The sequence below is a fragment of the Aotus nancymaae genome, unplaced genomic scaffold, assembly GCF_030222135.1.
Source record: "Aotus nancymaae isolate 86718 unplaced genomic scaffold, 86718_ANA_hifiasm-v0.15.2.pri h1tg000059l, whole genome shotgun sequence".
Taxonomy (NCBI): Eukaryota; Metazoa; Chordata; class Mammalia; order Primates; family Aotidae; genus Aotus; species Aotus nancymaae.
The window spans coordinates 54,798,357-54,870,445 of record NW_026988473.1 but is presented as its reverse complement, the minus strand read 5'-3'; the positions used below and the strand labels follow the sequence as shown (position 1 = coordinate 54,870,445).

Here is a 72,089-nt window from a genome sequence, read left to right as displayed (position 1 = left end):
CATTAGCTGCAAGTGTAATTATTTTTTAAGAATCAATATTTTTCTTGGCCAGGTGTGGTGGCTCACACCTATAATCCTATCACTTTGGAAGGCCGAGACAGGCGGATTGCTTGAGGTCAGGAGTTCGAGACCAGCCTAGCTGACATGGTTGAAATCTTGTCTCTACTAAAAAGACAAGACAAAACAAAACAAACCCATTAGGTGGGCATGGTGGTGCATGCCTGTAGTCCCAGCTACTCAGGAGGCTGAGGCAGGAGAATCGCTTGAAGCCAGGAGTTGGATCTTGCAGTGAGCCAAGATCATGCCACTGCACTCCAGCTTGGGTGACAGAGCAAGACTCTGTCTCAAAAAAAAAAAAAAAAATCAATATTTTTCTTGAAAGTAGCATCTGCTAAGATAAAACCATCATGACAAGTAATATTATAGTAATTCTTGCCCTTCAGTTCTATAGAACTAATGACTGATTAGTTTAATCTTTTCCACAGGTTCTTTTTATCCCTCTGGTGAGCCACTTGGCCAACTTCTCAGAGTAGGAAGTCAGTAGAGTTTGTAAGCCTATAGTAACTTATGTATTGCTTCGAAGTTAGCTTTGAATCTAGGTCAGTTACCACAAGGGCTTGAGTGGGAAGTTAACCTACTGACCAATTGCACGTTTGTAATTTAATAGTATATTTAGTGTAGGTTCCTCCTAGATAAAAGGTTAGCAAACTTTTTTTCTTTAAAAAGTGCGATCACAAAAATCTGAGATATTGTGGGCTGTACTATCTTTGTTGCAGCAGATAAATTCAATCACTGTAGTGTGAAAGCAACCATAGTCAATACATAAATGTGTGAGTGTGGTGTGTTCCAGTAAACCTTTGTTTACAAAAACGGGCTGCAAACAGATGTTGGTTTCCAGGCTATAGTTTGCCAACCTCTGCCCTAGAAGATGAATTTTTCATGAAGTCAGCCGTGAACCCTACACTATCCCTAGCATCTCTATGCTTGGTGCAGAGTAGAAGTTTAATAAAAGATTCCTGATGAAACCAGCAAATAAATGCCATTATTCAATGGCAGCAGACTCATTAACTGATTAACAATATCCTAAGTATTCAGATAGAACCCTATTGACTCTACCTTGAGGCCATGCCTGCAAGACAGTAATGTCTATTTCTTCTACTAGAGGTTGCCTGCTAGGTGGATACTGTGTGGGCCCTATGGTCTGTCTCTATTGGTCTTACTTGAGTTTATTCCATTCTTGGACTTTTTTGGTGATCACTATCAATCTCAGAATTGATGGCACAAAGCTCATTCTGTTCTTACCCGACACTTTTTCACTAAACTCAGTTGTCTGTGCTTTGTTTGAAAGCTTCAGTTCTTACTGCTTTCACAAGAGAAACACCTGGGCAAGAAAAGTAACGGAGGCAGCAAACCACCATGGCATGTGCATACCTATGTAACAATCCTGCAAGATCTGCACGTGTACCCCAGAACTTAAAGTAAAATAAAAAATAAACAAATTAAAAAGAAAAGTAAGCATTCAAAAACCCTTGACAAATCACCTCTTGGAACTAACACATCTCATTCACTAGAAAAAAATGATTCCTAAAAATAATTTCTTCAAGATCCCCCAAAGACCTTGTCTTTTTCTAATTTTCTCAAGATTTATAACAGACTGGGAGAAATAGGGCTCAGACTTTATAAGTCGAGATCTAAACTGGAATCTTGACCATCCTGCTGGAGAGTAAGATATAGGTTTGCTCAAAACAAATACTTTTATGTAGAGTATAGTAAAAATTCAAAACCACCTATATCTGGGGTCCAGGAGCTCTACTCTGTCCCCTTTTGCCTCTCCCAAACTTCCCAAACTGTTTTGTATATTCTGTTTGAGCCGAAGTCTTTCTATCTGTCTCTTACCCCTATATATCACCCTCAAACTGTCGGGGGAACAGTCCCAGGTTCAGGGGTACCTTGAAAAGCATACCCAGACCAACATCATTGCTGTATCAGGCAATATAAGAGGTGCTGGCCAAAAGTACAATTTCTCAAAGTGTGTAAACTGTTATATATCCCAGAATTTAAAGTAAAATTATAAAATAAATAAACAAACAATTGTTATTTTTGGAGATGAAGCAGTAGAGACTTTAAAATTTTTGTTTGTTTTCTTTTTCTTTTATTTTTGAGACAGGCTTTCACTCTGTTGCCTAGGCTGGAGTGCACGGTGTGATCACAGCTCACTCTAGCCTTGGACTTCTGAGTCACCCTCCCACCCCAACCTTACAGGTAGCTGGAACTACAAATGCGCACCACTTTGCCCAGCAAAGTTTTTGTATTTTTAATAGAGACAGTGTTGCACCACATTACACAAGCTTGTCTCAAACTCCTGGGCTCAAGTGATCAGCCAGCCTCGGCCTCCCAAAGTGCTGGAATTAAAGACATATGCCGCTACGCCCAGCCCAAATTGTATTGTTTCTAACTCACATGAAACCTCTGCATCCTCCTATAACAATGAGAAAACAGAATTCAGACTAGTTACATGATCTGCCCATGATTATACAGCATGTAAGTGTCCAGGTTTGCCACTTTGCAGCCAGTGCTCTTGTTGGTACCCACATGGCCTGTGTTCAATAACGATTCAGACTCCTGCCCAGGTTGGGGAAAGCAGAGTTTGCTGTCCTGTCATGACTAAGGTGAATATGAAGGCAGTGTGCACAACTGCATGCTGAATTAGAGGAAGATCTGTATTTGGACCCAGGACTCCTGCTACTTCACTGGGCTGGAGTCTCTAGCACAGTCTCCAGCTTGGCCTCCTGGCGTCTCTGGGTATGTGCTGCTTTCTCTGGGAGGACATCTTTAATGTCTTCTGCCCATGACCCTTAATGGAGATCTCTCCTGTTTTACACCCTCCTTAGGAAGTGGTGAGTTTCTTCCCAGCCATGTTTCAGCTACCTGTATTCTATATTCCTTTTACAAACCAGTTTCTGTCTTCCCATTCACTCTTACTTCGGACTCCCCAGTAGCCTTTTCACAGGGCAGAGCTTCCCCATGAAGTGATGTCTCTCAGCCTTCCTCATTCCATTCTCTTGCTCTGCTTTTCTGCTATCAGATTTTCTTTCTTTGGTGGACACTGGTGGAGCAGGGCTGCCCTGGTACCCAAGACCGAATTGAGAGGTGATGACTGTTGACAGGTGCCTCCCTTTCCTCTCTCCGTTCTACTCTGCTGACCCATGAAATCTAGTGCCTTCACTGTCAGTGGTTCCCTTACCTTTCTTTTCTCACAGACTTATGAACGTAACACAGGCAGATTTAATGCTTCAAGTCATACGGAGCGGAGGACATGGAATTACCAATCCTTAGCCATTTTTGTCCAGTATGTGAGGTTTCAACATAGGAAGCACAGGTTGTCAGCTTGCTGCTGTGTTGAGAAATGGAATGTGCGTTCTTTAGAAGGTACGAAAAGAAAGAACCATATAATTTCTCTTCTTCCCTAGTACTTCTTCCTTCCCAACACTGCTATTAAATCTTCCCCCCACAACACGCTAGAATTCTTATGAACATAGTACATACTGAAAGTTGAAATGAAATCATATTATTTTCAAACACAATAACTAGGAACATGACATCTTTAACTTCAAATTTAATTTTTCTGTTTCCCAAAATAAAATCTAACTTGCAAAACCTCTGTGTAGGGTTTTGTTATATAAAAGTAGTTACAAGAACTATATTATCACACTGAGTGGAGCTCAATTTTCACCTGTCAGACTGGGTTTGATTCCAACTATCATACCCACTGGCTCTGTTGGATTTTGATGATCTCACCCATTACATGAGAATAGTTAAGTTCATCAGTCAGCTGTGCTGCTCAAGCCAGTGAGGGAATAAAGGATAAAAACAACTAAGAGCTTTTGCCAAGGAATAGCTTCCAGGAAGCTGTTTTTTCACTTTGAGGTATCTGAAACTAAGGCATAGGGCAATAATGCTGGAGCAGTGTGGGGTTCAGAACCACCTCTTTCATGGAAGGGTTGTGTGTGGAGGAAGCGTTCCTACCTTTCTTGGGTCTCCCTGGAGGACGCCGTGGGAGCACTGAGTCTTCTCCCTTTCTTAGGATGAAGATCAGTGGTCTTGGATCTTTAGACCTGAAGCTCGCAGTGAGTTAGGCCATTACATTGGCTTTCCTGCTTCTTGGAGCTCTATGTCTCCTAATGCTTTCTATGACAGGCAGAGATGCCTGAGGTACAGGTAATCACTCACCCTGACCTCTACTCTGTCTTTAACCAAGCATGGCATGGCCAGAAGCAGTTCTAATGAGCTGCTGAAATTCAGCCTTTGGCAGAGACCTCAGATCAAGGCGTATTTAAAGGACTCTGTCTGGACATTTCATCCTTTATGTATTAATTTTCTCACTTCCCCAAGCTCCAGTGCCTCATATTCACACTGGCTTCCTCTGAGACTGGAGACTAAAGCTGGAAGCATTAACCCATCCCTTTCCTCTCTCCTCTGTACACAGAAATGGGAAGGCAGGGGATTTGAATGGTTGTGCAAAAAGGTGTGTTGTTAAGATTACATGAATGTGATCTTATCTGTATGCATGTATTTTTTTTTTTTTAGTGAGAATATGTTTATTTGTAATTCAGGGGATATTTTGTACAATATGAAAGTGTATTGCTATGTCATGTAAGTCGATGTGTGTATCTGAGAGATATGTTAATAAATGCATGTGTAATGTACTGAATTTGCATATAAGTATATTTGTGTGAATAAGCATGTGTGTATATCAAAGTATGACTAATAATTTGCTTTATGTATGTATCATTAGTGTGCTACAATCATGTTATGAGTTCAAGGTTACTGAATACACATACTTTGTGAAGACACATGCCTAGCTACATACCTGATAGTGTGAGGTTTCCCGTAGTGTGTATACATATGAGTATGTATATGCAAGGAGCGTGGGGTAAATGAGGATGTTGAGCATCCATTGGTGCGTCAGTGTTTACTAAGGTAGCCATGGTTCAGAGACCCCTCACCTCTGAGTGAGTGATTATCCAGATAGGTGAAAGGAATTCCGAAGAAGACCATGCCATAGTCAGTTCTGAAACTTTGTTAGGCTGGAAGGCCCTCTTCACTCAACCTGAACAGTGAAGGCCTACACAGAGCTTCCTTTGTTTAGATACAAAATCCAGATTTTTAAAATCTAATGTTTTTAATCTGAACATGGAGGAAAATTTGAGAAAGGAAAATATATAAGAACAGAAAGAAAGATATTTTTGCAAAGAGTGCAAAGCTGTCAGACTTGACAAGATACACCTTAAAAATAACAAATGCAGCATACATTAAATTGGATAAAACTGCCAAGGTTATCAGGTTTACATTGATATGTATATGGTAGGTTGTAATGATCATGATCACAAAGGTTGTAAGTTTTCATCTATCGGCCTACAGAATCAGAAGTACCATTTTCTTTTTTGGGGAGTCCAGGTACACAGGATGTTCCAAATGTTATTGTTTTAGAGATCAGGCTGACATTGTACGTTGGAATTTGTGGCTTCAAACTATTTTTCTTTTTTTTTTAAAAAAATTTTCCTTCCAACTTTTATTTTAGGTTCAGGAAATATCTATGCTGGTTTGTGGTAAATTGCATTTCACAGGGATTTGATGCACAGATTATTTCATCACCTAGTTAGTAAGCATAGTACCCAATAGGTACGTTTTTATCCTCACCCTCCTTCCATCCTCCACGCTCAAGTAGCCCCAGTGTCTGTTGTTCCCTTCTTTGTGTCCATGTGTATTCAATGTTTAGCTTCCACTTATAAATGAGAACATGGTGTATTTGGCTTTCGGTTCCTGCTTTAACTTAATTTGCTTAGTATAATAACCTCTAGTTCCATCCATGTTGCTGCAAAATACATGATTTCATTCTTTGCAAATGATTTTTCTTTATTTCTTTTTGTTGTTCATTTCCTTTAACTTCAGTATGTGATGTTCTCAGCATATTGGAAGCAGAACAAAATTTAGGTTCCTTTGCCTTCGTTTTTTCTTGTTTTTTTTTTTCGAGGCACTTTTCTCTCTCAACAGAAAGTGACATCCAGAATAGGACCTGTGGTGTTTCATTTCTGACTCTTCCACATTCCCAAATCCACTTGGCTCTAAGCAGGCATGACCCAGGCTCTTGTGGAAAGCATTCCACAGGCTAAGCATACTACTTTTTAAGTTTAGCAGGGGATTGCAAGGTGAAAGGAGCATGTAATAGAAATGTCATAATTTTCCTGATCGATGCTCCCAGAGGCCCCTCATCATTTGAGTCTTTCCAAAGCTGGTACCCTCTCCAGGATGCTTTGAGAACTCTAAACCTGGCTCACAACCCTTTGTTTGCTTGAACCCAGTTCCCAGCAGTTTCCAGTGGAATGCACAAAGGTTTCTGGGCAGTTTTGAGAGCCCAATAAATGTTGGTTACGATAAACTTATAGTCACACCAATCTGCAATTATAGGGTTACAAAGGTAGGGAAGAAAGGATATGTATGTATATATATGTAGTATATGATATGTAATGTAAATATTATATAGACATATATAATGTATTGGTATTATATAAAGAGATAGATATGTGAAACCAAAGAAAATGACTGAGGCAAATCTCACTCCATTTAGAGGTTTATTTTGCCAGGGTTGAGGATACATGTGAGGATACATGCCTAGGAAAAGGAGACACAGCCACAGTAAAATGTGTGGCCTGTATTTTTTCCAAAGAGGATTTTGAGGGGTTCAATGTTTAAAGAGGAAAAGTGGGGAGGAGGGGAAAGGGGAAAGAAAGAAGGAGAAAGAACGTAATTACATTCTTGTGAGGCTTTGATTAGGCTACTGAATCCAGTGTGTTGCAGGTGAAAGGGTTGGGTAGAGGGAACAAACTATGTATTTATTTCACACTCATTAAATCTGCACTTGACATAAGATACGCATAAAGTAGAGGAAGCAGTCAAATAAGCGTTTGTTTCAGGGTGGATGGGAGATTATTTCTAGTTTCCTCTTAGCATGAACCTGTGAAGATAAGCTGTTAATTTGCATCGTCAGGATGAGGAAGGCCTTCTGTGGAGACATGCAGCTTTCTTTCTGTAACTGTGTTTAGGAACAAAAGGAAAGGCAGATATGTGTGTGTGTAATTTAGTTTCCAAACTTAACTTTTCCCTTATGGCATAGTAAATTCGAGATCCTGAGATTTTCTTTTTTTTAATGTATATTATATGTATATATTTATATATATGTGTGTGTGTATATATATATAAATATATATCACTTTAACCGTCTTTTCTTTTAAAGTCCTTTGTATAAAATGTAGTTCTTAAAGTCCATCATTTCAACCTTACTAATCTGAAAAATCTCAGTATCTCAGTATTTCCATCAGAGCTACCATTCAAAATATCATCTCTTAATATATGTATGTCACTGAGCAACTGCTATACAAAACCCCGAAAATAATTAGATTGTTTCACATTCATGGTAATCAACTTAATCTGGGTTTTGACAAAACCCCAAAATAGGCCAGGTGCGGTGGCTTATGCCTATAATCCCAGCACTTTGGGAGGCCAAAGTGGGTGTGGGCAGATCAGTTGAGGTCAGGAGTTCAAGACCAATATGGTGAAACCCTGTCTCCAGTAAAAGCACAACAATTGTCAGGCGTGGTGGCAGGTACCTGTAATCCCAGCTACTCAGGAGGCTGAGGCAGGAGAATGTCTTGAGCCCAGGAGGCAGAGGTTGTAGTGAGCTGAGATTGTACCACTGTACTCCAGCCTGGGTGACAGAGTGAAACTGTCTCAAAATAAAATAAAAAACAAAATACCCCAGAATGTTGCATATGCAATCTAGAGGAATACGTATTCTGGAGCTGTTGGATGAAATGTCTGTCATGTCTACTTGGTCCAGAGTGTAGTTTAAATCCAATGTTTCTTTATTGGTTTTCTGTCTGGGTGATCTGTTCATTGCTGAAAGTAGGATGTTGAAGTCCTCTACTATTATTTTTGCAGTCCCTCTCTTTAAGTCATTCATGAGATAATAATATTTAGAAAAGCTTTTCTTTATCCTGCTACCAGACAAAAACAGATAATTTAAATTCCAGAGACAACATAAAAGTTGTTCCAGAAAACTATGGTCCAAAATAAATTAAATAGAAAATTGACATGATTATGGGCAACTGAGTTAGTATTAAAGGAAAAATTGTTTTCTTTTGATGAATGAGTGCCTTCTTTTATATGTATGTTTAGTGATATAGGATGATGTGTCATTATTTTTTTAATCACACCATATATTCTGTATTCAATGTTGAATAATTATTTAATTATATTTTAATAATTTTTGTTGCTTTTGAAGTTTAAACACAAACATAAAAGCATAGCTTTATAAGATTGCATGTAAACTTATATATATGGTCTAGGAAAATATTTCACTACAGGGGACTAAATTTGGGAGAGGAGAAGAAGGAGAGTGTAAAGGGCATTTATTCCTTGCACTCTGCATAGCATGAAGTAGAATCTAAAGTTAATTTGTTAACTTCAGATTAGGTTGGATGTGTTGATTTATGTCTGTAATCCCAGCACTTTGGGAGGATATCTTGAGCCTAGGAGTTTGAGATCAGTCTGGTCAATATAGTGGGACCCCCATCCCTACAAAATAAATAAACAAATAAACAAATAAGCAAGTAAATAAATAAATAAATAAAACCAGGTGTGATGGTATGCACCTGTAGTCCCAGTTGCTATGCTGCGGTGGAAGGATTGCTTGAGCCTGGGAGGTCAAGGCTGCAGTGAGCCATGATTGTGCCATTGCACTCCAGTCTGGGCAACAGAGTGAGACCACATCTTGAAAAACAAACAACCCCACAAAACATTTTTGTATTGTTGGAGAAAAAAATGTAAAAAAACAACATTTACATTCATTTAAAATATTATAAAGATAATACAACAATTAAAAGAAAGCTGTAAATATATTATTTGGACCTGCTTCAGTCTAGTGTGAGGAGCCTCCTGGGAATTTCTAGTCATTACACCAAGGGTCAAGTCCCAAGGGTCTCTTGGCAACAGGGTTGGCTTATATGCTGGGCTTCTTAGAAAAGACCAGGTCCAAGAGCCATCTACAAACACACTTTGCTGGACAGTGAGTAGAAAAGACACCTCTTTCTCTATTGGGAGGCAGGTAAGTTATGAGCATGAGAAAGAGCAGACCAAGAAGATGGAGACTATTGAAGTCTAAACTGGAGGGCAAGAGAGACAGCAGAAAGAGAGGAATGGGGAGTGGAGAGGCAAGTGCTCAGAGGCAAAGGACTGCAAATCAGGGGTAAAAATATTGGGAAGTGGGGTTCAGAGTGACAGGCTCCAACTGAAGGGTGTGGGAATTAGTGATATATCAGCAACAAATATTATATCGCAAACAAATATTTCTTCTGGGCTAGGTAAATTTGAAAAGAGAGAAATAGTCTCTCTTTTTTCTTTAAGATTCATAGAATTCAAAGATCAAAACATATACTCCTGTTTTCCTCACTGATAAATATTTTTTCCATCATTACCATTTCTTCTATGCTAGATTTTATTTCTTAGGCTAGTTTGGTGATTGATATTTTATTATGGAATCATCTATTTTGTGTATGTCATCAAACATATTATCATAATTTTGCATTTTATTCATTATATTTAAAGTCATATTTCTCTAATCATAGTTTTGTTTTTGTTTTCATTTTTCATACTTTTTTTGTAAAATTTTCTTGACCCTCTTTGAAAAAAAGATTATATTCTTTTTAAATAATCAACTTTGGTTTTATTTTTAACTCATTCATTTATGCCTTTCATCTTTGTTAATTGATTTTTTGACATTTATTGTATTACAGTCCTAGCTTCTTAAACTGAGAACTTAGAAACTTAATAGTTTCCATCATTTTTTCCTATATTCTTCAAGCTATAAGTTGTTTTTGATATCATCTTGCCTCACAGTTTCTGCTATGTAATATTCTCATTGTTATTCAGTTTAAACGATTTTCTTGATTATGCGTATCTTGAATAGAGAAGGCGCTTAATAAATGGATGTTGTCATTAGTTTGGAGTCTTTCATTTTATATTATTCTATTAATGTACTATATTAATGACATACAGTATTAGGCTAATTCAATAATTCAGGTTAGACAGTGTATAGATTTGGAAAAGAGTATTTTGTACTCAGATAAAGACAAGTTGGAAGAATAAAGAGAGATATTAGAGATTGAATAGAAAAGATTAGAAGGGGTTTTGGTTTAAAAATAAGAGAGTACAGGATAACGTCTAGATTTCTGATTTAGAAAATTGGGTCATTTCAGTGAAAGTTATAAGTTTTATAGAGAAGGTGGTACAGGAGGAAAAACAGTTATAAGAGAAAATAAGCAATTTGGCTTTGAACGTATGAGGTTTTTATAAATTTACCCATGAAAAATCTAGATGGAAATGTCCAGAATAAAGTTTTATCTTCAGATATGGAACCTGAAAAGCAAAACTGATTTTCAGAAATTAATTTGAAATTTATTATTGTATAGGTGAAATATAAGGCTGTGAAAATGGGGGAGATAAATTTACAAGTGACTTGAGAATAGGCAAAGGGTAGGTTTCTGAAGAATGACAAATATAAGTTTGGAAAATATAAGGTACCCAGTGGGGGAAAAGAGAAACAAGAAAACTAAAAAGAGTCAGAGAAAGAGCTGACTAGGGGGAGAATAATAAGAGGGAATGGTATCATAAAATAATGAGGGAGAGAAAATTTACAGAATCATCAACAAAATATGTATTGTTCAAAGGATGAGATGGTCACGAAATGAGTCAACTGATTTTTTTTTTTGTTTTGCTTGAGACAGGGTTTATCTCTGTTACTCAGGCTGGAGTGCAGTGACACAATCATGACTCACTGCAATCTTGACCTTCTAGGCTCAAGAAATCCTCCTACTTCAGCTTCCCAAGTAGTTGGGACCACAGGCATATGCCAACATGCCTGCTAATTTGTAAAGTTTTTGTAGAGATGGGGTTTCCCTATGATACGCACACTGGTCTTGAACTCCTGGGCTCAAGCGATCCTCCCGCCTCAGCCTCCCAAAGTGTTGGGATAACAGGCATCCTGTGCCTGGCCTCAACTGAATTTGACAGCTCCATTTTGGTGTTATTTTCCATAATGGATATAGCCTGGATACCTGATTTTCTTGGCCCTTTGCATACAGGAACTCTCAATATTACTACTTTCTAGAGAAGCCTAAAGAGCTTCCTATCTGCACAATTTATATGGAATTAACATTTGACACATCAGACTCCACTCCAAAGATGCCACACTGACTATAATATGTCTCTTTGAAATCATATACCTGGAGCCTTTGTCAGACTGGTTTAGAAATTCCTTTATGCATTCCTCAGCTTTGTTGAGTGAAGACATTGAGGTTAGACATGCAGGTTTCATCCTGAGTTCTTCTACTGCCTAACTGCATAATTTGGGGCAAATTTCTTAATCAACATAAACATCAGTTTCTTCATATGTATATTAGGCATAAGAAATTTATTTTCTTTGCTGAATAATTATAATGATTGGATCATATTATGGATATGAAGATAATTGTGTCTGGCATATGGCACATGTTCAAGAAATGCTGGCTATTGTGGTTTTTTGAATTTTGATAGTAGCATGTGGTATCATTTATCGTAGTGTAGTGTTTAATTTATCGTAGTAAAGTTATGGCAAGGTTTGCCTCTTTTCCTCGATTCTTCCCTTCTTCCTTCTTTTTTCCTCCTAGTCTTCCTCCTCCTCTTCCCCCTTGTACTCCTACCTGCCTCCATCTTCACTAGTCTTTCTTTTTCTCCTCCTTCTCCTCCTCCTCTGTCATCTTTGTCTCTCTTTTTTCTACATGGCCTTTGATCCAACTTTCTTACATTTGTGATTTCTCAACATTTAGGCTATGCTTTATAAAGATAACATTGGGTGATTAATTGCTTAGTCTTAGTTTGCTCATCTGCAAAATTCATGTACTATCTATCTCCAAGAGTTGGTGTATGGATGAAATTATATAATGCATATAAAATGTCAACAAAACAGGGAGCTCCCAACAAATGGCATCTACACTTATTTTTCTTAAGGTTTTGTGTTTTGGACCACCCTATTATCACATATATGGGTCTGTGTGTCCCAGGGATGTTTTTGGCATTCTTCTGGATATTTTCCAAGGAAATCTAATAATATTAACATTTCAAATGTGACTTAGTTTGCTCAACGTTTTATCTAGAATCAAAACTTGTTTTCAACAAGTACTAGAAACGAGATTTCTCAAAATATTGTTTAGTTATTTTACTGGGGATTTATATTGACAGACATGACTTAATTGTAATGTTTATTGCTATTAAAAAGAATTATAGGCTTAATATACTTAAGAAAATTTGATGTGGCACAGTTCAGGGAATTCTCTTTTCTCAATAAATGTGAAACACTGACAGACTGGGAGAGAAGTGTGCAGCTCTGGGAAACTAAAAAAAAATCAAAGTTCTTTGGAAATTAGAAATGTATGTATTATGTGTTATGTTAAATTACTGAAACTTCCCTGTCTTCTCAGTTCTTCCTTATGTCCGTCCTCAATAATACCAATGTGCAGCCTCTGACCTTCCTCCTGACGGGCATTCCAGGTCTGAAAGCCGCCCAGTTCTGGATCTCCATCCCTTTTTGTCTCCTGTATGCTGTTGCCCTCTCTGGAAATAGCATGATCATGTTTGTGGTCCTCAGTGAACATAGCCTCCACCAGCCTATGTACTATTTCCTCTCTATGCTTTCAGCCACAGACCTGAGCTTGTCCCTGTGTACACTTTCTACTACCCTTGGTGTCTTTTGGTTTGAAGCCCAAGAAATCAACATAAATGCCTGCATTGCCCAGATGTTCTTTCTCCATGGATTTACTTTCATGGAGTCTGGGGTTCTACTGGCCATGGCCTTTGATCGTTTTGTGGCCATCTGTGACCCACTGAGATACACTACCATCCTTACCAATGCTCGAATTGCCAAGATTGGGATGAGCATGTTGATAAGAAATGTTGCCGTCATGTTGCCAGTTGTGCTCTTCATCAAGAGGTTGTCCTTCTGCGGTTCTATGGTCCTTTCACATTCTTACTGCTACCATGTTGATCTCATCCAACTCTCTTGCACAGACAATCGGATCAACAGCATCCTCGGTCTGTTTGCACTCTTCTCCACTGCAGGGTTTGACTGCCCTTGCATCCTGCTCTCCTATATCTTGATAATTCGATCTGTCCTCAGAATTGCTTCCTCAGAGGAGCGGCACAAAGCCTTCAACACCTGCATATCTCACATCAGTGCTGTTGCCATCTTCTACATCCCTCTCATCAGCTTGTCTCTTGTCCATCGCTATGGCCATTCAGCACCTCCATTTGTCCACACCATCATGGCCAACGTCTTTCTGCTAATCCCTCCTGTGCTCAACCCTATTATCTACAGTGTGAAGACTAAGCAGATTCAAAAGGCCATTATCAAAGTCTTAATGCAGAAGCAGCTCCAAATCTAATCATCAGCTATCTCTAATTAGAGATAAAGCCATTTTTGAATAAGTGCTTTGATAGAATGGGGTAATCATCCCAAAGTGCCCACCCATGCCTCCAACAGTCCAAATTAAGCAACATATAGGTTATATGACATTTAGTCAATTTCTTTGTCAATAAATCCATGTCATTGCCAACTAAATTATGATTTTATTTTCAATATAAAGTGAAGAAATGTATATAAACAACATTTATATTTGTAAGCAGCATGAAAGCTACATAATATATTAATTCAGACTGTGTACAATTATAAAAGTTCACATTTAATGTGAGAAACTTTCTAAAAAAGTCAGTTGTTATTTTCTGAATGACACACAGAAAGCACTTTACTTAGTTTCTTTTGTCGAAACTCTTGATTATTTGCAAGATTCCAAAATAGACATTCTATAGAGTGGATCCTAAAATATGCATCAATGGAATTCCATATTGGGTCTTACGTAGATGGAGTTATTTTGCCCTTTATTATGAGCAGGGGCTGTCTAACGTAAATACAAGATACTGCATTATTTGCTCAGCATCGGGTACTGCTGCTGTTAGCTAAAGAGTTAAAAGTTGGTAATTGTATTGTTAACATTCTAGGAGTAAGGATAACACTATTTTTCAATTTTTTTTTTTTTTTTTTTTAACCAATATTAGCCTTGGTATAAGAGAACTTGTACTTTTGACTTATGTTTATCTCTATCTCTGATTTTATGACTCCATTTATAAGCTCACTGGTCTAGCAATGGCAGAGCAAAGGCTGGCTGATATCCATACATAGATACTTTATAGCTGGTTATTGAATCTCTCCTCTTGATTGAATACTCTCTAGTGAATATTAACATGTGACACATAACTTTTCATCCTTTTTGTCTACTTCAATATACACATCACATGCAGACCTTCTTGTTTTGTTTGTTTGTTTTTGTTTTGAGACCGAGTCTTGCTTTGTGACCAGGCTGGAGTGCAGTGGCACAATCTTGGCTCACTGCAACCTCCACCTCCCGGGTTCAAGCAATTCCCCTGCCTCAGCATTCCAAGAAGCTCAGACTACAGGCATGTGCCACCATGCCTGGCTAGTTTCTTCTATTTAGCAGATATGGTTTTTCATCATGCTGGCCTGGATTGTTTCAATCTCCTGACTGCGTGATCCACCTGCCTCAGCATCCCAAAGTGCTGGGATTACAGGTGTGAGCCATCACGCCCAGCCCACATGCTGACTTTTTTTTATCTCTCTTCTAACAAAGTTGCTAGTTCCATCTGCTGACAAATTATCCAAGCCTTTCAGCAAAGTTCACTAGTCAATGTATATCCACAGACTTCAGACAACTTCTCTTCCAAACACAGTTAACCAAGAGTGCTACTCACAACTCTGCCCTTTGGAAGTGTTTTCCTTCACCACTCTTCTTTATGCCATCCAAATGTAGGGCTGCTGTGCCACTGCATACAATTTTTGGGTAGCATCAAATTGTTTACCAATCTATTCATGAACCAAGCCTGAATATTTTCTTCCTTTACCAGAAACTTATCAGAAACCCCCAGTGAGGCCATGGATGTGAATTAATGAAGAGACATCCATACAACAGTGATAAGTGCCATAGGATTCTGGGCCAACTATTCACATAAATTATTTGCGCTTTTTGACCTTGTACATCATTATCCCTGTAATAATTGTTCAAATATCTCAGATAGAATAACAACATAGCATTCCCATTGCTAAGTATATTATCTTCAATTATATGATTAAGCACTGAAGAATAACCACAAGTAAAGCTGAAAAATTACACTGGGCTGACTATGAGATAAATGTTGTTCATAACCCTATTAATCAGTCTCGATAATCTTACGTTAACCAGAAGAGCGTGATGATGTGTTTGAATGCCCAAACTCTTTAAGGACTCTAAGATATAACGTTAGATAACCTATATCTAATAGTCCTTAAAGAATTTGGGCATTCTTCTTTGTTTATGAACAGTTATATTTGTAAGTGATCTTAGGTTGTTTGGGGGAAAATCTGGATAATTTTTATTACATATGGGCAGCAGCATTGTGAGGCACTTCATGGGGGAGACAAAGACTCATATTCAATTAATGGGCACTATATACATGAAGTGACTTAAATATTTAAACAGGTTAAGGGATCATGATTTCCCAGTATATGGCTGATGTCAGCCTGGTGCTTAGAAGTTCTCGATCATAAATGTCCATTGAGTACACCCTAGAAGAATGTTCATTTAGCTTGTCTCCAGGAAGACTATCATATATTGCAACATATCACTATGGGTCCTGTCACTCTGATAGCCATTCTAGCCTTTCTACCCTCTATAAAAATTATACCCTCTTATATGATTGTTAACTACTGCCATGTGGTCTCAGAATTCCTTCATTCTTGTTAATAGGAAGCCCATTTCCACAGAAGCATCTTTCATTGTTAAGTGTAGCCTAAAGAGCACAGCAACTGCTAACCTTTAAAATTATCCAGACTTCCTCTTATGAATGTATTTTTTGTTTTCTCTGTAAAGAAATATGTTCTCTTTCCTCATGGAGAAAATAATCGTGTGGTAAATTCTCTTCTCATGTGATAAATCGATTCTAACACGTCCACTTCCGTGATATTTCCATAGCCTACATTTTTGCCAAGAATATTTGGCATCTCCACCTAATTTTCTGTGGTCATCATCATATCTAATCTTGACAACCATCTCAGTAGTGCTTCGGCACAGTTTCCAGGTATTCTTGATATAATATTGTACCTAAAATCACGGATCAGTGCCTCAATGTCAATAAACTTTTCTCTGTGTCAATTAATGTTCATACCACCACCTACTTCCACTGCTGCCTGGATCTAACACCTTTAAGATCCACTCTTCTCATTTGATTCCAGTTAGTCCAGTTAGGTAGGTTCTGCAATGCCTTCAATAAATAAGCTATTTTCTCCAAAAAATGTTAATAACAATTCTCTTTTCAGGCTTTGCTGAGACCTGACTGGCTATTATTTTTGGCTGGAATGAGAAATGATAGGGCAGTTCTTTCGGAGGAAAGGTATCAGTTGTGAGGCATCGTACTCAGGTTTGGTTTGTATAAGGTCTCCAGACAGTAATAAATGAATTGTGTTTGAAAAGTAAGAAGAGATCTGATTCTGCTGGCATGAAATATTGAAAAGTTTCAAGATATGAAGACTTACTCACTCAAATGTCAACATTCCAGGAATGAGGATCTCATCATTTTCCCCGTTATTGTATTTCTAGTCTTTTTCAAGGTTTTTGACTTTATCATAGAAGATCTGTCAAACCTGAGCATCCAGTCTGCCTTGTAGCTCTGCCACCCTTTTCGTTAAATTCTTTGCCTGGTTTTTACAGCTATCTAATCTATGTCTGAATGAGATAAAGGTTTCTGTCAGTGTTCCTACAGAGAACCTTTGATTTTTGTGGCATACCTGGCATTGTCAGTTGGATGTTCCAATCTGATTAGTTCTTATTTCAAGGTTTCTGAGGCAGATAATGAAATCAGTCAGTTCCATAATCGTTAGATGTTTTAGGTAAAATTGGAAGACTCAATTCAAGATTCTTAGTCTTGGGAGCTGGAAAGATTGATTTCTATAGGAGTATAATTCATTTCCATGTGTGACTCTGCCTGGGGTGGCTCCAGTCTGCCTTCTCTGGATGAGTTGAGTGACTACCTTGCTAGAAGACTAGTCCTGTGGGACCCCTGATATGCACACACGTATTCAGGGCTAAGGAGAAGATGTAGAAGAAGCTATCTCTGTTGCAGCGCTGGCCTATTGTGCCTATGGTTTCAGGTTATGCCATTGTTGTTTCTGTGGAGATCTAAAGAACAAGTTCAGTGGTGAAATGCTGAAGAAAGCTGTGCACTGCTGGAACGGAGACCTGGAGGAACTATAAAGAGTCAAGCAATAAAGAAAAGTCATGATTTGTAGGCGTCTGGCTGGCAAACCACAATAAAACCAGGAAGAGAAAAACCTCTTTTCCTTTTAGTGTACCTCCACTACCCTCTACTGACAAATCTTAACATTGTTCCAGCTGGCAAAACGTTACAATCTCATCATCACAGAGCAGGTAAAAAGGAGTTTAGAGTCGAGAAATGGCACATTCATAATAATCCAGACATCATTATGGGTGACTATTGCCCAATTCTGCAGGGCCACCTTTAAAGTCCTATCAAATATGTCTCAGAATACTCGGCCCAGAAAAAAGAAAGACAGAAACAATTTATCCACTGGATCCTATTTCCCATCACTCAAAGTCTACCTCGTGAGTCCTTAATTCCCCCCTATTTCTGGGTTGTACATGCATGAATACCCAGTGAGTACATGTAGATATTTCATCACTCAGCGTCAGTGTTGGGGCAAGAAACAAGAGGTGCATGGTATGGGCCTAGTTTGAGATGTCTTCAGATTCTTTCTGTGTAAAGACAGTCAATGACTGATGGGTCTGATTGTTGCAACAGTGATTGGAAAATGAGGCTAAAAGATTTGCGGTGATGCACTAGAAGTAGCAAATTCACAGGGTCAACTCAAGTCTTGATGTTCTATCGAGGAGCGCTTGTAGGTTCACAGAAAATGCAGTCACCTAAGAATGAGATATGAGCCATCTCTTCTGCTGTACTGAAAATCTATCCTTGTTCTATTTTGTTATTGTTTTTGGAGCAAGTTCTGTTACTTAATCCCATAAATCAATTAAAATTGTATGCTTACCAACTTGTTTCCTTTCTCTTAAACCCCAAATAGAGAAGAGAACTGATCCAGAAAAGGGCATCCATGGGCCAAGTCTTTTAGAAAAGATGGGGATAGCTCCAGGGCAATGGAGAAAGTGCTGTGAGCACATAAAGTATACATAAGTGGTCTCAGGAAGGCTGCTGAGAGAAAAATCCCTTTGCAGGGAATATTTATTATTACTAAGGTTACACCCTTTCATGTTAAAATGGTGATATTAACAAAAATATCGTCATTATTTATTTATTGTTGTTAACAATAAATAAAAAGGAGAAGTAAGGTAAAGCAGAAATGGAAGAGGAAGAGCTAGAGCAGCAAGTTAAATCAGAGGAAAAAAATCGAAGGAAGATAATAGATTTTGTTTCATCCTTCTTCCTAAAAATTATCTAAATTTAGCCTTTCTGAGATAAGAGTTCTCACTGTTTTGCTCCCTGAAAAAACACAACAAAACAAAAACAAACTTGTAATTTTTTTCCCTGGTTCTGGTTGTTTTTTTGACCTGGTGACCCTGTAGCCTATTCTGGATCTGGAGACCAATGAAGTTTCCACTCAAAATGATGTAGATACACGTCAGGAAGTAATGAAAGGATGTACCATAAGGCAAACATGATACATATTATTCTACTATGATTCTGGGCTGATACTGCTGGAAAAGATACATCAACATTACAAACTTGCACTGCTTTTCGTAACATTATTAGAAACTTGCACTGCTTTTCGTAATACTCTAGTTAAAATACACATTTTTTTGAATGTGAAAAATCAAATTGAATTATGTCTCCTATTTTTGCATAAGAATAGGAATGTGAGGAAGTATTGCTCTTTGATTGTTGAAGCCATTGTAGTAGAGGTGCTTATTACCTGCTCAAAACCGCTCTAGGTTTAAGCTCAAGGTTTTCTGGAAGTTTATATCTGAAAGTTTCTGAAAGCTTTTTATATTTATTATCCTGCTCACTGACTTGATCCATAGTTGTCCTGTAAACTATAAGCTCAATAAAAGCAATGCATCTATTTTGGTCATCTGTGTTTCTCAGTAGTTGGACACAATACATTGTTCATAATAGGTCATCAAGAAATACACATCAAATAAATGAATGATGATGGCAATAGATACGCTGTTTGTGGTAAGTAACATAAGAATTGATGGGAAAAAGGAATAAAATTTACTTGTATTATCTATTTTAGAAAGGAGGGGGAGTATTTTTTTTTTTAATCAGGAAAGGTATTTTCCTAATGGGTGGAGGTTCAAATAAAGATTGAAGTTTGAATGAACACAAGGTCACGGCTCCTTTAGGATTATCTTCTGTAACTAGGAGAATCTAACCAGGTCTGCAATGTTCTCTTGGTTCCACACTTATGTGCCCCCTTTTCTGGGCATTCATTATCTTTTCATGACAACTGCATTTTTTCCCTTTACAGATGCCAGAGCAATACGTTGAGAAACCTAGGCTGGATATATTGGCTAGAATTAGAGTAGGCCTTCAGGGTTATTTTGTTCTGGTGCAATAATGATAAAGAGGACCATTCCAAAGGATATTCAGTATCCCTTTTGTCTGTCATCCTCAGAAACCAGTTCTAAATATATTCAGTGCCTAACAAATCTGGTTTCAGTCACCCATCTGCCCAGAGGGCTAGTGCTGTGTCTACCCAAGTCTAGTGAAGCCTTGATATAGGGGACCTAAGGCTTTAGGAAAATAATGCAGTGTTAAACTAGGACTGACATTTTCTTGAAGGCAGAATATTAGGTGTCATAATCCTGACTGTATTTATATTGGCATGATCTTGCAGTAAAAGGCTACTAAATACCAAAAAATTCTGACCTTAAGTAGGGTTCACAGCTTTATCAAAGCTCCACATATTACCAAACCTTCAGAGGTGTTAAGCCAACAAGGCCCTGTTGTAGAATAAGGCTGCTAGTTTATTGGCTTCTTTTCTCCAGTTTTCTGCCTGTCCTAACTGATGACTACAGCCCCCAACTCTATCACATCACCTCTTGTATTAACCTGAAGATGAAGTCATCATTGTCGGCTATCTAAGTTCGTTCATTTATCTGATACACTTTGTTTTAGGCCAATAGTACTTGGCTAGATCTTATTTTCTATTTTCTTTGTCTGAAAATCATATGCCCCTTCACAACATGCCAGAAGAATTATAAAACTTGTTTATTTCTAATTTTCAAAGGTAGCGGGCTGAACAGTTTCTCTTCTGAACTTAAGGGTCTGAGATATTAAGCATGCTGTGGCCCTGGGCATTACTTTTTGTTTTGTGAGAGTAAGTGCCTTCAGGGACCAATGCATGTGAAAGGGCTAGATATAAGACAATGAGGAACAAAGGAGTCTATGATAGAGACTTTGTCACTTACTTAAAGCCATCACATTAAAAATATATTTAGACATTGTGATGACCCAAAAGAACACATTTGTGGACAGGATTGCACCTCAAGTCTGCCTGTCTCTGACCTCTGCGACTGGCTTATGTTGAGTCTTTTAAGGTATACACTGAATCTCAGATAGAGCCATTGCTGGATTTGGGCTGTCTTTACTAATGCCTTAGAGTGACTGTCCCCAAAGCCTGCACCTGTCATGGGAACAGGATCCCATCAGTTAAAGCCATCACTGTGATTCAGAGCCTGCTCACTTAGGAGAGTTTGTTATTGACAGGATTGATGAGAAAAATCAAAGCAAAATCAAAACAAAAGTTATTGTTTCCAGGGGAATAGGTGTCTCTTAATTCTCAAGAGGATGTTCCTCTGCTAAGGAAGAGTATGAGGATATAAACAAAGGTGCAGATTCCAGACAGAGTGCTAGAATAAAGAAGGTGCAGAAGTTGTCGGATTTGAAGGCTTTCTATTCTTGGTTTGGAATAAGGTACCTAGAAGCCTGGTAGGTGTTCTGGTGAACGTAACTGAATTTCCTTAGAATGATTTTATCTTTCCCAGGGAAAATACTGTAGTTTACAGAGACAAACCTTATGTCTTTCAGAGGAATGGAGGTAAAAATGTTTCATGGTTTGTTCAACCTAGGAGATCAAGTTACAGTTTGGGCAAGGTTTATGGCTAAAAAGATGAGTGTCCACATGTAGCATGGGGCACTTACTTGTATTTGCATGATGAATACAGTTGGATAAAACAATGTTGTCAATACTAAACTTATTTATTGAGTTACCTGAGTTAGGGTGGAAGCTTGTCAAGAAAGGCCTCAGGCATGAAACTTGGGAATGGCCCATTTTGAGGGGATTCATTGAAGGGAGATGGATGTTGTGTTACCACTTTTGTCTCACTGTCAGAATTCTGCTCCTCTGACAAGGACACGCTGTTAGCCACACTATTGGAGTTTTTTAGTCTACAGCTCTTGAAAGGAAAGTTACCCAAAGTGTCAGTAATGCTGCCACCAGGAGTATGAGCAGGATCAAACCCGAATTCCAGAGACAGACAACTGCACTGGTCGCCAATCTGAAGGGCAAACACAGAGAAGCCAAGTGCAATAGAAAATAGTCTGTGGACAGAGAAAGACAAGAGCTGTGATCATTCTGAGCCGGGCCAGTAGCAGTTGCTCTGTAAGGTGGTGAGTACTTTAAACACATACAAATGGCAGCTGTGCTACGTGATGCATGGCAAGGAAGCATTGGTCACATATACCAGTAAGCCTGCCTCATAGTTCCTAACTGGGTCAACATGAGGCAAAGGTCCTTAAAACGTTTTGCAGCATACAAAATAGCTACTATTTCCCCTTTTCTTCACTACTTTTTATTTCTACCCAAAACTTTCTAGTTTTTCTAGCTGGATGCAAACTCCTCTTCATCTACCCTTGCCAAACATGCTCAGAGACTTTCCATGAAGGACAAATGCTCACACATGGCCCTCTTCTCTGTATCACTTAAGATGGTCTCTTGCTTCCACCAGCCACCTAAGTTGTGAGAGCTGGGTCAGAGGAATCCTTCCTCTTCTGCTCACTGAGGTGCTGTCATTACTCACACCGCCCTGCTTCAGGCTACTGTCGAGATCTGGCAAATGGCATTTGCTACCAGGTTTGAAGATCTCTCTGAGGTTTTGGGCTTTTTTCTGTGAATGCTCAAAAAGTAAATCATTTTATAATGTATATAATTTTCAGGCACATATATTCTCTACTACATATGCTTTTTATTCTCTTGTTTTTTATTTTAGTAATATCCCTTAAAAATAGAAAAATCTCACATGTTGTAGAAAAAAGGCCATGGGCTGAGTTTAACTCTGCATTATAGTTTGCCAGCCTCTGTGGTAGACCAATTATATGTATTTTCACAGACATGTACCAAGATCAATAACATAAGATTCAGGCCTCCCTTAAGTGCTGTTACTACAGTACAAATCTGTGGTTTGTGTGAGTACATGACCATTGACACACCCGTGATATTAGATTGTAACAGGTTCCACTTAGTTTAATTGAAATAAAAATCTCAAAAAGTGAGGGTTTCAAAATAAAGGGTATCAAAGCACCTTCTTTCTAACTAGAAAATTATTCAGAGATATATCAGGGAATAAAGATAGAAAAACAACATAAAGGTTTTAAATGAATCCTGTGGTGAATCTATTTAAATATTTTCCATCGTTTTCTTTATGCAGGGAAATGTATATACCCTTCTTGACACCCAAGATAGAGCTATATTTAATTTGACTAACAAATTAATTTAAATATATTCAGAAAATACAACTAAAATTTTTTGTCTATTATGCATCTTACTTTAGACCCAGAAGTAGATATGCTAGTGACTGCTCTGTGATGTTTCTGCTCAATACCTCAGAAATTGAAGTCTCCACATTCCTATTGATTGGGATACCAGGACTTGAGCATGCACACATTTGGATCTCTATCCCCATCTGCCTTATGTACCTCACGGCCATCCTGGGCAACTGCATCATCCTATTTGTCATCAGAACAGAGCATTCCCTGCAAGAGCCCATGTACTATTTCCTCTCCATGCTGGCCCTGTCTGACCTGGGCCTGTCTTTCTCCTCCCTACCCACTATGTTGAGAATCTTCTTGTTCAACAACATGGGGATTTCTGCTGATGCATGCATTGCCCAGGAATTCTTCATCCATGGATTCACAGACATGGAGTCTTCAGTTCTCCTAATCATGTCCTTTGATCGCTTCGTAGCCATTCGCAACCCCTTAAGATATAGCTCTATTCTCACCAGCTTCAGGGTTTTGCAAATTGGACTGGCATTTGCTATTAAAAGCATTCTCCTAGTGCTACCCCTTCCTTTTACTTTAAAGAGACTCAGATACTGTAATAAACGCCTTTTATCCCACTCTTACTGCCTACACCAGGACGTAATGAAGCTGGCCTGCTCTGACAATAGGGTTAACTTTTACTATGGTCTGTTTGTTGCCCTCTGCATGATGTCAGACAGTGTTTTTATTGCTATCTCCTATGTATTCATCCTGAAGACCGTGTTGGGTATTGCATCCCACGGGGAGCGGCTCAAAGCTCTTAATACCTGTGTGTCTCACATCTGTGCTGTACTCATATTCTATGTGCCCATCATCACCTTGGCTACCATGCATCGCTTTGCCATGCATAAATCCCCTTTAGCTATGATTCTGATAGCAGATGCATTCTTGCTGGTACCACCCTTGATGAATCCCATTGTATACTGTGTAAAAACTCGGCAGATTAGAGTGAAGGTCCTGGAAAAATTGGCTCTGAAGTCTAAATGATGGGGCAAAGGTGTAAGTTACATTTTTTTCCACAATACCTTTTCTTAGGAGAAGAACAGTGTTTCATCCAAATAGGAAATGGTTCTATTTACTTCACAGTCTTTAAATTAGCATTAATTAATTAATTGGTCAATCAACTAATCCCTAATGAGCATTAATATACCACAGCTTTTCTACTTTTGAATAAGAAAAGGCTTATATTTCATAAACATGTTATGAATTTTTTTTTGTTCTTTGGGTGATTGATAACATCAATTCTCAGACACAAGAAGGATGAGTAAAAGTCTTGAGAATTTTCTAATAAGAAGTTAAGAAAAATATCCCTGAACTGTGGCTGGGAGAACCCTACAAAATTCTGGGACTATTTAACATCTTGGTATTGACCTCTTATTTTATTTTCATTGCGATTTACATTAAACTCTTTATACAGTGTCTGAGTTTGTCTAAGTATGTTCTCTACTTTGCTACTCAAAGTGTGGTCTGCTGATTGGCAGTGATAACATTACCTAGAAAGTTGTTAAAATTGCTGCAGAAGATCTTGTCCTGCTGCAAGCTTGCTGAGCTGGAATCTGCATTTTAGCGAGATCTCGGGTGACTGGCATGTAGGTTAGTGTTTGAGGAACACTTTTCTCGGGTGATGGGAAAGGGGAACCTACAGATCATATCATTTGCTGAAGCAAATTTTGGTGGAAGTCAATTTGGAGAGGAAGTTATAGAAGCCGTGGCACTTGGCAGCATTTATAGTAAAGAAAAGGGGCTGAAACCTTGGTGCTCCATGGTTGCAAGTCCCTTGTATTTCTACCATGATGCATATATATCTATCACCAACTGTATTTAAATTTCCACAGGACAAGAGCTGAAAATTACTCAACTTTAACTCTCCCGACAACAAAGTACTCTGTCAATGATATGTGCTTGGTAGATCTATTAATATATCAGTTTGAACTAAGAAAATAGTCTAAAGAAAAAGAGGTAGCATCCTGAAGCCAGATCCTCAGGTTTTTCTGGGGTGAAAATTCTAGGGTGCATCGGTGCAGTCATCATCTAGGCTTAATACAGCACTCTCTCCTCTGCACACCTCATAGTAAGAAGTTAACATTGCAGATACATAAGGAGGTTTTGTGAGACATGGGGATTCTTCCCTTGATGCTGCATTCTGAATTGAGGGGAGCCGCATATTACTGTTCATCAATAATGACAGCACAGAATCTGCACCACTGTGGCCAACCACACACCCAAATAACTTTAATACCTGAGCTTCCCTAGATTCACCCTCACTTTATGGCATTGTAAATGGAGCCAGACCAAAGGGCTCCAGTGATCTCCTAATGAGAAAGGGCCAGCAAGGAAACTTTAGGAGTCACTAGGACTGTGCGATCCTTATTTAGTACATCAGGGTCCAAGGTTGCTCCTAAAGAATAAGATACAGTGTAAGTCCAAGCTGATAGTTTAGAAGATAACTCACAGAAGAAGGAGTAAATAAACACCATCAGGGTTATATGTCTTCTAAACTTTACTGTGATAGCTCAGTCCTGCCAGGGAGGAGATGAAATAAATGGAAAAACAAGGGACTCAGTCAGGAGCAGGTCCTCTGGTTTCAGCTCTGCCATTTCCTGGCTATGCAGTATTAAGAAATTACTTTCTATGTATTATGATATATTGTATTATGATATATTTCACATATACTTTAAAATTAAGAACATAATTATTTATCCATACATTACAGGGATTAAATAAGTTAATATGTTTAAAAGCTATAAGATCTCAATATGGTCTTCAGACATGTTTGTTTGGACATGGCAGTGTTTGGATGATTTTGTATTAATAGATATCTATACATAAATTATCTTAGATATGGAAAAACATGGAAATACTAGACCTATATTCCCACATGGAAACATTCAAATATTCAATAGGCAACCCCCGAGAATTTGTTAGCCTCTTAGTTCATAAAGATCCCACTACTCACAGTGTGAATATGTACTTGTTCTATAAATTTATATTATTTCCTTGCCTCCTCTAGACATTTGAAGTTATGATCCCTGATATGAATTCTCAATCTCCTCCTTCCCCACACCCTCTCTCTCTCCCTCTCTTTCTCTCTGACACACACACACACACACACACACACACACAATATTATATTCTGGTTTCTCTCCTGGAGAGCTTTGTTTAGCAGGTAGACCAACCCAGAGATCTGGCTTTTGCAAGGCTTCTCCTGATCTGCAGTTCCATCCACCTCCTGTGTATCACTCCTACCCTTTGTTTATAATTGTAAATATATTTGCTAATACTTTCTCCCCTCTTTGTGCTGTTAAGAAAAACCTTTTCCCCCAAACTTAGAGTGAAGTTAATGTGATTTGCAGAGGGAGAATAGTATCCTAGACAGGGCAGGGATATTAATAAAAACCACTATATACTTGAAGGTTTTGACAGAATTAGTGTGGATTTGGCCAGTGTGCAGGAGGGAGTAAGGAAAAGGAGAGAGCAATTGAGGTTCTGCTGTGAAAGAGAGACAGTTCCTCTCTGTTAGCAGAGTAATCAACACATGGAGGCAGCCGGAGTGTTGGCTTTCAGTTCAATACCTACCACTGACTTATAAAGGACCATTCAAAGCTGGTTTCCACAGGCCAATGTTGCAGTTTTCTGTGTATAAAATGAGATGGGGGGAGGAGATTTTAAAAACTTCCAGCTGCAAAGCTCTTTATTCTGATTAATCATGAATACAAAGTTTAAATAGAGTTACTGTTATTTTTTATTATAATTCCAAATCATTTATTTAATATGTCTATGTTTGTGCATTATGATACAGATGTTTTACTTCAAGATAAGAACTGCTTTATTTATAATAGCAACAAAAGACATAATTTATAAAATACATATAAATATATTTAACTTAAGCAAATAATTTTATTGGAAAACATAGAAAAAGCTGTTAATCAATGAAACACCTATCATATACTCTTTCATGTGAAAACTTATCATTCATGTTTATTTTCTTACATTTAATCTATAAATATGATTTAATTCCCCCTAGAAATTCAAAGCATTTGTTTGTTTTGTGAGATGGGGTTTGATTTATATCTCACATTATGTAAATCACACTATGAAGCTATAATAAATAAATGATATGTCATCATTCATAAAAAGATCTGCAAAGCAAAATGCATACACCCACACAAGCTCCTGACCACCAGAGATTTTTTTGTTGATATACAGCAAAAGTGAACTAAGAGTGTTAGTACACAGTTAGTGTATATATGTATACATACAGATATACATTGTATATTCTATATACATACAATATTCTATATACATATAATTTATAATATGATACACATAGTATTTTATTTCAGTGAGAAAAGGAATGTATTTAACAGGTGATTCAGCTATTAGTAACTATCCACCTTAATTAATATAAATTTGGACTTCCAACACAAAAAAACTTCTAAATAAAAACTACTGTAACAATTTTAGAAAAAAGTATAAGAGATTGTGCATTGAATACTTGGTATCCAAGGCTTTTTTTTTTTCTTTTTTTTTTTGAGATAGAGTCTCGCTGTGTCACCCAGCCTGGAGTGCAGTGGCATGATCTTGGCTCACTGCAACTGTCACCTCCTGAGTTCAAGCCATTCTCCTGCCTTAGCCTCTCAAGTATCTGGGACTACAGGCACGTGCCACCATGCCTGGCTAATTGTTTTGTATTTAGTAGAGATGGGGTTTCACCACATTGGCCAGGCTGGTCTCAAACTCCTGATCTCATGATCCGCCCACCTTGGCCTCCCAAAGTACTGGGATTACAGGCCCGGCCAAAGACATCTTTTTATTTTATTTTATTTATTTATTTTATTACAGTTTAGGTTCTGGGGTACATGTGCAGAACGTGTAGGTTCGTTACATAGGTATAGATGTACCATGGTGGTTTGCTGCATCCATCACCCCGTCATCTACATTAGGTATTTCTCCTAATGCTATCCTTCTCCTACTCACCCACCCCCCGATATCCCTCATCTAGCCCCCCAACCCCCGACTGGCCCCAGTGTATGATGTTGGCCTCCCTGTGTCCATGTGTTCTCATTGTGATACACCCACTTATGACTGAGACACCTTTTTAAAGCAATATATCAAACAGAAAAAATATAAACAAATTTAGATTTGTTTATATAAAACTGTCTGTATTTGTTTGAGAATTGATTGACAAGCAAAGTCAAAGACAAATACAGATTGGGAAAGGCATACAACAAAAATGTTACGGAAATATTTATTTATTTATTAGATTGGTGCAAACGTAATTGCAGTTTTTGCCATTAAAGTAATGGCAAAACAGCAATTACGTTTGTACCAACCTAATATTTATTTATTTTTGAGACAAGGTCTTGTTCTGTTGTCCATGTGGGAGTGCAGTGGCGAAACCAAGGCTCACTGCAGCCTCAACCTCCTTGGCTTGAGTGAATCTGTCACTTCAGTCTCCCTAGTAGCTGGGACTATAAGCATGTGCCACCATGACTGGCTATTTTTTGTTCTTTAAATTTTTGAAGAGATGAAATATTCCTATGTGGGCCAGGCTGGTCTTAAACTCCTGTACTTAAGCAATTATCTTGCCTCAGCTTTCCAAAGTGTTGGGATTACAGGTGTGACCCACCCACTTATATTTAAAATATAAACAACCCAATAGAAAAATGGATGAAGTTTGGATCCAAGAAGACCGAATAGGAACAGCTCTGGATTGCAGTTCCCAGCGAAAATGCAGAGGGACAAAGATAACAAAAGAAGAAACTGGCAGCAACCCTTACTGCAGCCGCTGCAGATGATCCCCAGGCAAGCAGGGTCTGGAGTGGACCTCCAGCAGCAGTCCTACAGCAGAGGGGCTGTTAGAAGGAAAACTAAGAAACAGAAAGAAATAACTTGATCATCAACAAAAAGGACATCCAGAGACCCCATCCAAAAGTCACCAACTACAAAGACCACAGGTAGATAAATCCACAAAGATGGGAAGAAACCAGCACAAAAAGGATGAAAGCACCCAAAACCAGAACTCCTCTCCTCCTCCAAGGGATCACAACTCCTCACCAGCAAGGGAACAAAGCTGGATGGAGAATGAGTCTGAAGAATTGACAGAAACAGGCTCCGGAAGGCGAGTAATAACAAACTTCTCTGGGCTAAAAGAACATGTTCTAACACAACGTGGTTCTGAGAAGAATGTATATTCTGTGGATTTGGGGTGGAGATTTCTGTAGATGTCTATTAGATCTGCTTGGTCCAGATCTGAGTTCAAGTCCTGGATATCCTTGTTAATTTTCTGTCTCATTGATCTGTCTAATATTACAGTGGAGTGTTCAAGTCTCCCACTATTATTGTGTGGGAGTCTATGTCTCTTTGTAGGCCATTAAGAACTTGCTTTATGTACCTGGGTGCTCCTGTATTGGGTGGGTATATATTTATGATCATTAGCTCTTCTTGATGCATTGATCCTTTTACCATTATGTAATGCCCTTCTTTGTCTCTTGAACTTTGTTGGTTTAAAGTCCATTTTATCAGAGACTAGGATTGCAACTCCTACTTTTTCTTGCTCTCCATTTGCTTGATAAATCTTCCTCCATCCCTTTATTTTGAGCCTATGTGTGTCATTGCACATGAGATGGATTTCCTGAATACAGCACACTGATGGGTCTTGACTTTTTATCCAATTTGCCAGTGTGTGTCTTTTGATTGGGGCATTTAGCCCATTTACATTTAAGGTTAATATTGTTATGTGTGAATTTGACCCTGTCATTTTGATGCTAGCTGGATGTTTTGCCATTAGTTGACGGATTTTTTTCATTGTGTCGATGGCCCATATACACCATAGAATACTATGCAGCCATAAAAAATGATGAGTTTGTGTACTTTGTAGGGACATGGATGAATCTGGAAACCATAATTCTCAGCAAACTGACACAAGAACAGAAAATCAAACACCACATGTTCTCACTCATAGGCAGGTGTTGAACAGTGAGAACACATGGACACAGGGAGGGGAGCATCACACACTGGGGTCTGTTGGGGGGGGAAGGGAGGGACAGTGGGTGGTGGTTCAGAGGTCGGGGAGGGATCACGTGAGGAGAAGTGCCAGATGTAGGTGACGGGGGGATGGAGGCAGCAAACCACATTGCCCTGTGTGTACCTATGCAACAATCCTGCATGATCTGCACACGTACCCCAGAATCTAAAGTACAATAAAGAAAAAGAAAAAAAAAGAAAATATATTACATATACACAATGGAGTACTATTCAGCCATAAAATGAATGAGATCCTGTCATTCACAACAACATGGGTGAAATTAGAGTTCATTATATTGAGTGAAATATGCCAGTCACAGAAAAACAAACATTGCCTGTTCTCACTTATTTGTGGAATCTAAATATAAAAACAATTGTGCTCATAGACATAGAGAATAGGATGTTTACCAGAGGCTGGGAAGGGTAGCAGGAACCTGGGGGAAAGGCAAGCATAGTTAATGGGTATAAAAAAATAGAAAGAATGAATAAGACCTACTATTTGATAGCACAATAGAGTGACTATAGTCAATAATAATTTAATCATACATTTTAAGATATCTAAAAGAATGTAATTAGATTGTTTATAACACAAAGGATAACTGCTTGAGGGGATGGATACCTGATTCTTCATGATGTGATTATTTTACATTGCATGCCCAGATCAAAACATCTCATGTACCCCATAAATATATACACCTACTATGTACCCACAAAAATAAAAATATATATATTTTAAAGTTAGTCAATTATTGTGCTACAACAATTGTGCTCCTCATAATATGCCCATAATTAATTGCATTGGCATCAAAAAATGAATTAACCACGTTCAGAGAATAAATCTGTAATTACTCTGTTAGTTAACTTTTGCTGTAACCAACTACAAAATCTCAGATGCTTACAACTACAGCATTTGTTATAATGCTCGCTGGTTAGTAGGTTGGCAGAGAACCTCTTGGTCTAGGCTGCTTTGACTTGCTGGCTTTGCTTTAGTTCTCCAGGTAACAGGCACTGGCTCCAGGCTGTGAATTTGGCTCAGGTTTGCACCATGTATCTCCTTCTGGAAACCACATTCAAGGGGAAGTACCTATTAGGGAAGCACTACCCTAGTACAAGAAATCAAACCTTGCAGCAAAATCACACTGAACTTCTTGCTTTTATCACATCCACTAACATCCTCTTGACCAAAACAAGTCATGAGGACCACACTGACCAGAGAAAATCATGTGCTGAAAGTCAGAGTGAAGCTAAACACAATGGGTCCACTTTGTCCCTCCTGATGTGGATGTGAATGAATACTGCTGCTACTAAGAAGTAAAGAATTGAGACCGATAATTCCAAATGGCACTTGAAAGATTCCATTTATGTAAAACATTGTAAGTGTTCACTAAATAGGTAATTATAGTTAGGTTTGGGAGATACAATTTAAGATTATTCTTACTTATTCTATTTTTTTCTGAAATAGGCAAAAATTTTAAAAGTTAAATTAAATTTTATTTTAAACTGACAATAATTATGCATATTCATAGTGATGTTTTGATGCATATCATGTATAGTGATCAGATCAGGGTAATTAGCATATTTATAGTCTCATACATTTCTCATTTCTTTGTGTTGAGAACATTCAATATACATATATATTCAAAAAGTATGCTAACATTTTAAAAACTAAATGAAGAATGAAAAAAATTATATTCTCTCTTTGTTTTCCTGGCCTGATCAGAGTTTAATAGCCTATCTCTTGGTGTGAAAAATCTAAATGAGAGACTTACTTGCATTTTCCTCGTTTATCTAATTTCTAAGGATTGGTTAGAATTCTTACTTCTTAAGGAATTACGATACCAATGGAAGATCTATCTAGTTGAGAGAATGTTTCTGTCTTATTTTTCCTTTGCTACGTAGATGATTAACTCTTCTAGCTTTATCCGGTATTAAGGTATAGATATAGTGACAGGATTAACAACAATAAAATAACAATAGGCACACACTTGGATGGTTGTGACAAGATCTGGACTCTGGCCCTTCCTGGACATGACCCACCCATTGGCACAGGCCATTGATATGTAACGTGCCAGTGGGTGGGTCATGTCCATTCTTTGGGGCTTGTAAGCTGTCATCAATATACACAGGCATACTTCCAGGGACAGGAAACTACATCCACATATATGCACTTCTGTGTACGTGAATGATCATTTCATGCCTGGTGAGCTGAGTTCTCACAGAAACTTTAGCATCAGGAGGCCTCTACCACCAAACATGAAGGGACATCCTCCTCACTGAGCACAATCCACCTTCCTGGGCTGCAACCTGTTGAGTATTCTCTCTCTAATCTCCTTCATCTTGACACTATAGAGAATAGGGTTTATCAATGGAGGAAGCAGGAAATGGATATAGGAGAGAAGAGTACGAGTATGCTGAGTGATTGGCAGCTCAAGACGATTAATCAGTGCCAGGAGGATCATAGGGAAATAGAAGAGGAGCACGGCAGAGAGGTGGGCAGCACAGGTTTGACCAGCCTTCCAGCGATCCTCCTTGGACTCCACACCTTGCAACACCTTGCCAATCAGGCCATAGGAGAAGAAAATAAGCAGGGGGTCCAAACCCATGGCTGAAAGAACCACAAATAGGCTGTAGGCTGCACCCCAAGCTCCTGGGCAGGCCAAACGGGCCACATCTGGATGCAAGCAGTAAGAATGGGTTAGGACCTGTGGGCGGCAGTAGGGCATGTGGGTCAGCACAAATGGCAGGGGCAGATGGAGACCCAGGCATCGAAGGACAATGGCCAGGCTGATTTTGCTAATTACGCTATTGGTGAGGAGTGCTGAGTAGTGGAGAGGTCGGCAGATGGCCAGTGCCCGATCAATGGACATGGCAAGCAAGACAGAGGACTCCATGACAGAAAAGACATGAACAAAAAACATCTGTAGAAGGCAGACTGAGGCAGGGACAGTATGAGCACCAGCAAAGGCAAGGCCCAGCAGTGTGGGCATCAGGGCAGTGAGCAAGCCAATATCAGACACACTAAGCAAGAAGAGGAAGAAGTGCATTGGGCGGTGCAGGGTGTGCTCCAGTGCAATGATCCAGAGGATAGTACCATTGCCCAGTGCGGAGAGAAGGTAGACAGCAATGAGGGGCATTGTCCACCAGGAGGGTGCACTTGACAGGCCTGGCATGCCCACTAGCAGGAAGGTGGGGGCCATTGAAGTGCTGCTATTGGGGGCTGCTTGGGTGGGTAATGTTGACATAGTTCAGGATTCCACGTTGAACTCTGGAACCTGAAAAATGATTAGAAAGGTTTACTTAAGTGCCTGCTAAATTTGCATAAAACTTTCCAAAATAGCCTGCTTCTTCCCTCCTCTGACTCATGCACACACACACACGCACATACACATTTCCTCCCTATGCACACACCCACCCTAATAGTATTTGCCGCATTCACTCCTTGCCCTTGAGGTTTTTCTATAGCTGTCCTCATAGCTCTGTGGTTCTGTTTCTTTCCTAAATTGTTTTCACATTTTTTTTACCTTCTGTCTGCCTGTAGTGTTATCCTAATTTTTCTCCTCCCTTTATGACAAACATTTAAGGAAACAGTCTATTTACTCATATTTTTTTCCCTTCACAACTCCAGACAATCTGACTTCTAGAATGCCTTAATATATTTACATTTTGGTGCACTTTAATTGTTCTTATTAAGCCACTAGTTACTTCTTCATTTGTAAATTAAGGGGCATTTATTTTTTCTAAGGTTGATTTATTTCTTAATGAGCTTTGGCTATTATGGATCCATTTTTTACTTTTTTTAAAAAAATCTGTCTTTCAGAATTAAGCCTTTAATTCACCTTGCTGTGTCCTTATGATTTATACATTAGTATTTAAAATTTTTATTTTATTGAAATGTAATAATCATACATATTTTAGGGGAGTGCATGTGGTATTTTGTTACATGAACAGAATGTGAAATGATAAAGTCAGGGTATTTAGGACATCCATCGCCTTGAGTAATTATAATTTTTATAAGTTAGAAACATTTCAAGTTCTGTCTACTAGCTATTTTGAGATGTACAATACATTGTTGTTAACTATAATCATCCTACTTGCCTATTGAACATTAGAACTTATTTCTTCTATATAAGTGTATGCTTACATTTTTTTTTTTTGCTTAAGCAACAGAAATATATTTATTGTCTTACAATTCTGGAGACTGGAGTCTGAGATCAAGGTGTTGGACTGGTTAGTTTCTGGTGAGGTCCCTTTTCTTGGCTTGTAAATTGTCACCTGACTTGCATATGGCAGGGAGGAAGAGTGATGGAGCAGAGAGAGAGAAAGAGAGAGAATGAGAACAATCTCTCTGGTGTCTCCTTTATAAGGGGACTATTAAAGGGTCCTGACTTTGCGACCTAATTCCTCTCAATGGCTCCAACTTCCTATATACTGGGGGTTAGAATCTCAACATATAAATTTGGGGGGAGGCACAAATATTCAGTCCATTCAATATCTGAATGAGGTAGAAAAGGTTTTCACAAATAAGCAATATCACAAATTATTTGAAACATTTTAGTATAAATCTATTCTCATAACTTTGGTATGCATTGCAATTTATAAGCCTTTTGTTTAATGTAACAACAAATTAGAATGTTGAAAGTTGACTTTGGGTAAATATTTAATTTTTCACACAAGAAAAATTTACTCCTGGCTCCATTTTCTCCAGTTATTTTCATCCTATAATTTAAGTACGCAATATTTGCTCTTCCCATTATCTTTGCTTTAAATCTTATTTTGGCTACCGTTTTTTTTAATAATGGTGAAAGTCATAGCACCACAGTCCCTACGTCATTCCTAAATATGCCTCCTTGCAGTCACTCATTGCTTGTTTTATAGATGACAGAAAGAGTCGTGTAGTTGGTCTTTCTGTTTTCACTCTGATCCATCTTAAACTTACTACAAACACAACAGTTAAATTCTCCTTCCCTTTTTCCTTCTCCTTTTTTTTCTTACCTTTTTTCCTCCTTTATCATTCTTCCATTATTTTTTAAAAGAATTATCTTTTTAAAAAAGTTACATGGGATACAACTTTATTATTTTTCCTAATTATTTGCATTTCCACTCTGAAAATAGGATATATAACCAACTTTACTTGTGATCATAAGAATTGCTTTGGCTATCAAAATGTAAGAAAAAGAGGTGTATGTCTACGTAGAAATTTATAGAGAGGAATCCAGAAGTGAATGCATGCAAAGGGCTTTTATGCTTCCATTTTTGAGGGATCTTTACTTGGACCTACTCCTTTTCCTCCATGGTCTTATCTACTCTCAGGACATCAACTCAAGTCTACAAACTGATAAATCACTAGTATATAATTCACAGATCATTGTAGGTTCATCTCACCTTTGATGTTCCATGCAATTTAAATTCAAATAATCCAAAGCAGATCTTAAACTGATAAATCACTAGTATATAATTCACAGATCATTGTAGGTTCATCTCACCTTGGATGTTCCATGCAATTTAAATTCAAATAATCCAAAGCAGATCTTAACAGACACATCTTAATGTCTCTTTGAGACGCCTCAGTTAGGAAACAGTGAAGAGGAATTTACGTCAACAGCAAAACCAATAAGACACTCCTTGGTTCTCTAAGTCAGTTGCGGGTGCCACCATTCATCAATTTTTCAAAATAAAAACCTGAGAATTAGCCTCTCCTCACATGTAATATCCAAATATTATTTATAATTTCAACAAGAAGGAATGGGTACACAACATAGTGATATCTTCTTCCCTGTCCAAATGCCCAGAAAGGTTGAAACTGAAATTCTGGATAGAAAGACCATGAAAATCGGAATCTAAAGAAAAGTAAAATAAAAACTTGTCAGGTTATGTTTTCAGGGGAATGATACAGATACAAGTTAATCCTAAACATTTATTAAAAGAATTCCAAATACATATGTTAAAAAATATTACATTAAAATTTTCAATAAAATGTGATAACTTATCAGCTAAAAAGGAAGATAAATACAACAAAAGCTTAATCAATCCCACAGACTTTTAAAAAGGAATAAATAGAAACAGACATTCATTTCCTGTGTGATGGAGTGAGGAGGCTAACATATCCGCTCCCCTACAAAGCGGATATTAACCTGGCAGGCTATCAATAACATCTATTTTGGCACTCTGGAAATCTGTTAGAGATATAAACTTGTTTATTGAAATGACTGAATTTTGGAACATACCAGCCACGTGCCTGGCATTTTGGCCAAGTCTGCTTCATTCTGCTGCCTCCTGCTCTATCAGTAGCGGTCAGATAAGGAAACCCCACAGTTTTGTTCTTGCACCCTGAGGCAGCTTCTGTGATTTGGAGTTCTGTCAGTTAGCATGGCAATTTTGGTGGCAAGCAAATAGGGAGGGCCAGCAGCTCCATTACCCTGAGATTCTAGTCCTCTTTGGGGCAATGTGTCTACCAGTAGACTAGCAGGGGATTTAACACAGAGTTCTGGCTGAAAAATAAAACCATGATGGTAACTGGAATCCATAGGAAGAAATTAAGAGTACTGGACATAATAAATATATGGGTAAATATGAAGGAGTCTATACACATGTTTTACTTAATTTTCCCTAAATTTCCTTAACAGGCATGGATTATATGAACAAATAATTATAATACTGTATTGTTGAGTAAATTGTATATATTACATATGTGTATGTCTGCATATGTATCCATATATATTATGATAATAGCTCAACAAGAGGGAGGAATTAAAAATGTATTAAAACAAAACTTCTGAATTTTACTGGAATTAAGTTAATATTATTCTGAAGTAAATTATATAGTAATGTACATATTGTATTTATAGAGAAACCGTTAATATAACTAAAAAAAAATCAAGAGATGAATTGAAATGGTTCACCAAAAACACTTACTTACCACAAATGAATGCAATGAAAGAGCAGAGGAACAAAAAAAGACTCAAAACTAACAGAAAACAAATAGCAAAATGACAGGCGAAATTCCAACAAATAATAACAAAGTGAATAGACTAAGCATGCCTTACAAAAGGCACATTGTTATGTAGAATAAAAAAGCAAGTTATAACTATATTCTGTATACAAGAGACATACCATAGATTCAAAGGAGTAAATAGTTGAAAGTAAGAAAGTAGAAAATTATATACCCCACAAAAATACATGAGAGATGGAGTGGCTATACCAATATCAGACATAATAGACTTCAAGGTAGGAAATATGAAACCAAGGAGAATATTTCATGATGAAACATGGTCAATATTAGGAAGATATAACAGTTATAAATGCATATACAAAGAACACTAGATCCCTAAAATACATGAACCCAAATTCACAAAATTCAAGAGAGAGATAAGCAATTCATCAATAATAGTTGAAACTTTTAATATTCCAAACTCAATAATTGATAAAACAATTGGACAAAAAATACATAAGGAAACAGAAATCTTCTGAAAAACACCATGAGCCAGAAATGACATTTATATAATACTCTCCACAATAACAGACTACATATTCTTTTCAAACATATATAGGATTTTCTGTATGAAGAACTGTAGGCTGGGCGGCAAAATAAGGCTTAATAATTTAAAAAATTTTCATATACAAAGCAAGTTCATTTCTCAAATTAATAACTCAAGCTTCCTTAAGTATTTACAAAACAAAGAACAATCAATACCCAAACTAAATAAGTGTTTGTGAGAATGTGGAGAAAAGGGAACCCTTGTACATTGTTAGTAGGAGAGTAAATTTGTACACCCATTATGAAGAATAGTATAAAAGTTTTTCGAATAATTGAAAATGAAACCACCATATTATTCAGCATTCCCACTTCTGGGTATGTATTCAATGGAAATAAAACCATGATCTCAAAGAGATTCCTCCACTCCCATGCTCATTGAAGCATTATTAATAAGAGCCATGATATGGAAACAACTTAAGTGTTCACTGATGTGTGAAGAGGTTAAAATATCTATCTATCTATCTATCATCTATCTATCTATCTATCTATCTATCTATCTATCTATCTATCTATCTATCTATCTCTCACACTTTTTAACCTCTTCACACATCAGCGATATATTTTATATACATATATATATATATAATATTCAGCCTTCAAAAAGAAGAACAACCTGTCATTTGCAACAACATGGATAAATATGGAGGACATTATGCTAAGTGAAATAAGCCAGACACAGTAAGAAAAATGCTGCACAACCTCACGTTTGTGTGAACTCTAACAAAATCAAGCTCATAGAAACAGAATAGAAGGGTGATTATCAGGGTTTGAGGGGGCATGGGGGAAATAGGGAGATGTTAGTCAAAGGATACAAACTTATAAGATGTGTAAGTGTTAGAGACTTAGTGTACAGCATGACAATTATGGTTAATAATAATATATTGCATACTTAAAATTTGCCAAAGGACAGATCTTAGGTATCCTCCAAACACACACATACATATATACACACATGCACGCACACATATACAATGATAACTATGTGAGGTAATAAATATGTTAATTGGCTTGATTGTGGTCAACGTTTCACAATGTATACATACATCGAAACATCATATTGTACACCTTGAATATAGACAATTTTAAATTGCCAATTTTACTTTAATAAAGCTGAAAATAATGGAATAAAATAAAAAAAAGTATAGATGACAAAATTAAAGATTAAAAAATTGAAAGCCCTTAGCAAGCTTAAAAAGAAAATAAAAGATGCAAAATCAGGAATGCAATGTGGGACAACACTATTAGACAACTTGGTTGAAACTTTAAAAAATACTAGAAAAATAAAAATTATCAAACTGACTCAAGAAGAAATAGCAATTCTAAACAGAGCTATAACCAACAAACTCAATTACTAATTAAAAATCTTCCTACTAAAAAAATCCAAGGTCCAGATGATTTCATGGGCGAATTAGATCACATATTAAAAGAATAAATAATATCTAATCCTTCTCATAACATTTTAAAATAGAGGAGGATTTTATAAAATCCTACTCAATCCAGAAGCACAGTGTAATCTTGATTCTAAAGCCAAAGTCATAACAAAAAACATAACGACTGACAAATATTCCTGAAGTAAATAGACATATAAATTCTTAATATTAAAAATTAAATTTGGCTACATATTTAAAAAATTCTTCACTGTGATTATGTGGAATTTATGTCAAAGTGCAGAGTTGGTTTTGTATTTCAACATCAACTAATGTAAACACATTAGAAAAAAGGACAAAAATTGCATGGTCATCTCATTGGGCACAGAAAAGCATGTGTCAAAATCCTGTACTTACTCATGATAAAAACTCTTAATAAACTAGAAATAGAGAACTTTTTAAACGAGATTAAGGGTATCTGTGAATAACCTATAGTGAACATTCTACTTAAATGTAAAAGACTGAACATTTCCTCTGTAAGATTTAGAATGAGGAAACAATAATTTCTGGCTACTTCTTTTGAATATTATACCAAGGATTCTAGATAATGCAGTAGGGAAAAAAAAGAAGTTTCAAGTTTGGGAAGGAAAAATAAGATAATCTCTATCTACAGATGACATCAACCTATATGTAGAAAATTTTAAAGAATCTATCAAAAAACTACTAACACCAATCAATAAGTTTAGCAAGGCCACAGGATACAAAGTCAAGATTAAAGCATCGGTTATGTGTCTGTACAATCGAAAGATCTGAAAGCAAACAATCTAAAAATTTAAAAAAATTTATAAAATTATGAAAAATGAAAAAACAGAAAACAAAACAAAATAAATATAAAATTTGTTCGTTGAAAACTACAAAGTGATGCTTAGGAGTTAGAGAAATTTTAAATAAATAAAAAATATATTTATTGATTGGAAGATTTTATATAATTAAAATGTCAATTATCTCCAAGTTGATCTATACTTTCCACAAAATCCCATTGAAAGTGTTGTCAGACCTCTTGGCAAAAATTAACGAGCTTATCCTAAAATTTATATGGAAATGCTATGGATGTATAATAGCCAAACCAATTTCAAAAAAGAAAACCAAATTTGTGAAAATTACACAACTTAATTTCAAAAATCTCTGTAAAGCAGCACTAGTTGAGACAGTGTCTATCTCATAAGGATGGGCATACAGATCAATGAGAAAGAAATAAGAGTCTAGACAGACATTCATGCCTTAACTGTGTCTTGATTTGCTGCAGGGGTGACATGACAATTAAATAAGAAAAGGATAATCTTTTCAATAAATAGTACTAAGGCAATTAGATATCCATATCCAAAAAAGGTGGCTTAAGATCTTTATTTATCATATACCATAAACAAACGTTAACTTAAAATATTTCATGAACCTATATGTAAGAGTTAACACTATTTAACATTCATAAGAATTTATAGGATAGAAACTTCATGACCTCGGTTAGGAAAATAGTTCAGATAAAACACCACTAGCTCAATTCATAAAATATAAAATTAATATTAAGAATTCACTGAAATTAAAACTTTTGTCCTTTGAATCACTGAAACATAATATATAAGAAAATTAAATTTTAGAAGTCACCATCACACTCATATAAAGCAAAGAAATAAAACAGACCGGGCGTGGTGCCTCATGCCTGTAATTTCAAAACTTTAGGAGGATGAGGCAGGCAGATTACTTGAGGTCAGGAGTTCGAGACCAGCCTGACCAACCCCCTCTCCACTAAAAATACAAAAATTAGCCTGGTGTGGTTGTGCACTCCTGTAATTCCAGCTACTTGGGAAACTGAGGCAGGAGAATCATTTGAACCTGGGAGGCAGAGGTTGCAGTGAGTGGAAATCACGCCGTTGCACTCCAGCCTGGGTGACAGAGCAAGACTCCATCTCAAAAAAAGAGAGAGAGAAAAATAAATAAATAAGACAAACAAGCAAACTAAAAAGTTTAAGAATAAAAGTTAACATAACACTTCTATCTCTTTATTGGGAAAACTACAAAACTTTACTGAAGAGGGGAAAACTCAATGAAAAAAATTAATATACAGATTTACTGTAACTCCATTATAAATCTCAAAAAATTATCCTGGAACTAGGTCATATCATCCTTAATTTTCTGTGCAAATATAAATTATCAAAAATGTATGAGGCATTTTTTAAAAGACTCAAGAAGGGACACATTATATTACTATCAAATCTCATTGTAATTCTAAAGAAATTAGAACAATGTGATATTGTCCCAGACAGAACTGAAAATCTAGAAATAGATATTTTGATATACAGAAATTATATATGTATCATTTAAAATCTATGGGGAAAATATACATTTTGGAAACTACTATATTTAAAAATATACATAATTTGGATCTCAGTCTTATAGTATGCATTTAAATAAATTCTAATTAGAGCAATACCTAATGTGAAGTGAAGCAATTATTATACTTACATGAAAACATAGGAAACCTTATAATATCAAAACAATTTTTTTTGTAAAACTAGACATAACATGTTCAAACCGTAAGTCAAAATATCAATAAATGTGTTAACACCAAAATTAAAACATCTGTTATGACAACAGGTATCATGTATGTGGTTAAAAAATGAGGGGAAGAATAAACAAAATGTCACAGAATGGGACAATATTTGCAATTTGCACCACTGACAAAAGTTTGGAATTTGAAATATGTAAAGAACTATAACAAATAAGGAATTGGACAATCTAATATAAATCTGGCAAAATATGAACAACTATTCATATAAGAATAAAGACAAATGGTGAACAAATATATTAAAAAATCAATCTCAGTGGTTACTGAAGTAGTACATATTAAAAATAATAAAACTTTTTTCACTCACCAAATGGGACAAGATTATAAAATTTGATAAAATTTTCTGTGGGGGAAAAGATATTAAAAGATGACTTTAAATCAAGGCTGTAAAGGTTATGCAATTTTGTAGTCTATTTGAGAGCAATTTGGCACAATGTATTAAAATAAGAAATTCATTGGATTTGGCAATTCTAGTTCTTGATATATCTATCAGAGAGACATTCATATGCACAAAAAGGCATAAAAAAGATTGTGCTCTTCAAGAGTAAAAAAAAGTAGAGTTCTTCATAGAGAGAATTCTAATTATTATTAATCAAATATATGATTATGATGCGTGATAGTCTTATGGTCAAGAATAAAACATTTGTTGAGTTTAAAACAAAGTTGCTGAATGATTTGTGCTTTATGGTATCATGCATGTTTTAAAAACTTCCCAAAGTACTACCTCTCAGCTACATTTGTATGTAAGCACCTAGAGATAGTCTTAGAAGTGTATGCATTAAATTGATTTGATCAAAATAGTAATCACTGGTGGTGAGGGACTAATACTGAATTGCAATGGGGTTGAAAATGACTGGCTTTAAAACTAATACTTTATTTTTTCTTGGTAAGATGGCTCTCATATTAAATGAGCAACTGTCTATTTAGTAAGCTCCATTGTCTCTCTTCAAAATTTTCTTTTGTATTCAGCTCTTTTACTCATCAACAGTGTGATAGTCTTTGCTGAGGCTTTCATTTGGATTGTGCCGATACACCCATGCTTTTCTGATTCTCTATATGGAGCCCACGGTGTTATCATAATTTGCTATCTGATATTGAGGCTTTGATGTCTTTCCTTAAAATCACCCGATTTTTTCACTACTTTAAAATAAAGGTCATATTTTTATTGGTCATAAAAGCCTTATCACCCTCTGGTCCTAGACAACCTTTACTTATTAACATCTTTCTAATACATATCCACCCATGCACCTCAGCTTCCCAGAACAACTGTGATTCCTTGAATATGTCATTGGATTTTAAACTTTCAAATAATACATTTATAACAGAATTTTCTTCACCCTTTCTGCATCAGCATACCTTATAGGTATCATGAAGTTTCAGCTCAGGCATTGCTTTTCTTCTCCCTGACTACCTTTCTTCAAACACACAGCCTGGGATGAGCTATTTACTTCCTCCTGTCACACTATGGCACGTAGAGTTGAGTACCTGCCATTCTCAAATATTAGTATTTCTTCCTTTGCCTTCCTCCTCAGTGGACCGTTACCTCCTAAAGAGAAGGTTTAGTTATTTATGATTGTAAGTTCAGGTTCTGATTTATATTAAGCCTCAGAATATATGATTTATAAATCTTTGGCACTTCTATTTTGCAGTTACTAATTCTATTTCTCTAAACTTTCCTCCTGGATTTTATCCTTCTTTCTGAAATGCCACTGAGCTTTCTTATTTCTTTCTTAGAAATATCCCATTCACCCCTCATACACACCTCATGTAAGTTTTTCCAAATCATTATTCTCTCCTTTAGAGGAGTTCTTTCTTCCCAACATATTTCTACTCCCTTCCCTTTCTTTATGACTGTCACAGTCTCTGCCTCTCTGACTGAAGTATATAACAGATTGAGCTTCTAAGCAGCTGGGCTTGAAATCAGGAGAACAGAGATATTTAATGCATGTCATGCACTTCATAGATTGTTACTGATAATTAAAACAGATCAGGTAGTTGGTGTGTTTCATAGAAGGTAAAGTAGAGAAGGTTTGAGACAGGTGGCTTTTGTGGGGATGTTTAAGCCACCACATGGGAACGCTGCATTTAACAGGTCTCCTTCATCCCAGAATTTTGAAAACCCTCCTATACACACCTAACTAGCATACCAGAATCACATACATCTTTTCTCACATACACTATTCACACACGAAGGATACTCATGTTTAGTAAGCAATGTCTATAACATCACATAACAGACATATATACATGCACACACCCATTGAAATTAATACACAGAAACACATGTATACTCATACACATGTAAAAAATGTTTAAATTCAGAAAGAAATATTTTTGAGGCAAATGCATATCAAATTGATAGGCATTCAAACAAAATACATATACACATGCAAGGATACATAAATGCACAAATAAATATTTACTCTCTAAGATAGAGTCACCTCTGTATATGTACTATATATATGCATGTACTCACATGAAAAGGCATGTGATAATGAAAGTAACTGTACATATATATGTTGTTTTATATATATATGCATATGTGTGATATGATGTATGTATTTATCTCTATAAATTCTAAGCGGCAAGTACTATCAATCTCTTGCCACCTCAATCAAAGCCAGGTACAAACAAGACTCAATCATTTTTCCATAAACACACATGTAAAGACAATGAGTCTTTACATACAAACATGTTCATCTGAGATTCACAAACATCCCTTCAATATGCAGCACACATACCTGCATTTATATGCATTTGAAATGGAGAAGATCATAAACGTATTTCTTGTGATCACATCACACACACTGTCAGATCATTCTTATTTTATTTCTAATGTTTGGTAGATTGCTACAAATAAAAGCAATTCTTCCTCTTACTGAATCTTTGTTTCTATACACCTAATTTTATGGATTGAAAATCACAAGTGAGGACTTGGTCACTAAAATGCATTTATTGAACAATGCTCAATATTTGAATATTCAAAACTTCGTATCTCCCTTCTCTCTGCAATGAGCATTGTGCTTTTCTTATTGCTCTTCCTGCCCCATCGTAATTTCTCAGTCAACTACTCAACTTCTCAGAAATTGATGTAACTTTTTGAGAGGTGTCAAATTATTTGCCCTGTCTTCTTTCGATTCTTCTAGTCTCAGAAAGAACAAAAATTTTGTTCATTACCAGATTAGTTCCTATTAACACGACTAAAGGGATGAAACGTAGGATATTTAGGTATAAAGGTGACTTGATGCTGGTGTAAAGGAGAGACCTGGGTAGCCACATAGAGAAGGCAGACATTATAGACAAATTTGCTCGCTTTACACTTGGGTCTAGACCTAGTCCTGGCTATCAGAGTGCTCTTCAAAATTCTCCCTGGTACTTACCAGACCAGCATCGAAGAGGATTGGTCAGACAGAGTCTTGGTTGCAGATAATTGCTATAGTATTATAACAGCTTCAAGAAGTGGATGATGTGAGAGAATTTATAGTATAAATTCTCCAGGAGTTGTGCCATAGGGGATAAACCACAAAAGGAAGAAATGTCTAGCAGAGTGGACTTGTCACCATGGCAATGATTACCCCTCCATATCCTGGACCCTGCTTTGTCTCTGTATTATCCCTGAGTGTACTAAGAGAGATATCTTTAGTGCTCAGCATCCAGGAATCTGTGGAAGATGTGATATATCCCATAGATAAATTACCTCACCAAGTAAAAGATCCAATAGGACATCATGAAATATAGATATGAGACCTATGCATATAGGGGTCCCCCCAAAAAACAACAACAAAAGAAAATCAAGCATAGCATCTGGGGTTGAGAAAGGAAACAATATAGGGAAGAGAAATCATAAGGTGATAGGTCTTAAACTTAGATCATAAGCTCCCATATTCTCAGTTTCAAATTTTAGTGGGCATTTGAAATAAAAGGCAAAGCAGTCAGTTCTGCTGCTCCATATATTCAGATTATTTCTCATGTTGTGACTTCACTGGGAATTCTCATGAGATTCAGCTTTGCCCTGAAGAATTGTGGAATGAGGACCTTAGCAAATTATCACTGGAGCAAGGTAGGTAGAAAATCAGACCATATATAAGGCATGGAAGATATCGCCATTGAATTTTCAAGTGTCCCCAAGTTCCTTCATTCAGGATTTTTGGCCACCAGTAAGTTTAGAACAACTTATAAATTTTTTTGAGACATCTTTCAGTGATGTTTGGTCAGAAAAGTCTGCTCCAACTTTCTAATTCTAAAGTATGATATTATAGGGTCATTTATCTCTAGTCATCTTAGATTTTTACCCAATTCCAAAAACTGTTGCTTCATAACTCTTGCCTTTGAACCTGCAGTTATATCTGCCTTCTCTCCATTTTCTATCTCAGGAACCAATTCATCCCTATTGTAAGTCATATGCTACCAGCTCCCATAGGCCTTGTGAGGTATTAATCCCCTTTAAATGAATTGCTTCCAGTTGCACAGCCTCTGTATGTGGCCTCCACACATTTGTATAGCATAATCTACTCATTATTGCAACCCTTTCCATGCCTTCCTACTACCTTGTGAGCTATTCGAAGTAAAAGACTATCTTTATATTTTATATTTTTCATTTATACAACAACATCTATCCATTATACTTGAAATAAGTTTCATGAATTGTATGAGTTGTTTTGAAAAGCCCGCTTAAGCCAAATTTTCTCTCGCCCGGATTTAGAACTTCGTATCTCCCTCCTCTGCAATGGGCACTGTGCTTTTCTTATCGCTCCACCTGCCCCATCATAATTTCTCAGTCAACTTCTCAGAAATTGATATAACTTTTTGAGAAGTGTCAAATTATTTTCCCTGTCTTTCGGTCCTTCTAGGCTCAGAACAGGAAAATCCAAACTCTTTTCTCCCTCCTTCTCCCTCTCTTTCTTGCCTCATCTCCTTACTTCCTACCCTCTCCCTGATTATTTTCTCACTGTCATCCCCAGTCAGACTGTCCTTCCCACACTGGCTTCTCCTACTGTGCGGTTCACTCACCACACCTGGTTTCTCCCAGCGAACCTCACACACAGGTGTTTTAGTGAACTGCCTGGGCTGTATCTTTATGTTTCTCTGGTTGTACCATATCTAGGAAAGTGGGTGGGGTGTGGGGTACAGGGAGGGTAAGCACAGGTGTCCAGCCTTGCCTTGCCAGAGCCCCATGGGGAGGCTCAAAGATAATAGTTAAAAACTTGTTGTTCTGCCCAATAGAAGGACCATGATGACCTTTGAACTGCAGCAGGAATGAAAAAATCTCTCCATCCGTAACATCCATTCTTGATCTTATAGCCTAGCAAGCATATCCCTCTCTGCCCACGCTAGCCCTAAGCTCATAGAGACGGGAGGCCCTGATGCTCTGTCTTCCCCTGACCTGTCTGTTTTGGGACCTTTACCACAATCCCTCCCTGGCATTTTTTTTTTTCAGAGAGTAGATAATGAGCTCCAGAGAGTGCTCCTGGATCAGTCCTCAGGGACTCATTCTGGTTTTGATGCTTAACTTTGTTTTGACTAATTGCCATTAGCTTAGTTTGGGTACCACATGGTGTTTATAGCACTAAAGTCACAGGTTTTATCTCTGCAAGGATCACTTAGTCACTTTGTTTTGCACCCTCCAAGTAAAGCCAGAATCCATTCAAAGACTAGCTGGGCTACAGAATGAGCTCTGATCTTTGGTATGGTTTGATCTCCGTATCTGGCTGTGGGCACACTGTCACTTATAAAGCCAGATCTCTCTGAAATACATCAGCTGGTTTGACTGGACAGCCTCATTCCTCTGGCCCAGTCATTTTGATTTCCTCTTTTTCTCTCTCTTCCCTGCACTTTGTTTTTTCCTCATGTTCCCTGCCTTTTCTTATTCTTAATAAATGCCTTGTTTTCTCATGGATCAGGTATCACCAGACACCTCCACACCCCATCCCAGCTTGTGGCTTTTCTGTCACACCTCAGACATAATCAGCCAAATCTCTGTGAAGAGCTTGGGCTCTCACTGTGCGTCACGCCATTCACTGCTCCTCCCCTCCTTCAGACCCTTCTGGGGTCCTTTTGTTTTTGTAATCCCTGCAGCAGACTGGGTAACCAGATCCCCGATCACGGATTTATCTTGGCTCGTCCCTGTCAATTCCATACTCCCTTTCGGGAGATGGTGCATTCATCTTTCTATCCCCAGGCTCCAGCCAGACTTCTCCTGGACTTATGTCATTGCATCCCCCCTCCAAATTCCAGCTGGTGTGATCTATTGGATCTAGAGACCGCCCTCAAACTTATCAACTGAAATTTAGCCCCATGGAGAATGGAGCAGGAGACACTGCTTAAATTGGCTTTTGCTACCTCCACAATCCTATATCCAAGGTCTGTCTTAGGCTCTATTGTGTTCAACGTACTATTTCTTGTTCTTTCATCACCCTGGAATCCAAAGCCATCTCTCTTCTAATCTCTAAACAGTAGAAAAGACCTCTTATCTATCTGCACTATGATGTCCTTGGCATCCAGGGTGGTAATTTATTAATGTGACAAATAAGTCTGTCCTAATATGTTAGAGAGAGGGACAGAATTAAACCATCCCTGGGTCCCTCCTTTTCTCAGATCAAGGCATGTGTCATTTGATACTATGTTTTAGAAGGCCAAAGTATGTTGCTCTGTTCGCCAGATCTAGAACAATCTTGGGGAACATCTCTACTTTGTCAGTTTGTCACTGTAAGGCTGTGGACCAGCTACTTCACATGTCTGAGCTTCAGTTTCCTAATCAGTAAAAAGAGTTCAGACGGAATGATAGCCAAGTGTCCAGTTCAATGCCTAACTCCTATTATTTACAGTCTTTGCACATTGTTATCGGTTTTCCATGTTACCCCATCGATGGGTAAAATGGCTTTCACTCAACAGATACTTTTGAGCACCTGATATGTGCCAGATATTGTTCTAGGCTGCAGTAGTAAATAAGGGATATAAGACTGGTTTTATGGATTTTACCTTTCAGTAAGAAGTGGCTGAGAATAAACGAGTAAACAATTGTAATAATTCCAGCTGACTCTACATAAAGTCTATAAAATAAACAGAAAAGGGTCATGGGGTAATAAATAAAGAGGAATAAATTCTGCAGAAACGTTAGAAGAGGTAATATTTAAGCTGAGAGCTCAATGCGGATAATGAGCTAGCCATGAGGAGACATGGAGAAAATGTGTTCCAGGGCAGTGCTAAGGCAGGGAGGCAAGACTCGGCATTTCTGAGGAGCAAGAAGGTAGCCAGTGTACTTGCAATCAAGAGAAGAAGGGAGAGGTAACAAGAAGCCATTGGAGACATTTGCAGGACTCTGCCATATGGTGTCATCAGACATGATTAGAAATTTTAATTCTAAGTGCGTGGGAAGACATTGGGATGTATAAAAAGCAGGAGTATAAAAGTGTGATTTCTAATTTTAGAAAGTTCCTTCCACCTGCCATGTAGAGTAAGAATGGACTTTGGCTCACAAAAACAGAAGCTAGGAGACCAGTTAAGGGAAACCTTTCAAAGCAGTTAAAAGTGGAGGAAAGTGGCTCCTTATGCCTCTCAAAGCAAACTATGTTTCTGCATTTGTGTATGGTACTACCATTCCTCTATTCCATCAAGGCAATTTAAAGTTACTCTTATATTCTCTCATGAATCAGTATATATTTAACGAGTTCTGCTGTGTCTCTATGATGTTCTTGGTAGTCCAGCTTGTTCTACTCTATTGCCTTAACCCTCGTTTACAATGCGTTAGCCTTGTTTTGACTTCTGTTCTCCATCACCTTCTGCTCTTCTAAAAAATATCTCTAATCATTTTATTTTCTCCTGCAGAACTTTTTCATCATTTGTTCTCTGCCCCTTGAATAAAATTCAAATTCTTAAGGTAGTCCATACCCCTAATATTCTAGTTCCAATATTTCCACTTTTACCACTATCCTTCCCTCATCCTGTTAACCAGCTAAGCAGGGCTACAGTGATTTCCCCTAAAAATTTTATACGTGTTCTCACCTGCATATTCCCATGTAAACTCTTTGTTCCACCTGAAATATTCTTATAGGTCATTAATCTAAAATCCTAATCATGTTCTAAGTGTTCATTTAAATTGTGCTTGTTACATTACATTTCCTCAGTCTTCCCTGTCCTCTACCAGTTAACAATGATTCTCCTAATTTCAAACAGCCAAACTTTTGTCTAATCTTCTCATATAGCTCATAACACATTGAACATTTATTGTGGTTATTTTAATATTTGTCTTATTTATTTTCCAAATCTTTTATATGGTTTTAAAAATCATGATTAAAAGGGACATAAAATAAAATTACCATCTTAACCATTTTTAACTGTACAGTTTAGTAGTGATAAGTATATTTACATTGTTATGCAACAGAGCTCCAAAATTTTTTCATCTTGCAAATCTGACTCTATGGCCATGAAACCACAGCTCCCTGTTTCCACCTGCCCGTAGCTTCTGTTAACCGCTGTTGTGTTTTCTGTTTCTATGAATTTGACTACTTCAGATACTTTATATAAAGTGGAATCACACCTTATTTGCCTTTGTGTAACTAGCTTATTTCACTTAGTGTTACGTCCTCAAAATTTATTCATGTTGTAGCATGTGACATGATTTAGTTTATTGTTAAGGGTGAGTAATTTTCCATGTATCTACCAGATTTGGTTCATCCATTTATTTGCTGATGGAAATCTGTGTTGCTCCCACCTCTTCGCTATTGTTCATAATACTCCTATAAACATGAATATGCAGATATCTCTTTGAGACCCTTTTACAATTCTTTTGGATATAAGCCCAGCTGTGGAATTGGTGGATCATATGGTAATTATATTTTTAATTTTTTGAGGAAACTTCATTCTATTTTTCATAGCAGTTGCACCAGTCGTACTCCATCAATAGTGCACAAGGGTGTCAATTTCTCTACATCCTTGTTGACACGTTATGTCCTGTTTTTTTAAATCTATTTGTTTATTTTATTGCTGTCATCTAATGGATTTTAGGAAATGTCTGATTGTGGTTTTGATTTGCATTTCTCTTATGATTGTGATGTTGAGCATATTTTTGTAGGCTTGTTGATCATTTCTCTGAAGACATGTTTATTCAAGTATATTTTTAAGGTTCAATCTATTTTGTCTGATAATAGCATAGATGTCCCTATTTCCATTTTGGTCATCACTTGCATGGATACGCTTTTGCCATCCCTTTAATTTCAGACTACGTTTGTCCTTAGATCTAAAGTTAGTTTCTCTAAGACAGCATATAGTTGGATCTTGTTTTATCCATTCAGCCAATCTATGTCTTTTGATTGGAGAGCTTAATCCATTTACATTTAATTACTGATAGAAAAAGACTTATTATTGTCATTTTGTCAATTGTTTAGTATATGTCTTATAGCTTTTATGTCCTTCTTTCCATCTTGCTGCCTTCCTTTGGGTTTCATCTTTTCATAGTGACACCTTCCATTCTTTTCTCATTCTTTTGTGTGAAAATATCTACAATTATTTTCTTCGTGGTTGCCATTGCAATTACATAAAACATATTAAATTATAGCATTTTGTTTTTAACTGATAACAACTACAATTCCATACAAAAACTCCTTTATAACTCCACTCCCCACTTTATGTGATTGATGCCACATGTTATACCTCTGTATATTTTGTATGCCCGTTAAAATAGATTTTATAGTTCTTTTATCTATTTTTCATTTAAATTATATGTATCACAATTACAATAATCCAAGCTCTATTTGTTCATATTTACCTTTATTGTAAAATCTCCTATTTGTGTTTGACTTTACCTTAATATCTGGTATACTTTCATTTCAACTTGAGGAACCGTCTTTAGCATTTCTTGCAGAACAGGTAAGGAGCTTCCTCAGCTTTTATTTAACTGGAAAATATTTTTCATTTTTGGAGGACAATTTTGCTCAAAATAATATTTTTACTTAACAGGTTTCCTTCTTCCTTCCTTCCTTCCTTCTTTCCTTCTTTTTCTTTTATTTCTTTGAATATATCATTCTACTCCCTTCTGGCATGCAAGGTTTCTGCTGAGAAATAAATAAATATGGTCTCTCCCATCTTCAAAGCCAGAAATGGCATTTTTAATTCTTCATATACTTCAACTATCTCTGACTTACTCTTCTTCTATCAGCAGGAAAAAAGTATCCCTCTTTTTCTTTTTCCTCAAGTGATGAAGCTTGCCTGGATAATCACCTTTATTTTATATAACATGACATAATAATAAGTGTAAACCTTGGTGGAAGTATTTTAAAATCTGTCTACCACGTTCCCCTAACCAGACTGACAAAATGTAAAAGCATAAAGTATTAATATTAGAAGTAAAAGAGGGAATAGCTTTATAGAGATATTTATTTAACAGATTTATTAATCAAACAGATTTATTAAACAGATAGCAATACTACAAACAATTGTATGTCCCCAGATTCAGCAAGTTAAATAAAAAGGACCAATTCCATTACTTTTAATGGCAAAAACCGCAATTACTTTTGCACCAACCTATTATTATTGCGACAAAGTGTTGCTCTGTCACTCAGGCTGCAGTGCAGTGAGTGGTGCAATTTCAACTCACTGCAATCTCTGGCTTCTGGGTTCAAGCAATTCTCGTACCTCAGTCTCCCGAGTAGCTGGGATTATAGGTGTGCACCACCACCATTAGCCTGGCTAATTTTTTTGTATTTTTAGTAGAGATGGGGTTTTACCATGTTGGCCAGGCTGGTCTCGAACTTCTGACCTCAGGTGATCTGCCAGCCTCAGCCTCCCAAAGTGCTGGGATTACAGGCTTGAGCTACCACGCCTGGCCCCATAATGTTATTTTTATACCAAAAGAATAGAAAGACATTTCATGAAAACATACACACACACACACACACACACACACACACACACACACACGCACACACATACACATCCATACAGGTCAATATCACAAAAGTTTACATGGCTAGTTGTATTGTACTACTAACTGAGTTATAAAATTCAAGAAATAGCCATTTAAGGTATAGGGGGAAGGCATAAAGGTACTTTTTAAAGTTATGGACATGTTGATTTGGGGAAATTCTTGTGATACAGAGAGGACGATGACAAGCAGACAGAAACATGTAACTGCCTGAAATTCAAGACAAACGTTATTATCAGAGATACAGATTCGGGAAAAATCTGCTTTGATGTGGGAGTTAACAATACATGTATGTAAATACAATTGCCAAAGGAGAGGGTAGGATAAGAATAGCTAGTGGTCAAGTAGGAAATGGAGTTAAAAGACACTAGAAATAGAATGGGGTTTCTACTGAATCTAAGAAAAGCGAATTTACTTAAATGCTGGAAAGGTAAGGATGGGCGGGAACATATTTCAGTAAGTAGAGGGGACTAAGTGAAAGAGATTAGATCTAATCACAAAAATTTTGAATGAGTAACGTTTTTCTATAGAAAGTGATGGGATAAAGACTGAGTTGAGGATTTCAAATATGTGGTGAATATTAGGCATTGATTTTAATGGGAATAAGGTAAGTATCTAACCAAAGAAAATCAAATTAATAAGCTAAAGATAGATGCTCTAAATTTGCAGGGCCATAAAATTTAATGTATTGCATAATCAGCATCTTCTAGCCATTTTCAATTTTCAAGATGTTAAAAAAAGATGTAGTAACATTTGTTCAATTTTATAATTGTGCTAGCAATGTATGATCAAAAGCTAAGATTTAAAAAAATCAGATTCCATGTAAGATACAAATGATCCATCTGGATAAGTAATAAAACATTGGCTGAGCAGCTAAAATAAAATCAGAGTGATTCAATTCCTTAGATCCCCTATGTGTCAATATAGAAGAAAAATATGAATAAGGGCATAACTGGGTTGCAAGGAGAAACATTTATTATGAACAGTGGAATATAGAGGTTATGACATCGCAAGTAGAGAAGTTCCATGTTAATTAGTTCAAACAGTATTGAAACAGTGATTATGTGATGTAGATATAAATTTTGTGTTACAGAACTCAACATTTTGAGAGACTATCATGTTAAAAGAATGATCTGCATTAATATTACATTACTCTGGGGCTATTGTGTAGATGAATGATAAATGAATAAGAGAGCTTGGAATGTAAGCCTCATTCTATTTGAGCATGTCTTCCTTACCTAGCCATGGTGACCTTCAAGATCCAGGAAGTCCAGAACACACCTCCGGCATTGAGAAGCCACTGCTCTGTTATTTCTATCCTAAGTAATTGCTACAATCGAATTCTTAGAATTACATCTAGAATCTGGGCCATTTCTCAATGTCCTCTTTTCTTTGCTGAACAATGAGGATGAGAGTAACATATCCACTTCATATGAGGATTACATGTGTGTTTATGAGGATTTATGTGTGTTATAATGATTGAAGTATAAAATGAATGTGATAAATATGACTGCTAAAGTGCATAATTAATGTAGAATGTTATTATTGCTATTATTATTGCTGCCGTTATTATTCATAAAGCAGGTAGGAGTGGTAGCATCTGAAAGTAAATGTAATGTTGTGGAATATTCATTGTCTCTTGATTGATTGTGTCATTGATTCATGGTTCCCTGAAGGACTTTTTACCTTCCTTTTACACAGGGCATGACTTATGACTAAGTTGATATTGAAGGTTGAAAAAAAGCAAATAAAATAGCAGAAATATTCATTTATTAGGAAGCCATTTCAACTATAGAATCATTTTGAATGGGAAAATCATGGAGTAACTTTTCCTTGAACTTTTTTTGTTAGTTTTCCTATGTTTTGAGAAAAATAAAAGTAACTATCATTTATTTAGGTCACTGAAACAGTGAAATGGTTAAGATGTCTCTGAGAGACTGTGATTGAGCAGTAACCAGCCCTGAACTTCCCAATGACCCCACCTCCGCACACATACATTTCTCAAATGTCCTCAATATTATCTTCTTTCCCAGACATGAGACTCTAAAGAGTGATCTGAGCCCTAGAGAAACCTCCTTGGTCTTTGAAGGCTCTGGAGAATAACCCTGTTTGTGGAAATGTGAAACTCTCTATGGCACAGTAATGGGAGTAATACCAGAGCAGCTCAGGACATAAAAGCCCTCATGGAGTAATGACAGTGGTTTTGCCAGGCAAACCTCAGGCTGCTTAAGAATTATTTTCTAGTTGAGGCTTCTCTCAGCAACCAGGTGAGTTTGGGGATAAAACTAGAAGGTAAGATTGGTCAGTCCACAGGACATGTTCTGATATCATTACTGAAGTCTCTAACTGGCTCCCAAGTACTTCTTTCCATTTCTCCTTATCTTCCTTGTTCTTCATTCCTCTACCCAAGTAGAGACAAGTCCTGTGCCTTGCCTTCTTTCCCACTCACATCTGCTTTAAAAGAAAGATATAAAGTCACAACTTATTTATCCTAAGGGTGTACAGATGACTCTTTTCTAAGAGGTGGATAGAAATCAGATCCTGTACCGTGAATGCATTGCCTTTGGAGGTAGGAAGCTCTCAGTGATTGAAATAAATGTAGGCAGAAGGTAAGTGTCAGGTATAGAATATGGCATGCATGTTTCTTGATTGGTTAGGTATTGGGTCTTTTAAAAAAATCCTTTTATCTAGAACCTGGAATAATTATAGTAAAGGAATGTTCCCCCTAAAGAAAGAAATTTGTGGCTCTACTCTCAGGTGAAAGATGATTACAATTAATCTCTATTTCAAGAGGGCTTTTATTTTTGTTTCTTAAGGCCCACCCTGCCCATCTGACATACTAGCATAATGAAGAATAAATTCTTCTTTTAAGGTCAGTCTCAAGCTTATACTATTATCCACAATGTCCTAGAATGCCTGGAAACCTGAAAGTTTTTCTAACACTTAGAGCAAATGAAAGGGTTTCTTTTTGTTTGTTTGCTACTACTCACATGGTAAAGAGATTTTATAATTTATTTAATTTGACACCTGCTCTTTCAATCTAGTATCTATAATGAGGCCACATAAGTTGTGGGAGCCTAGGGAGCAGATACAGAACACTTACATGGCCTGTTTTTCCAGAAATGTGGCAGTATGTGCAGTAGAATGACAAGCCAGGAAAAATTTTCAGAGGCAGAACTTGGGGTCCAAGAGCCTTATTTTCATAAGATAGACTTGAACTCCACCTGTTTTCTAGACTTTGGACAATATAGTTAAATAAAAAATCTGAAGACCCATGCAAGACCAAGAGATGCATTTTGCCTTTGTCTTCTCTAATGGAGCACCCAAGCTTCCACTGCACTTAGTGGTAATTTTCCTCAACAAGGCTATGCAGTTCCCTTCACTCCCTACCCCATTTTTCTCTCTTTTTTAAATCTACCAACAGGTTGTTGATCCAGGGCAAGTTATTTTCTTTATCTAGGCTTTAGATTTTCTTTCTTTTTTTAAATATGTATTTTATTCTGTTTTAGGTTTTGGGGTACATGTGAAGAACATGCAGGATTGTTGCATAGGTACATACATGGCAATGTGATTTGCTGCCTTCCTCCCCATCACCTATATCTGGCATTTCTCCTCATGTTATCCCTCCCCAACTCCCCACCCCTCCCATCCCTCCCCTAGTTCCCTTCCACAGACCTCAGTGTGTGATGCTCTCCTCCCTGTGTCCATGTGTTCTCATTGTTCAACACCCGCCTATGAGTGAGAACATGTGGTGTTTGATTTTCTGTTCTTGTGTCAGTTTGCTGAGAATGATGGTTTCCAGGTTGTGAAATAGTTCAATTTCTACCTCTGTTATTCTTTGAATTTTTGTTTTTTCCTTTATTTTTTTCACTCCTTCCATTTTCCCACCTTATTTTCTTCTTTCCTCTCTCATTTTCTCACTTCTCAAAATTTTCCCTCATTCCTCCTATTAAATTGTTTGACAAAATTAATAAGAATTTTCTTTCTCAAAAAATCACTAAGACATGAGATAACCAAAAGAACAGTTATTTGGATGGATGAAAACGTTTATTGGCATTTCATTTAGTTCACAAACTTGAACTAAGTCAGCTGTCTTTCATAAGAGAAATGGAAATAAATTGATATTTTACATAAATAGATAAAATACTCTGGCTATGGTTGGGGAAAACTTGATTAGAAATCTTTCAAAGAGTATTTTTGGAGATGTTAAAAACATTTATAATATGCTTTTTGATTTATCATGAGAATGGGTCACTCAGAAATGTATACGTAGCCTGGAGATGGAATGCTTAATAGTTGTAAAGCAGAGAGTAAATTATTTAAAAAATGCAAGGGCTACAGAATTAGATGTGATTATTTGTGACAGAGGATAATCTCTTAGTTTTCACCTCCACTGCAAAAACTGTGGTCAAAAAATGCACACAAACAAAAATAGAAAACAATAATTCAATATTAATCCTGAATATGAAGAACAAAACTTTTAGTTCAAATTTATCATAATAAAAGAACATATTTTCTTTCTAAGACTTTTAAATTTTAAATCTCACACTGATCCTATGAAGTAGATATTGTGATTGCCCACACATTACATATGTAGGGGCTTTACTGAGGAGCAGGGAAAGCTGGGATCTAAATACAGGCTGTGTGGATCTAAAGTCCATACTCTTAACACTACATTGCTTCTTAGTCAACTTGATTCCAATCAATCGATCAAGGTAACTGATGAGAGTCTTAAGGTTAACAGGTTTTCAGTGAGAATATATTCTACTTTTGGCAACCATGTCCAAAGTAGAATGAGCCCATCAAAGGGTCTTTGATAGTTAGTATAGGTACTGGTTCTGGCAATGTGAAGTGCCTTCCAGATCTCCACGGAGGCCTCCATAATCCAAAACATCAGGGTGTAACACGATCATTGTGCCTTAGCAATTAGAAATTGCCAGATAATTCTGATCCTGAAAGAGTCTTCCACTGAGCCCTGGGTTTCTTACTTTCTCTTGGACAGAATGGGTTATTCTAGATAACAATTGCTGTTGTTGCTTTACCAAGTATAATTTACTCCCCCATATTCTAAGATTTCACTAATTTAGCAGTGACAAACATTTTAAATTTTAAATGATTGAAGTGTCTGTGCTTCTTGGGTTGACAATGATTCTGAGGCTCTGAGGAAACAAAGGAGGGGCATGCTTAAAGAGAAGCATAGGTGTGTGCAAGGGGTATTTCCACCCCTGTCCCAGGTACAAGATCTATTGCCTTCATGAAAGCCCTGGACATAAGAAGTGTGATGGATGGGAATGGCATTCTTTGCAGATAATCAAACGATTTATATTTCATATTGACTCTGTTATACTTATAGTGGCTGGGTTATTATGTCCTCAGTTTCTGACTCAATAGCTTATAAGACATCAATTAGAAATGGGGAAAAAAATAACAGGAGAAGCAGAAGATATTTTACTTAATGGGTTGGTGCTACAGTGTCTGCTTTAAGCTGAATATGGCTTACTTATTCTTGGGTGTCATTTTCCCTTAGGTCAGTAGAACTTTACTCAACAGGATGCACCTTGGAGTGATAAGTTTAGGGATTCTGTCTCCTCTTAAACTTTGCTTCCTCTACCCCCTAACATACACATTTACGTGGGGAAAAAAATAGCTCCACTTTCAAGGAATTGAGTCTAATGTATCATTAATCTTTGTCACTGTATTTTTAGGAAACCACTCATCAGGATCCCACAGGTTTCTTTCCCATGGTTACCTCACGTTGGCATCATGCAGATAATAACTACTCCCACTTCCAACACCTTTACTTTGTCTTAACTGGAATTCCAGGGCTTGAGCAAAAGTATTATTGGATGGCATTCCCATTGGGTGCTATATATGTCATTGCCCTCTTTGGCAATAGCATCATAATCTCTACCATCAAATCTGAATCATCTCTACATATCCCTATGTACTACTTTCTGTGCATGCTGGCATTGGCAGACATGGGGCTTGCCCTCTGTACTTTGCCCTCTATGCTAGGAATATTCTGGTTTAACTACAGGTCCATTGCCTTTGATGCCTGTCTTGTTCAGATGTACTTCATCCACACCTTCTCAGCCATTGAGTCTGGGGTGCTGGTGGCAATGGCCTTTGATCGGGTTGTGGCAATCTGGAGCCCTCTCAGGTACAGTGTCATTCTAACCAATGGTGTGGTCTGCAAAACAGGGTTAGTCATCTTGTCAAGGGCAGTCTGTGTTGTCTTCCCTGTGCCTTTCCTCATCAAGAGGCTTCCCTTCTACCGCTCCAACATCCTCTCCCACTCCTTCTGCCTCCATCAAGATGTTATGCACCTTGCCTGTGCCAGCACCCATGTCAACAGTCTCTATGGCCTCATCGCTGTCATCTTCACCAAGGGTTCTGACTCCCTATCCATCCTCCTCTCCTATGTGTTTATACTTCAAACAGTAATGGCTATTGCCTCAAGGGAGGGTCGGCTGAAGGCACTCAACACCTGTGTTTCACACATCTGTGCTGTACTCATCTTCTATGTGCCACTCATTGGGGTGTCTGTCATTCATCGCTTTGGAAAGCACCTGTCACCACTGACTCATGTCCTCATGGCAAATGCCTACCTTCTTGTACCCCCTGTGCTAAACCCCATAGTCTATACTGTGAAGACCAAAGAAATACGAAGAAAGATCATCCAGATATTTGTTCAAACCAAGATTACAGCAGAAGGTTAGAGTCTGTCTGTTTGAGAGAGGAAGAATCTATTCTGTAAAAGCTCAATTATGACTATGAAAAATAAAGATTATTTATTTATTTACATTTTCTGTGTGATTTTAATTTGGCAAAGAAAGATCTCTCTGCTCACAGAGAATACTTTCTTTCCCAGTGCCAAATTGTGCATTGTCTAATATAGAAAGGGTAGTATCTGCAAGAACTATTCAATGTACTGTTCTGTAACCCTACATTTAAGACAGTATATAACAGCTAAAGGCAGAGATTATTACAAATTCCATTTTTAAATAAATCTTTTGAACAGACATAGGCCATAAGTTTTATGGCTTTTAAATTTAACGTCCTTAATTTAATTTAGTATTCTAGTTCAAGAGTTAGGAGTGACCTCCATGGGCTTAGTAGGAAAGAAACAAACTGTACTCATGAAATAATAAGAAAACACCAGGAGCCGGGCGTGGTGGCTCACACCTGTAATCCCAGCACTTTGGGAGGCCGAGGCAGGCGGATCACGAGGTCAAGAGATCGAGACCATCCTGGCCAACATGGTGAAACCCCGTCTCTACTAAAAATACAAAAAATTAGCTGGGCATGGTGGTGTGCGCCTGTAGTCCCAGCTACTCGGGAGGATGAGGCAAGAGAATTGCTTGAACCCGGGAGGCGGAGGTTGCAGTGAGCCAAGGTCACGCCACTGCACTCCAGCCTGGCGCCTGGTGACGGAGTGAGACTGTCTCACACACACACACAAAAAAAAAAAAAAAAAAAAAGAAAACACCAGGGAGGAATATATTATTAAATAAAATATGAATCAGAAAGATGATCAAGCTGAAGAATTAAGAATATAAATGGATACAAGTGAGCAGGGCCACCAACCATGTTGTATAACTTAGGATCAAAAGATTAAGGGTGAGGTTTAGCTCTTCTTAGCAGCAATTTCTTTATTTTGAAAGTGGAAGTAATATTACCTGCCACCCAGCATTTTCATGAAATTAAATTGAATAAAAAATTTAATAGAACTATGCAACTATGAGAATTCAAGAACATTGAATGAAAGATAATAAGAGAACTTCTATTTATAGACTATCCAGTAAATAAAAGACACAGTGCTAGATCCTTTTACATGTCATCTCACTTGAAAATTATGGTGGCCCATGAGGGAGAGTGTTATGCACTGATTCCAGATGAAGATATAGAGATACAAAATAGTTAATTTGTTTGTTGGCCACATCTCAGCTGAACAGACATCTTCTGTACCTTAGACAACAGGTTAAATGGTTTAGGCAAAAAGATGGTAAAGACACTCAGAGTAGGAGCTTAAAGAATCATGATTAGTTTTGTTTGAAGGTAAAATAAGTATAGAAAATGGAAATAACAGAGATGTGTCTACCCTTTGAGCTATCTATATTTGTTTATGTGGTCAAAATGACTTTTTCTGAAGTATTTGTAGTTTGAATGTTGAAACCTAACATACTAGATTCTTTGAGACTTCAGTGTCAGTGTCATTATTTATTACACACATCAGTGACTACTTTAGAAGTTTGAAAGATTAGTTCAGAAAGATTTCCTGCACAAGAAAATAGTATTTCCATTTAAATGCTGCTTTCATGTACATGAGGACTTATTGAACTTCTCTAGATAGGCGCTTAGACAGATTCATAAAATAAATTTTATTATCATTTTCTTAATTGCATGAAAACAAAAGCACATTTCAGACATTTGAAAATAATATAACTATCAAATATTATTTCTATTTTGTTTACTTTGTGGAGACACTTGAGCTCTACCATGTCTGGAAGGACTTAAGTGTGTGCCAACACTATCATAGCTCTGAGTCCGCAGTGGAGCTATTCCTGGTGTTGTTAAGAGACTTGGCCTAGAACTACCTTCTCCAACATGGGGGAAAAGGTCCTAGAATCAGTGTTAGGCAACCAAATTCTCAAGGGATAAACAAGGCTCTTTGAGGATTTTTAGGTCTTGGGTGTTTTCACCTATTTAGGATGCTTGAAAGTTTGGTAATAACATATTCTAAATCATATTCCATGTTTTATAGATAAATAGAAATGTTCTTCACAGCTGCTATCTTTGGTGTCTTAAGTACATAAATACTGGCCTCAGAAACAAGTATAATGGTGAAGAAGATTGTGTTTATTTCTTTATCCTCTTTCTGCCTTCTTCACCTTTCTTTTTAAGGTGAAGATGGTAGCTGCAGTAGTCACAGCATCAGCAGTATAATTGATAGCTACAATACCATCTATTAACTTCAATAACTGATACTTGAGATACTGTATTGTCTCATTTCTCCTAGAATAACTCTATGAGTAAATATATTGAAAGTAAAGGCTTAGATGTCTTAAATCTCTGGGTTTAAGTCCTGACTGTGCTACTTCCTGTCTCACTATACTCCAATATGACCTCTTTTTAATTTAACTATTAAACTTTTTAATGTAACTATTTTAATTTAACTAGAGTCATTGAAACCCTAAGTAAGGTCATACTCTGAGGTACTGAGGCTTAGGGCATCAACACATCAACATATAAATTTGGAGGGGTTGGGAAAGGGGACAATTGTCCAATCAGGACATGCACATTTTATTTTTCAGTTTTGTCAATGACTAAGACCTTCACTACAGTGTTGACATCAACAAGATTCTCTTTGAAATTAGTGGAAGACAGCGCATAGACCTAGCTATTTCCCCTCTACCCAGATTTGATTTCCCTACTTAATGTGGTAGCTCAGCCTACATGGTGGAGAAAATGATGATGAGAGCACTACACTTAGGCAAGTAAGAAGAAATGAGGCAGGCAAAAGCCATCTCATTTTACACATCCACAGATCAAAAGTGAGAAGACTTAATCTTCCACATCAGGCCTGGGAATTCTGGTTCCTGAGGAGACATGGAAGTAACAAAAGATCTTTACTTTAGCTTAGGGGACAGAGTATGAGCAATATGCCCATCCAGGGAGGTCAGTATATTATTATATCCCTCCTCAATAAAGAAAGAGAAATGCAAAAATATTGTGGGATGTTTTGAAAACTCAGATGAGGTTGGTTACCATGAACTCGCAACAGTAACAACCTGATATTTTGTGCTATTATTTCTAGCAGTTGCTTAGTGGTAGAGGGATAGCAAGGTATAACATTTTGAATGGTAGTTGTGATGAAAAAATAGATATCAAGGTTATTTATGTTAGTATGGCTGAAATGATGGACTGTAAGTACTAGATATTACACAAAGGATTTTAAAAGAAAAGAAGATAGAAGGATATATATGTGTACACATATACATGTCATATTTAATTCTTGGTACATAATACCTACATTATATAGGTCTATGTAATATAATAAAGTTAATGTTGTATATCATATGTAAATTGATATGCATATGTAAGTGATTATGTGGAATAACATGGGATGAATAAAATAACTAGAAAGATGGATGCTGTAGTTAAATGGAAATGTGTTCAAAAATTTAGTGATCAAGTATCTCTAAGCTGTGACAAGGTCCATGCCATGTCCATACATGATTGACTAATGTATTGTGCAGATGGAGGTCAACAAAAGTGAGGCTATAAGAACTCTGAGGCTGAGTATGTGACCCAGGTTTCTACATGTATTTATTGAAGTGCTGCAGAATTCTCATGTCAACATCCTGAACAAGCTATTTTTTCCTTGAAACTTCTCTAAACATCCTGTTTGTCCTGCTCTTGGAACCCTACACTTACAGATTGAAGTGACTATAAGTTTATTGTAACCAACCTTTACTGGGACTCTCAATACTTCCCAGAATTCCTTGTACATCCCAATGGAGACTGGGCTTCAGTGCAGGGCTGTGGGTCGGGTTCCCAGTCCTCAAAGCATCCTGCAGAGGTACCAGCTTTGGAAAGACTCAAATGGTGAGGGGCTTCTAGAAGGGCCAGCCAGGAAGATTGATCTTTCTACTACATACTCCTTTTAGCCTACCATTCTCTACTAAACTCGAAAAGCAGTGTGGTTGATCTGAGAAGTACTTTCCATAAGAGCCTAAGTGTCATGTCTGCTTGGAGCCACTGTTCCTTTTGAAAGAGTGGAAGGGTCAGATGAGGAAATTCAGGTCCTACTCAAGAGGTCACATTCTGTTTTGGGTAAAAGTCATTCTAAAAGGAATGAAGAAGAAAGAAAGAAAGTAGAAGGACCTGAACTTAGTTCGGCTTTTATTATACTGAGCATTTTATAAATAGAAGTTAAAAACACCAACAACAGAAAAATAATTTGCAACCAGTGATAAACCTAAAATTCCCATGACCAATGCCATCCATATCTCTAAAATAAAATCTCGAATATTCTCTGTAACCTGGACTCTCTAGCAAGAACAATTGTATTTTAGATTTTGTAGGCTGATATATGAAAATATATCATTAACTTTATGACTGTGATGATCGCAATCCCACCACAAAGACATTAATGTAAGGCTGATAACCTTGGTAGTTTTTGTGTTATTTTTCTCTCTTTAGATGTATGTTGGGTTTTGTATCTTGTGAGGCACATATTCTGAAGTCTGACTGCATTGTACCCTTTTCAAATAAGGGTTTTAAATACTCCTTTATCAAATCTTTTTTTTTTTTTACATCATGAGATTTAAGTAAAATCAAAAAGTGTTGATAAAAAATTAAGTAATATTAGAATACCAAGGACACTATGTAGTGATTGAGACAGAGAAAGCTCTATGTAGGCTTCAGCTGTTCATATTGAGTGAAGAGAGCCTTCCAGTCTCTGAAATTTTCAGAATCGATTATGGCATGATCTCCACTGGAATTCTTTTTACCTGTTTGTATAATGACCCACCCAGATGTGAGTGGCCTTGGAACCATTGCTACCTCAGTAAACTCTGATGCACCAATAGATGCTCCACATCCTCATTAGCTCCACACTCCTTGAATATGAATACTCATATGTATACACACTATGTTCAACCTCACACATCAGGTATGTAGCTGGTCATGTGCCTTCACAAAGCACGCACACTTAGTGACCTTGAACACACAGCATGATGGTAGCACACTAATTATGCATACTGAAAGCAAATGACTATACTTTTATACACAGACATGCTTATTCATACACATACTCACACTCACATGCAAATCCAGTCCCTGATGCATATACCCATCAGATGCACACAATTTACGTGATATATAAGCACACTTTCATATTGCACAAAATATCTCAACTGTAAATATACATATTTGCACTAAAAATACATGCATAGACAAACTCACACTCATGTAATATCAACAACATTTCTTGCACATGTATTCAAATACCCTGCGTTTTCATTTGTGTATATAGGAGAGAGAGGAAATGTAAGGGTTAACACTTCTAGCTTTAGTCTTCATTGTCAGAGGAGGCTGGTATAAATATGAGGCAACAGGCTCAGGGGGAGTGGTAAATCTGATGCTTGGGGGAAGTGAAAGGGCAGACATAGTTCTTCGAATGGGTTCTGGTTGGAGGTCTCGGCCTTAGGCTGAATCCAAGAAACTTTTTAGAACTGCTTATAATCATGCTCTGCTTGGCCAAAGATACAGTAGAACTCAGGGTGAGTGGTTTCCTGTGTGCCTCAGCCATCTCTTCCCTTCCCAAAGAGCAGTAGGACTCACAGAACTCCAAGAAGCAGGAAAGCAAGGAACTGTGCAGAATGGCCTGACTGACTAGGACCTTCGGGTCTAGAGATCTGTGACCGTTGAGCTTCATTCTGAGAATGGGAGAAGACTTGGTGTTCCCACTGTGTCCTCCAAGGTAAGCCTAGAGAGGAAGGAATACTGCCTCCACACAAAAATACTCCATGGAGGAGGTTGGTTCTGAGCCTCACCCTGCTCCAGTATTATTGCTCCAAGTTTTAGTTTCGGATATCTCAAAGTGAGAAAACAGACTCTAAATTTCCCTGAAGCTATTCCTTAGCAGATCTCAGTTTATTTTATCCTTTACCCCTTCACTGGCTTGAGCAACACACTGACAGACGCCTGTATTTATTTCCACATAACGGGTGCAGTAATTGAAGTCCAACAGAGCCTTTGAGTAGTTTCTCCGGACTCAAACTCATTATCACAGATGAAAGCTGAGCTCTACTCTGTGAGAGAAGATGGTTCTTAGAACCAATTTCTTAAACAAAAGCTACACACAAATTTTACAAGTTAATTTTATTTTAGAAAACAGCAAGCATTAATCTGAAGTCCAAAGTGTGATCAGTGTGACTACAATATTTGAAAATCACAAGACAATTTCAGGTCTCAGTATGCATTATGCTTGTAAGAGTTGTAGCCTGTGGAAAAAAAAATAATAAAATAATAGTAGCGTAGGAGAAGAAGGAGAGCTGGGAAAGAAGGGAAATTATATTGTTCATCTTTTCCTACCTTTTAGAGAATGTACATTTCCATTTCTCAAAACAGCAGCAAGCTGGATAACCTGTGCTTCCCATATTTAAAAACCCCACACACTAGACAAAAATGGCCAAGTATTGGTAAGCTCTCTGTCCACTCCACATGACTTGTAGCATTACCTCTGTCTGTGTTAAGTTTGTAAGTCTACGAGAAAAGAAAGACAGGGGAACTTGTATTTTTTATTTTTATTTTTTTAATATGTGAATTCACCCCAAACTTATTTGTAGATTTAATGCAATTCTAATCAGAATCCCAGCAGGACTTTTGTAGATAAGCAGATCCTAAAATTTAAATGAAAAAGTAACATTGAGATTAGAGTCAAAATAATTTTAAAAGGAAAAATAAAATTTGAAGAAATACATTACCAGATTTTAATACTTATTACAAAGCTATAGTCATCTCGACTATAGCAAAAGGAGACATGTGCGGCTCAGTGGAAGAAAATAAAAAGTCTAGAAATCGACCCGTATCAATATGGCTAACTCCTGACAAAGATACAAAAGAAATTCAGCAGAGAAAGGATAGTCTTTCCAACAAATGGTGCTGGAACAATTAGACACCTATCCATATCTTCGTAAACACAAACAAAAACATAAACGTCATACTTTTAAAAAAAGTTAACTCAAAATAGATCATAAATCTAAATGTAACATGTAAAATAATAAAACATTTAGAAGAAAACATAGGAGAATTAGCACCTGGGACTAAACAATGTTTTCTTAGACATGACCAAAAAAAATCACACTTTATTTAAAAAATTTAATTAATTGGACTTCATCAAATTGAAATTTTTGTTCTGTGAAAAACACTGGTAAGTAAACAAAAACACAAGCTGAACTAGGCATGGTGGCTCATGCCTACAGTCTCAGCACTTTGGGAGGCCATGGTGAAAGGATCACTTCAGACCAGGAGTTCAAGAACAGCCCGGCCAATGTAGCAAGACCTCATCGCCACAATTCTGTTTTTTTTTTTTTTTTAAAAAGACAAGCTGCAAACTGGGAGAAAATAGTGCAAAGCACATATCATACAACATATTTGTATTTGTAATATACAAAGGTGTTAAAACCCAGTGGTAATATAACAATCCAATTTTAAGATGAAGATTTGAAGACTCTTCACCAAAGACATACAGATGACAGAAATGCACGTGAAAAGATGTCCACCATCAGCCATTAGGCAAATGCAAATTAAAGCCATGATGAGATATCAGTACACACCTATTAGAATGGCTAAAATAAGAAATGAACAATACCAAATGCTGGTAAAGACGCAGACCAACTGGAATTTCCTTTCTGCTGAATAACAACTTTTTCTTAAAAACACTATATAAAGATGCTTTAAGTGATATTTTGATATTGTGGTTTTAGACAGACACACTTGCCACTTTACTCAATACAAGTGTATAGTCAGAGGACATAGGGAAAAAACTTGAATTGCACAACATATTCGAATCAACCATAAAACGCTTTTCTTGGATGATTAGAAACTTCTAGACTTCCATCTATTGTGTTGACTATTTCCTCATTTTTAAAAGTATTCTTGGATTTAGGCTTTATTTTATCCTTAAGCAGAAGTTGGCAAACTTCTGTAAAAGTTCAAATAGTAAATATTTTCAGGTTTGCAGGACATGGCCCTCTGCTGCACAACTTAACTCTGACCTCGGAGCAGAGCAACTGGAGACAGCAGGTAAGGAAATGGGCATTTCTATTGCGTGCGTTGCAATAAAAGTTTGAAGAACGGACTGCGGGTGGATCCGGCCCACAGGCCGTAGTTTGGCAACCTGGGATTAGAGTAGCAGATGTATGCACTCAGAAGGCAGCAGGCGTGTCTGCCAAGATGATTTAATAGGAACCCCTGCGAGATCAACGCAGAAGGCGGGCGACCCCCGCACCTCCAACCCAGGCACCAGGCCCATCCCACTGGGACCGGCCAGACAGTGTGTGCAGCCCTTGAAGGACAAGCCGAAGCAGGGTGAGGGGCGCCCCACCCGGGAAGCGCAAGGGGTCGGGGAACTGCCCCCCCACCCCGCCCCCAGGCAAGGGAAGCTGAGGGACGGGGCTGCGAGGGAGGGCACACCGCGGCCCAGACACCACTTTTAAGAGTGAAGGCACCAGGTTCCATGGGTCAGCAGAGAGAAGTGGAGAAAGAAAAGGGGGCAAGGGTCCCCATCTCCCAATTTAGTCTTCAGTCACAGGACATCTCTGCTCCTCCGTTGTCCACCAAAAAAGGAAAATTTGAGAAGAGAAATTCGGAGGGCAGAATGAAATGAGGAACGCTGAGAGACATCACCTCATGAGGGCACCCTGGCCTATGAAAAGGCCACTGAGGAGACAGGAAAGTAAAGAAGACAGTGACCGGTTTTTGAAAGGGCTGTAGATTGCGAATAGTTGAAATGTGGTTGAGAGAGACTCACCACCCTCTAAAGAGGACGTAGAAGAGGAGAGTTCTCCATGGAGTCTCATCAGGAGAAGCCAATAAAGACGTCATCCCAGAGAAACCAGCACATGCCCAGAGATACCAGGAGGCCAAGCTGGAGACTGTGCTAGAGGCTGCAGTCCAGTGAAGTAGCAGGGGTCCTGGGTGCAAATTCAGATCTGCCTCTAATTCAGCATGCAGTTGGGCACGCCGTATTCATGTCTCTTCATCATGATAGGACAGCAAACTCTGCTCTCCCCAACTCTGGTGTATGTCCCAATCAATTGTTGTCTAGCACAGGAGGCATGGGTACCACCAGGAGCATTGGATGTGTAGTTGTGCATCCAGACACATTTAACTTATTGCTTGTCCTTGGGTAAATTATGTAACTGAAGTATATTTTTTCTCATTGTAAAGTGAGGATACAGAGGTTTTGTGTGAGTTAGATACAATACAATTTAAAAGCCTGTAGTTCTGTGTCTTGAAACATAGTCATTCCTTCCACAATGAATCAGAGATAATTGTACACTTTGAGAAATTGTACATTTAACCAGCGCCTCTTACGTTGCCTGGGGCAACAATGAGAATGGTCTGAGCATGTTTCTCCAGCTGCCCCTGAGCCTGCACAACTGTGTTCCCACAAGTAGAGGGTGACATATAGGGGGAAAAGGGCAGGTAGAAGGAAATTCTCTGGCTCAAACAGAGCATATAAAGAAGTTTGGGAAGACCAGACCAGACAGAAGGGATAGAACAGACTTCCTGGACCCTACATAACGTGCGGTTTTCAATTTTCACCATACCTTACATAGAAATATTTGTTTTGAGCAAACCTACAGCTATTATCTTAATTGGATGGTCAAGCTTCAGGTTTAGAGCAAAACTTAGGAAGTCTGAGCCCCATTTATCTTATACTGTTATAAGTCTCGGGAAAATTAGAAAGAAGCAAGGCCTATTTGGGATCATGAAGCCCTTTTAAGTAACCATTTGGTCTAGGGAATGAAACATCTGTAAGTTCCCAAAGGCAATTTATTAAGGAGGATTGGAAAGGATAGTCTTCTTGCCTCCTCCTTCGAAGGAGGTAAGAACTAAGGCTTTCAATCAAAATCTGGAACAATTAAGTTTGATTAGTGAAAAGATATTGGGTAGGAACCAAGTGAGCTTTGTGCCATCGATTCTGAGGTAAATAGTGGTCACCATAGGAATCAGAGGGTAGAAGTAACCCAGGTAAAGCAAGTGCAAACCAGAGGGTGGCATTCCTGCAGTATCCACCGGCGGCAGGCCAATCTTTAGAAGGAGAAATGAACATTACTTTTCTTGGACATGACATCAAGTTAGGGTCAATCGGATTTTATCAGAACATTTAGGATATTGTTAATCCAATCATGAGTCTGTTGAATAATGATACTGTTTTGTTACTTTTTCCAGGGATTTTAAAAATTAAACTTACCGCTCTGTACCTAGCACAAAAGTTCTATGCATAGTGTAGGGTTCAGGGCTGAGTTCATGAAAAATTCACCATCTAGGATGGAGGTTGGGAAACTATAGCCTGTAGACCAAATCCTGTTTGGAGGTTATTTTTGTAAGTAAACCTTTATTGGAATTCAGCCGTACGCATTCATTTGTATATTGACTACGGATGCTTTTACACCACCATAGCTAAATTGATATGTTGTGACTAAGACTGTATAGCTCAATATTCCTCAAATTTTTATGATCTGACTTTTTTCAAACAAAACTTTGCTAACCAATAATTTAAGGGGAACCTACACTACAGATAAAACATTGAATTACAGGTATGAATTGATCAGTCTCTTATCTTCCAGCCCAGGACCTTACTATGGCAACTGACCCAAAGCTAACTCAACCTCAATACATAAATTTCTGTGGACATTGAACCATACTGGCTTCCTACCCTGAGAAGTTATTTAAGCAGCTTAACAGATGGATAAATAGGACCTGTTGGAAAAGTTGAAAACATAAGCTGTCAGTTTTAAATAATAGAAGGGAATGAATAACTATGACATTATTTGTCACGATTGTTTTTCCTTAATAGATTTCAAATTCAAGAAAACATTGATTCTTAAAAGACAACTACACTTGCAGCTACCACATTTTGCTTTACCCTATTTTGAATGACATAAATATAAAAAAAGGATAGTATCATTTTATGCTGCGGATTTTATTTATAAAAAACAGTTGAAATTATCACACCTTATTTTTAAACTCAATTGCCCTATTACCCAATTGTCTATCCAGAGGCATATGATTAATAACATTTGTTTTGATTCCCATTTGCAGAGAGTAGATCACATTCCCAACGGAGAACATATTAACCAGCTCATGGTGGTGGCTTCAGGGAACAGCTCTTCTCATCCTGCATTCTTCATCCTGCTTGGAATCCCAGGCTTGGAAAGTTTCCAGTTTTGGATTGCCTTTCCATTCTGTGCCATGTATGCTGTGGCCATTGTTGGAAATATCACTGTCCTCCATGTAATTCGAATTGATCACACCCTGCGTGAGCCCATGTACCTCTTTCTGGCCATGCTGGCCATCACTGACCTGGTCCTCTCCTCCTCCACCCAACCTAAGATGTTGGCCATATTCTGGTTTCATGCTCATGAGATTGAATACCATGCCTGCCTTGTCCAGGTGTTCTTCATCCATGCCTTTTCTTCTATGGAGTCTGGAGTGCTCATGGCTATGGCCCTGGACCGCTACGTGGCTATCTGCTTCCCACTCTGACACTCTAGCATCCTGACCCCATCAGTTGTGATCAGACTGGGGACTGTTGTGATGCTGAGAGGGCTGCTGTGGGTGAGCCCCTTCTGCTTCATGGTGTCTAGGATGCCCTTCTGCCAACACCAAGTCATTCCCCAGTCATACTGTGAGCACATGGCTGTGCTGAAGTTGGTGTGTGCTGATACAAGCATAAATTGTGGGTATGGGCTTTTCGTGGCCTTCTCTGTGGTTGGCTTTGATATGATTGTCATCAGTGTATCGTACGTGATGATTTTAAGAGCTGTGCTTCAGTTGCCTTCAGGTGAAGCCAGCCTCAAAACTTTTGGCACATGTGCCTCCCATATCTGTATCATCTTGGCTTTTTACATCCCAGCCCTTTTTTCTTTTCTGACTCACCGCTTTGGTCATCATGTGCCCCGAGTGGTAAGCATTCTGTTTTCTAATCTCTATCTGCTGGTACCTCCCATGCTCAACCCCATTGTCTATGGAGTTAGAACCAAACAAATAAGAAACAGGTTTATCCAAGGATGTTTTGGAAAAGTCCTTTGAGCATGACCACCACTTAAATTGCCCCACTGATCAGGGGACATAAATGAATATTTTTCAGGCCATTACATATCATAACTAAGTCAACTCTGTAACAGTTGGCCAAGAGGCAGATAACCCTTCCGAAACAAAAGGAACAATTTTCAAGATATCCAGTCTAAGTGATCTCTGAGAGATGCCATAATAGCTTAGTTTACCTAAGTTCATCATCACAAGAAAACAATAAGAATAAGTCTTTAATCCATCTGGAGTTAATTTTAGTGTAAGGTGTCAGGAAGGGATCCAGTTTCTGCACATGGCTAGCCAGTTTTCCCAACACCATTTATTAAACAGCGACTCCTTTCCCCATTGCTTGTTTTTGTCAGGTTTGTCAAAGATCGGATGATTGTAGATGTGTGGTGTTACCTCTGAGGCCTCTGCTCTGTTCCATTGGTCTATATCTCTGTTTTGGTACCAGTACCATGCTGTTTTGATTATTATAGCCTTGTAGTATAGTTTGAAGTCCGGTAATGTGATATCTCCCGCTTTGTTCTCTACAGCCCCTTATATCAACCCAGACAATACATTCTATTGATTGCAGGTTGTTAGATAATAACTCAACCAATTGCCAATCAGAAAATCTATGCATCTGCCTACGACATGGAAACCCCTACTTTCAGTAGTCCTGCTTCTAAATTAATCAAGACTTGTCTCAGATAGTGTTTTGGTTTACATTATTGTTGGCATTTGTGCTGTGTGGGTAGACCTATGGCCCAAATCTCCCCAGGAAAATGATGAGGCTGAAGGCAGCAGTAGTGTAAGGTT

The 72,089-nt window shown here is 37.6% G+C and overlaps 5 protein-coding genes across 5 annotated transcripts; 4 read left to right on the top strand and 1 right to left on the bottom strand.

Moving 5' to 3' along the window:
* Nucleotides 1-12,523: 12,523 nt before the first annotated feature.
* On the top strand, nucleotides 12,524-13,615 carry LOC105720353 (olfactory receptor 51F2). The gene has a single exon (XM_012456821.2). It carries the CDS (start codon nucleotides 12,582-12,584, stop codon nucleotides 13,530-13,532), a length of 951 nt encoding a protein of 316 aa, XP_012312244.2. The 5' UTR covers nucleotides 12,524-12,581; the 3' UTR covers nucleotides 13,533-13,615.
* Nucleotides 13,616-23,034: 9,419 nt separating this feature from the next.
* LOC135270214 (olfactory receptor 51A7-like) lies at nucleotides 23,035-23,976 on the top strand. Its single transcript, XM_064365572.1, has one exon. It carries the CDS (start codon nucleotides 23,035-23,037, stop codon nucleotides 23,974-23,976), a length of 942 nt encoding a protein of 313 aa, XP_064221642.1.
* An 8,309-nt stretch (nucleotides 23,977-32,285) lies between these two features.
* On the bottom strand, nucleotides 32,286-33,257 carry LOC105720345 (olfactory receptor 51S1). The gene has a single exon (XM_012456812.2). The coding sequence runs from the start codon at nucleotides 33,255-33,257 to the stop codon at nucleotides 32,286-32,288; it is 972 nt and encodes a 323-aa protein (XP_012312235.2).
* A 24,941-nt stretch (nucleotides 33,258-58,198) lies between these two features.
* Nucleotides 58,199-59,176, top strand: LOC135270245 (olfactory receptor 51H1-like). The gene has a single exon (XM_064365613.1). The coding sequence runs from the start codon at nucleotides 58,199-58,201 to the stop codon at nucleotides 59,174-59,176; it is 978 nt and encodes a 325-aa protein (XP_064221683.1).
* An 11,158-nt stretch (nucleotides 59,177-70,334) lies between these two features.
* LOC105720051 (olfactory receptor 52R1) lies at nucleotides 70,335-71,288 on the top strand. Its single transcript, XM_021675191.2, is given in 1 exon segment — nucleotides 70,335-71,288. A coding segment is annotated over 1 exon segment (948 nt). The 5' UTR covers nucleotides 70,335-70,340.
* The last annotated feature ends 801 nt before the right edge of the window (nucleotides 71,289-72,089 follow it).

Coding starts and splice junctions, on each gene's coding strand:
- LOC105720345 (XM_012456812.2), bottom strand. CDS start 33,257: ATGTCAACATTACCCACCCAAGCAGCCCCCAATAGCAGCACTTCAATG.
- LOC105720353 (XM_012456821.2), top strand. CDS start 12,582: ATGTCCGTCCTCAATAATACCAATGTGCAGCCTCTGACCTTCCTCCTG.
- LOC135270245 (XM_064365613.1), top strand. CDS start 58,199: ATGGTTACCTCACGTTGGCATCATGCAGATAATAACTACTCCCACTTC.
- LOC135270214 (XM_064365572.1), top strand. CDS start 23,035: ATGTTTCTGCTCAATACCTCAGAAATTGAAGTCTCCACATTCCTATTG.